Source organism: Phacochoerus africanus, chromosome 8 (assembly GCF_016906955.1).
Source record: "Phacochoerus africanus isolate WHEZ1 chromosome 8, ROS_Pafr_v1, whole genome shotgun sequence".
In the NCBI taxonomy this organism is placed as follows: domain Eukaryota; kingdom Metazoa; phylum Chordata; class Mammalia; order Artiodactyla; family Suidae; genus Phacochoerus; species Phacochoerus africanus.
Genome location: NC_062551.1, coordinates 139,517,889 through 139,589,977, shown reverse-complemented (window position 1 = coordinate 139,589,977; position 72,089 = coordinate 139,517,889). Strand labels below are relative to the sequence as shown.

Sequence of the window (72,089 nt, the reverse complement as noted above, 5' to 3'; positions counted from 1 at the left end):
AAAGCATTGTCAGGAAATGAATTGATCCTTATAAACATCTCATTAAAAACTATGTTTCTGGAGTTCCTGAAGTGGTGCCATGTAGTACGAATCCAACTGCGGGAGTTCCCATTGTGGCTCAGCTGGTTAAGGACTTGATGTTTTTTCTCTCTGAGGATGTGGGTTCAATGCCTTGGCATCACTCAGTGGGTCAAGGATATGGCATTGTTGCAGGCTCTGTTGTAGGTCACAGATATGGCTCAGATCTGGTGTTGTCATGGCTGGGGTGTAAGCTTCAGCTGCAGCTCCAATTCGACCCCTAGCCCAGGAACTTCTATGTGCCACAAGCGCAGCCTTAAGAAGAAAAAAAAAATCCAACTACAGCAGCTCAGGTCACTGTGGAGGTGCAAGTTCTTTCCCAGACCCAGCACAGTAGGTTAAAGGATCCAGTATTGCTGCAGCTGTGGCTTAGGTTGGAGCTACAGCTCAGATTCAGTCCCTTGGCCTGGGAACTTCCATATGCTGCAGATGGATTCGGCCATAAGAACAAAAACAAACAAACAAAAAACAGCTATGTTTTCAAGTAATTAAGTGAAAATTTATAAAAGCTATATGTTTTTATTTTGTCATTTTTCTGTAAATATTTCTAATTTATACTAAAGTTCCTGCTTTCAAAATTAATACATAACAAAGTTATCATAACCTTCCACATACTTCTCTAGTGCTATTTATCTCAAAGTGGGAAGAACATACTAAGGTATTTTGGCCTAATTTATTTTTAGAAAATATGTGCAATAAGTGCTGTACCTCCTGAAATAGACAATAATTTTTCCATTGATCTAGTTTTTCTGTGTCCATATAATTACACTCAGAGATATATGTGATGCACAAATATGTATGGAAAATTGAAATTGTGATTGGATGACTTAGAGTTGAAAGACCCTGGTTATTGGTGACCCTTCAACTTCTGAAATTGACAAGACAACATAATGCCCCTCCCTGCTCCTTCCCACTTGGTACATTTCTTGACTGGTCCCTGGTCTTCCAGAATATATTTTGTGATTTCTGCTAGGGAGTCTGCAGCTCCACCATTTGTTATCCCATTGCCACGTTTGGTGGCATCAGTAACAGGAACATAGTGAATTAAAGTAATAGTGGGAATACAATATTCATTAGTAATAAATGAATTCTCCTATGGCAAATTAGCTGGGCCAGTAATATTGTCATTATGATGTATAATAGTAGAAGTTTTAATTTTTTTGTTAGTTTGACCCGCATCATTTACTCATCACTAAGGAGAAGTATATAGATATATATTTGGAAGTTCTAAAGTTCCTTTGATTCTAAAAATGTAGCCCACTTAGCCTTCTTACCCACCGGCTTGTATCCATCACAAGCATATTAATAAATCTACTACTTGTATATAAAAATAAAAAAGTAAGGTTATTGAATCAAGCCAAAACCTTGCCACAAAGAAAAACTCAGGTGCAAAAAGCCTCATGAGTGAATTATAACAAATGGTTAAGGAATAATTAATGCCAATTCTTCTCAAAATCTTACAAAAAATTGAATAGGAAGAAACAACTCAGAACTGTAATGGTTAATATTACATGTCAGTTTGACCTGATTTTTGGTGAAACGCCAGTCTAGATACTGCTCTGAAGGTATTTTTTAAGATGTGATTATCATTTATGTAAGTATGCTTTGAGTAAAGCAGATCCCCCTCCATAAATTAGGTCTGTCTCATCCAATCGGGTTAAAAAAAAAAAAGAATTCTGCCTTTGGCATCAGCTGGTGCCTCAGCCTCCAGCCTTCTTATTGCCCTGCAAAATCCCACAGTCACATAAACAAGTGAACCAATTTCTTAAAATATCTCTCCCGGAGTTCCCATTGTGTCTCAGTGGGCTACAAACTCGACTAGTATCCATGAGGATGCAGGTTTAATCCGTGGCCTCGCTCATTGGGTTAAGGATTCTGCGTTGCCATGAGCTGTGGTGTCGGTCAGCAGCTGCAGATCTTATTGGACTCCTAACCTGGGAACTTCCATATGCCACAGATGCAGCCCTAAAATGCAACAGCAACAAAAAATTTAAAAATTAAAAAAATAAAATATCTCTCTTTCTCTCTCTCTCCCTCTCTCTATCTTTCTCTATCTCTCTCTTCTATTGACTCTATTTCTTTGGAGAACCTTGATTGATACAACCCCATTTTCAGGATAACGTCAGAGAAACTAGCATATACTATGTGAACACGCAAGGAATTAGGAGGTGATAGTCTGACAAATTCAGCTCAATAGAATGTAGCCTTGAACTAGTGCTTTCATGTTTCTGAAGAAGTACCTTTTGTAAGCAATTCCTATTCTAATTAGCTCAGATTTATGAAACATTCACCACACACAGATGAATTTTCTAAAGCTAGGATCCTCCTGGCACAGCCTGATATTTAATATTGTATTTAAAAAGTCAATTATAAGTGTATACTATCTTGACTTGCTCAAAGTAAGCCAGGATCTTAGCAAGAGAAAACAAATATTTGCCTTTATAATATTGTAGACTTTTGCAATGTTCGTGTAAAAAAATTATCTTTTATGAAAAAGTTGACTAAGGATGGTCAGAGAAGAAAACATGAAATGAAAATTCTAGGAGTATCTGGAAAATCATCTTATGGTATATTTAATTTACCTGAATTGAGAAGACAGAATATGGTTTAGGAATTCTACTTTGGGGCTCTCAGATACAGACTTTTTATAGGTTGTCATAGAAATAGTTTCATGGCAGGGTCAGGGACTACTGGAATACATGAGGAGGTCAGGATAAAATAAAGGTGTTTGTTTGTTTGTTAGGGCCATACCTGGCACATATGGAGGTTCCCAGGCTAGGGGCTGAACCAGCCTACACCACAGCCATAGCAACACAGGATCTGAGCCACGACTGTGACCTACATCACAGCTCACAGCAATGCCGGATCCTTAACCCACTGAATTAGGTCAGGAATTGAACCTGAACCTACTCAGACTCGTTTGCACTGTGTGGGAACTCCCAAGATAAAATATTAGTAGATCACTCAGAGAACCATGATCCTCTTTCCATGAAAATGTTCAAGAAATGAAGGGTGGCCAGGATATTCTAGAACACATCTATCATTTCAGAGCAGTGCAACTGGCTAACGATTACAGAGAAAAGAAAAGAAATGATCATTTTTCACCAACCCCCAAATGGACATGGTTCTAAAATATGAGATATAATTTCATAATGCGTTTGGGAGAGGGCTTAAAGGAACTTCCAATTAGATGATAGACTCAGTTGGTGCTTTGATTAAATAGAGGTCCAGGAAGAACCAGGCAAGGTTTTTCCTCTTTTCTTTTAGGAAAACCAATCTACTTTATAGAGACAATGCAGGGTTAGTGAAACTCTGCTCAAAGATAGTGACATGCAGACTCCCTAGTCTTGGATCTGGAGGAAATATAACTGATTGATGGGAAAACTGCCTCAATAACCAGATCCATTGCAAAGCTGCATTTGTAGTGGTGATAAATGGAGGTGATAATTGTGGTAATAAGTGTGACAATGTGGTATTTAGAACAGGAGTGGAGTCTGGGTTTAGAAATATATCCTCCAAAATACATTTTATATGCAAGCAATTGTTTGTATTACGTAACAGAGCTTTTTTTTTTTTTTTGGCTTTTTGCCTTTTCTAGGGCCTCTCCCATGGCATATGGAGATTCCCAAGATAGGGGTCTAATCAGAGCTGTAGCCGCGGGCCTACGCCAGAGCTACAACAACACAGGATCCGAGCTGCGTCTGCAACCTAGACCACAGCTCATGGCAAAGCGGGATCCTTAACCCACTGAGCGAGGCCAGGGATCGAACCCACAACCTCATGGTTCCCAGTCGGATTCATTAACCACTGAACCACAACAGGAACTCCATAACAGAGCATATTTACTGGTGACAAAAAAAATTGGGAACACAGTGGACATTTAATACATTTTATTCACATTAAAGGGAAAGTAATATTAGAGGATTTTGATTAGTATGATCTTTCTGAAGTCCCCTAATTACTTCTTAATGATCACTAAAATTATGGAAACATATATGCTTGTTTTAAACTCTATTGTCTATCATATTACGGTGTCTACAAATACACACATCTACACATATTAGCATCCAAAGATCAGAATTTATAGTATGAGAAATTAAATGATTAAAGATATATAACTGGTTCAGATTTACATTGTCAATTCTTATAAAGTGGAAATAAAATTCTTTGGCTTTCAAGTGAGATCATACTACAAAACTACCAGAAAGTTTCTATGATTTTGTTTTCAGAAAATTATTGCAAAGAAAAATAGAATTGTGCAGTCCTGAGTTGACATTAGATAAGTATATTCAGGCACAGCATTAAATTTGTTCGATTCTGAATTTAAGTCAATGGCTTCTGAAATTTTTCACTCGGCCAAATATTCAGTGACTTTTTGTATCTCTTCATTACATTAACTATACTATATTTGACCCTATGCGATTGTATTTAAGAGCAGTGTTTCAGCAATTGAAACTGGGTTACAACTAATTTATTAAATTTTTATCAATAAAATTGACTAATTATCAGTTAGAAAGACACATGTTATTTTAGAAAAGCCCACTAGGTAAAATATCCCTATATAAATGTTATAAATAAGTGAATTCAACTTTCCAGTTGACTTTGATATGCACTATATTATTATATACCATATCTTTTACTTCATGCTTTTTGCTATTTTTGCACATATTTGACTGCTCTTCAAATTGATTTTATTTTATGACCACTAGAAATAATATAGTGCCAATTTTTACCTAGATGCATATTATGCTGGTTTTTTCCCATAAAGTATCTAATTTTTGTTAAGGACATATAATGATATTCATGCCGCTAAAGTGAGACTGCATTTTGGAATTCCACTAGCTTAACAGGAAAAAAGACCTTAACGGTAAACCATGAAATTCAACCCCAAACAGCCAGATTTCCAAATTTCATGTAGATGATATAGTTGATAGTCTATCTCCTTATTTTTTGTACTTTATAAGAGATAAAGTGGAAAATATTAAAAGATCTTAGCTGGAACTTAAATTATTATTGCTATTATTATTAGGCACAAGAAAGAGGGAACGGTAGATTTTTTTTTAATCTGATTTTCTGTCTCTGAGTTATTTGAGCAAGGAGAAAAAATAAGCTCTGTATTTTAGCTGTCAAGGCAATTGCTCAAATATAATTTTGTGGTTGGGTAACTCAAGAGTGGATTAGTTACAAAACTTCTGATTTCTGGCATTTGCTGTTCAAAGCCCTGAATAGGAAGGAAGAATGCCATGTTTCACAGTGTGCATTTAAAAAAAAAAAAGTGTGAAAACAACAGCAATCTGCATCTCATCACTTTATTGGGATTCTAAGCAATTCTGCAGTCTTCCTCTCTTTAAAGCTGCACAGACACAGGGCTCCAGATGTTTGCAGGGAAGGGCATTTGCTTTCACCAACATTTTCCTGACCACAGGGGATTCCCAGTTGGCTGAGGACAAAAGCAACAGAGGCTTTGTGTCATTCCAGGTGTCATGCAGCTAACCTCTAGAGATGCTGGGCTTTTTATGTAGTCTGCCTATTGCTTAACCACCTTTCCCATGAGCAGATTTCTTTAGTGCACTCGGGCAGTTTGCAGAGCGTGGCAATAAAATGCTTAAGTTAACAATATTAAGAAAATGTAAACACTGATTTGATAGATGTTGTGAGTCTACTCAAAGTACAAAATCGGTTGCAATGGAACAGCTGGCTACATAATGATCTAAAAAGAGCAGAGAGGCTGTGTGCACTGTCTTTTACCTACTCCTTTCTCTGATAGAATTTGGAATGTTCCTAGAGTATTGGTTCAGACACTTTTTGGGATGAAAGAAAGGATCTATTATACAATTAATAGATATTTAGAACTTAAACACCCGTTCAGCATCAATAAAATCTGTAATTTTTTTAGCTGACTTTGATCCCATAGTCTTTTATCTAGTTACTAAATGGAACTAATTATTTATAAGTACAATCATTTTTATGTGATATTTCATCATCATGCTAAGTCTCTAATTATACACTTGGCTCATGAAGGTTTTCAAATTTTATTTATTTTCAGAATACAGCTTTTTTATTTAACACTTTTATTTTTATTCTTATGGTTAAGCTGGCCTATTCTTTCTGACAATCTATTTTCAGGCTTATAAATTTCCCTTTGGAAGTTCTCATCCTAGAGATTATTTTTTTTAATTTTTTTAGAAAAATGCATTCATTAATTTTTAAAAATCAAATGCTAAATCAGCGATGGGTAAATGGAATGCTTAATTTCCTGAATTGCGTGCATGCTGGCACTATCTGGTTTTCTGATTTAGGGCTGACTCTCTGGGGCCAATATTCATACTTAGAGATATTTGGCTTTCCTTCCTTCTCAAAACAGCTAACAGAAGGTAGAAAAGCTTATCAGTACTCAGTGCTCTGTTTTCTAAAACTCAAACAATGTGCGGTCTATAAGCCTTTCCTGAATGTAAGTTCTTCTTTTCATCAGTCAGCAACAGACAACAAGAGGCAATCCAAGCCTCCATCAGACACTGATTAAAAGGTTACTTCCCTCCTCTAGGCTTTTTCTAAATCTTTATTCTTGTCTTTTGTTGGTTATCTACTATAATCTTCAGTGCTCTCTTTATGGGTAATTTTACTGGCTGGTCCTATGAATCCTACTGTGTCCTTTGAGAATTGAATGCTTTTGAGACCAATGAAATATTATGGGTCAGGAACTATTTTATTTGCCTTTGAGGAACTATGATCATCGAATAGAAGAAACCATCTTGATAGGCTCTCACTGCTATACCTCTTTGGAGAGTTAGAAAGTCTGAAAACAGAATGATGTGTCTGAATCCACAATTTATTCCTGACCAAATACACTTGGTGCATCTGGAATAGCTAAAACCATTCAGTTCTCTAAAATGTAAAATGTGCTTTGCCCATGGGCAGACCCTATTCATCATAGATTAAATAAATAAGTCCATGATTTTTGTACTTCACAGTGCCAGAGTTCCTGCAGTCGTGGTCTACTGTAGCACATTGTGTTAAGATTATTTGTCCAAGTATCCCTTATTAAGCTGAATTTTCTTATTAATTACTTTGTTTATAAATTATGGATATTTCTTTTTTCTCATGAAAATATCACTAAACTACTAAGCATTTAAAAGAGCTGACACTATTAGATTACAAATACTTGTAATGATGGAGATTGGGGATATTTTCATCACCATATATATAAAATTCTACCTAGGTTCTTATGATTCTTCTATATGGTAGAACTATAAGAACCTGTAATACAAGAGATTATCAACTTTTTACCATGGCCTGTTTTCGTAAAAGAGATGTCCTAAAGATTCAAGTATTTGCCTGGGTCACGTAGCATATTAATGGCAAAGTTGATATCTTGACCTGAAATTTGATATTTTAACCTGAATCCTACCACACATTCTAGTGTTATCTAAGTATCTGGATTCACAAAATAATAACAATGATATTGATAAGAATAATATAATGACAATCATAATAAAAAACAATACCACTACCACCATCAAGAACACCAATAGTAGTATGCCTGTGTTCTGTAGGCATTTTTCAGTCCAATACATAATTGCGAGAAAAACACTTTTCATCATAACAGTGGCATTACAGCAAGATAGTCTGTGTTATGAACAAGACTAAACTTGAGAGATTTTAGCCAAGTCATGGCTTCTCCATGTATATATGTATACACAGTCATCTTTAAAAGTAGGAAGTTTTGTCAGATATTTGGTGCTATTTCTTTCCAGTTTTGAGCTCCTGTGATTGAATGATTTGAAGATAATTATTGAAATGATCCTCTTTGAAATCTTTACAATTTTTATTTAAGTAATTTTTATCTTTAAGTCAGATAACAAATCTATAAGACAACTAAAAACATTAAGAAACAAGTAACAATTCATCATATAATATTCAAAGGCAAAGGATATCTTTAGGAATTCTAGGAATAACTCTGTAGATAATTTATGCTAAGTCTTTGGAGGCTTGTAAGATATAATCTTGATTGACAATTTAGTTTGGAGACAAACTGCATCTTTATAAAAACTATAGCATGGTGGCCACATACGTATAACCTTCCTGGCAGATCAACACCATAAATTTTGAAAAGACTTGAAATATCCAATTAGAGTCCTTATTTTCTGCATTAGAAAATAGAAATAGTGTACATCTATCCGAACATCTAAACTTTCCCGCAGAGTAAAAACAAAATGTGATTCAATAATCTTTTAATCTTGTTATCTCATTGGGGAAAACCAAACCAATGTTTTTGTTTTCTTAGCATGATTGAAAAAAGATATTAAAAGTAAAAAACAAAACATATACTCTATCCTCTTTCTTACATAGATAGAGACAAGCAGATAATAGATTTAGAAATATAGGTATAGATCAACATAAATACCAAAATAGAGAGAGAGAGATCTTTCTATCTAAACAGAGTATACTATAAGCTTTCATTTTTTTTTTTAATTTGGTCATCCCATGGCATATGGAGTTCCAGGGCCAGTAATCGGATCTGAACCACAGTTGCAACCTTTGCCACAGCTGTAGCAATGCCAGGTTCCACTGTGCCAAGCCCAAGATCAAACCTGCATCCCAGCATTGCAGGGACACTGTTAATCCCACTGCGCCACAGTGGGAACTCCAGCTTTTTATTTTTTAATGTTTTTTCACTTATCTCTCTCTCTTTCTACGTATATATGTATACATGGAGAGACCATATATAGAACTGTATATATATATAAAACACTACGTAATTACATAAATTTCATTCTTCCTCTTGACATAGTTAGATAATAGGAAATAGATAAATTGATGATCTAAAGAGTCTGCTTAGAAACAATTTGCAGAATACAGAAACTATCCATGTCCTAAATACTTAACTAATTACTTTCAAGATATTTGACTATCCAATACAAGTTCAGGATATGTGTTGAACAATTATTAACAGTAGTTTATAGGTTTTTCCATGTGGAAACCGCATATGGTAACAGCTTAATATAAAAATCAGCTGTGATAGAAAAAAATCCAAATGGATATGTTCCTGTTAACCCTGGGAAAAGAATCTGTCCCCTTGTTTCAAAACAATATTGCACAGATATCACAATACTATTATGTTTCAAAATTTTCACTGTGAAAAACCAGAGCTTTTGAACCATATTATACAACTATGAAATAGGTGATAAACTCAAAACAAGTTTGAAAAATAAAGATTAAATGGGTAAACAAAAATGCACCCTGATTCTACTGCAGACCTGATTGGATCTTTTAGAGATGGCTATTGCTTCTGACCTTGCTGATGAACTCCTGAAACCATCTCCTCCAGATAAGGTAAGAATGCTGTTACTGACAGATGCAAAGACACGCAAGTGGTAGAAGATAAATTTAAATATTCTCTGGAGTTGCTCAGTAGTGCTCTTTAACACCTGTTAGGAATAAAATCTCTGTCAAATAAATACATATATAAGAGACCTCATAAAACACAAACTGAATTCACAGTTATGAATCTCTAAAACACCCATTTGTTATCTTATTCTCTTTGAATTTATATTTTGTCTCCATGAAAGAAAAATACTTATTGTTTCAGATTCCTTCTAAATTCAGATCCACAGAAGTCAATGGTTAAATAATTCTGTAAAAGCTGATATTATAACTTAAAAGTTATGGTCTATAAAACCATAAATATATATTGTGGTGTAGTTCGCAGACGCAGCTGGATCCCACATTGCTGTGGCTCTGGCCTGGGAATCTCCATATGCCGTGGGAGCAGCCCTAGAAAAGGCAAAAAACCAAAAAGAAAAAAAAAGAAAAAAGAAAAAAATAGGCAGCAATATATAGATATATAGGTTTTTTTTCTAGTAATCTTTATGCTCTCCTACGTATCCTTTGGTACTTAGGGAAGTGACTTAGGGAAGCTCTGAAACTTTTAGATTTTTACTTCAAGTCCTATAGCTGATAAGATTTGAGATTCCAAACCTCATCTTCTGTCTATACTTCTTGGCTTCTTTTTTCATTCTGTTTTATTTTGGCTTCACTTTTAGTTAGGTAAATCATACTTTTAAGTCCAGTTTTAAAGGCTGAATAAAGTGAGATTCCTTTTGGAAAAGGGAGCAGATTTCCTCTATGTGGAACATATTCTTGCCCATTTTCTGCAGGTTAAATAGTAAATATGATCTAGACATTCTCCTTAAATAGTGGGAAAATTCTTCACTCTGTCCCTTCCACTACAGTTGCTAAAATATATACTTAGAATTGTGGAAGCCAGCTGTCAAATGTGAGATCACCAGATGTTCACAAAGTAAGTGGTTACTATGGGCATAACAATTAAGTCCTGAGCCTGAATTTGTCAATTTGTGAAATATATGTAGTATTAAGAGGGAGAATCATCTTACTAGCTTTCCTTTTATTGCTCCAAGGAGAGCAATAATGTCTTTGAAGACATATTCAGGGCTCATGAGTTAGATTATTTCTACTTATGGAAACATAGATTAAAATGTGTTTTTGTCAGGTTAGGCTGCTATAACTGAATACTGTAGATTGAGTAGTTTAAGCAATACATTTATTTCTCACAGCACTGGAGGTTGGAAGTCCAAGATTAGGGTGGCAGCATAGCCAGATTCTGGTGAAAGCTCTCTTCCTAATTTACAGCCAGCACTCTTCTTGTATCCTTAACATAGTTGAAAGAGAAAGAAAGTAAATGAGCTCTGTGATGTTTCTTCTTATAAGAACACTAATACTATCATGGTGGTGGTGCCACCCTCATGACTTAATTATCTCCCTAAGGCTCTACCTCCTAGTGCCATTCTATTGGGATTATGGTTTTTACATAGGAATTGGGGTGGGGCTCACAAAAATGCAGTTCATAACAAACACTTTAATGAAAAAACATAATAATCTATATATTAAACACTTTAATCTATAAACATAATAGCAATATCATGTTCTTTATTCAGAGCAAGAAATAACCTAGAAGGTTAAAGTATCTGAGATTAAATATCTGAGAAGATTCATCCTACATGGATAAAATACATCTGCCTCATAGGCTTATAGTTTTTAAAAAATTTAAGGGCAAGAGTCATTTATCAGCTGGATCTCTAACTTCCACTAAAATAATATTTATCTATTAAAATAAGATGTTATATATGATGACTTTTGGAATGTATAACATGGAATAATGTGATCATATAGAAGTAGGAGGGGCATTAATGTTTATTGAGCCCCTTTGATATATTAGGCCAAGTAATCAGGACTTTAAATGTATTGTATTATATAATATTCATGATGGTATGATCTCATGTAATGATCTCTGGCTCGCATGTTCAGCCATGATGAAATAACAGCTACAGGGAAAAAAAAAAAAAGATTTGAAATAGTGGTTTGAGGAAATAAATCTTGTGGCTTTTCTGTGTTGAGGCAGATTCAGAGTTTGGCACTTATGTAGCTAAAATGTTCAGACTAGAGTACTGGAGAGAGGAATCTAAAGGGAGAGGACATTGGTATTGTAGAGTGTTTCCTTGAATTTTGGGCTGAATACCGATTTGCATATGTGTGTGAGGAAGACACCAAGATCAGGGAAGTAGCACCAAAAAGTAATAGGAAGAAAAAGAATCAGAGCTCATACAGGGCCAAGAAAATTTTGTATTCCCAATAGATGAATGAGGAAAAAATTCCAATGCATGGGACATAAAATAACATTCTCAGAAGAGTATTTTCACAATTTTTTTTTTCAGATTTGAGGGAAAGTTGGCCCTAAAGTAAATGTTGCTCAAAATCCCAGCCATGAAAATTTGAAAGGAAGTGTCAGGGGAATGAAATTGAATGCAAGAAACTTAACTAAATGATGGTGAAAAAAATCTTACACTAGTTAAAGGAATAAAATATAATCTAGCAACCAATAGTGCAACACATTTGGGATTAAATTAAAAATTATCAGGTATGCACAAAAAAATGCATAACCAAGAAAAAAAAATCTAAATGGAAAGACACTTCAAAATAACAGAGGTAATGAGATCAGCAACTCAGAATATTAAAACTCTCAAAAAATATTTTATATATTTAAGTAGGAAAAAAATGCATAAATCATGTTAAGAGGTATAGATAATTAAAAAAATCCATATCAAAGATACAAATTTGGAATAGGAAATTAACAGAACATAAAAAACCACAAAGAAAATATTAATGAATTTGAAAGACTACCAATAGAATATATCCAAAATTTTAAGAACAAAGAAAAATATTGAAAATAAATAAACAGTGCTTCAGTGAGCTCTAGAACATTATTAATCAGCATCATATATGTTTAATTAAAGTTCCATTGTAAGTAAAAAATTCAAGATACAGAAATAAAATAAGATATAAGGGATAGAAAAAATAAATATCAAAAAGAACATAAAAAAATAAATACTAACAATGATATAAAGAAAAAGGAACCCTCATACACTGTTGGTGGGAATGTATATTGATGCAGGCATTGTGGAAAGCAGTATAGAGGTTTCACAAAAAGTAAAATTAGAACTACCATATGACCCAGTAATTCCAGTCCTGGATATGTATCTGATAAAACAAAAACATTAATTCAAAAATATGCATGTAACTCAATGTTCACAGCAACACTATTTACAATAGCCAAGACGTGGAAGCAACCTAAATGTCTATCAACAGATGAATGTATAAAGAAGGTATGCTATGGATATACAAAGGAATACTACTCAGTCATAAAAGTGAACAAAATTTTGCCATCTGCACCAACATGGATGAACTTGAACTTGGAGGGAGTTATGCTAAGTGAAGTAAGTCAGACAGAGAAAGACAAATACTGCATGATATCATTTATATGTGGAATCTAAAAAATATAACAAACCAGCGAATATAACAAAAAAGAAACAGATTCACAGATATAGAGAACAAACTAGTGGTAACTAGTGAGGAAAGGAGGGAGGGGGAATATAGGGTGAAAGAGCAGGAAGTACAAACTATTGGATGTTAAGATTAGCTCAAGAATGTATCATACAACAGAAAGAATATAGCCAATATTTTGTAATAACTGTAAAACCTCTAAAAATTGTATACTTTTTAAATGTTAAAATCTGTAAACTCATAGATCTAAGACACTCAAAGATTTTTAAGCTGAATAAATACGAAGAAAATTATACCAGTACATATATAAATGAATATGAGTAAATTCATGGTAACATGATTTAAAATCAGAAAATAGAGACATTTTGTATGAGGAAAAAAGAATGATAGCAGAATTTCATTAGAACTATGCAAACCAGGGTACAATGGAGTGACATTTTTAAAATACTGAAATAAAAAATGTTAAATAATTTTCAGAATTGAAGTGGAAATATTTCCCCTCACACACCAGAAAAAGCATAGAAAATTAATGAGAAACATGGGAATATTATAACACATGTTATTATTATTCTTTTTTTGTCTTTTTTTGCCATTTCTTGGGCCGCTCCCATGGGATATGGAGGTTCCCAGGCGAGGGGTCGAATCAGAGCTGTAGCTGCCAGCCTACACCAGAGCCACAGCAATGTGGGATCCAAGCCGTGTCTGCGACCTATTCCACAGCTCACGGCAACACCGAATCCTCAACCCACTGAGCAAGGCCAGGGATCGAGCCCGCAACCTCATGGTTCCTAGTCGGATTCGTTAACTACTGAGCCAGGTCGGGAACTCCTATACCACATGTTAATAAAGTCCTTTAGGCAGAAAGAAAATTATAACTGAAAATTTAATAAAAAATTATAACAGAAATTTTAATCTATACAAATAAAAGGATAAGAAAAAGTAAATATATGGGTAAATATAAAATACATTTTAATTTCATTTTGAAAACCTCTTTAAATATAAATGATTTTTAAAGGAAAAATGATAGCAATATACTATATTTTTCTTTTTGGGCCTGCAGATGGAATGTGGAATTTCCCAGGCTAGAGATTGAACCAATGCCATAGCAGCAACCCAAGCTGCTGCAGTGACAATGTTGGGTTCTTAACCTGCTGTGCCACAGGGGAACTCATGTATTGTATATTTTTTAAAATATGTTTAATTAAAATGTAGAACAGCAATAACAAAAGTGCTCTGAAGGGGAAATGGAGGCTTTTGTCATAAGGGTTTTATATTCTGCATGAAGTGCTATAATATCTTTGAATATAATGAAAGTCAAGATGTATTTCTTAAATCTTAAAACAACAGCCATTTTAAAAAGAATAGATGAGATGTAGCTAGTAAGCCAATAGCAGGGATGAGAGTGAATTCTAAAGCTTACTTATCTACAGGAAGACAGTAAAAGAAGAATAAAAAAAAAGATAATTAATGGTAGAAATAGAAAACAAACAGCAAAATGGTAAATTTTATTCAATCATAAATGAAGCATTAAGTGCAGATATTCTAAACACTTAAGTAAAAGACAGAGATTTCCATATTAGATAAAAAATCGATAATGTACTGTCCACAAAAGATATCTAAAATATGAAATCATAGATATATGTATAACAAAAAGATATACTATACAAACTTTATTCAAAAGTAAACTCTGGCAGCTGTATTAATAACATAAGAAGCAGTTGTAGAGAAAGAATAATAATCAGAGGAAAACAGGTTATTGATAAAACGGTCAGTTTTTCAAGAGGATGTAATCTTAAATGTATATGCACATAAAGAACGCTTGTATATAGAAAACAAACTGATAAAACTGAGACATGATATGGAAAATCTACAATTGCACATGGATATTCCCAAACCCCTATTCAATAATGGTAGAATAAGTAGGCCAAAATATTAGTGTGGATACTGTAGACTTGTACAGCACTATCTACCAACCTGACGTAACTGATATTTATATAACATCTCATGTTACTACAGGAGAAGACATTATTTTCTTGTGTGAGTAAACCATCTCATGCATATGAATAAGATGGACCATATTCTGGAACATTAAACTAATCTTAGCTTTGGAGAGTATTTGAAATTGTACAAAATATATTTTTGACTTTCAAAAATAATAAATTATAAATAAATAACAAAGTTGTCTGGAGTGTTCCCCAAATATTTGGAAAAATACTTTTGACAACTTATGGGTCAAAGAAGAAATTATTTAAAAAGGAATAATATAGTGCTTGCCTAATGAAAATACTAAGGAAAAATATGAAAATTTGTTGATTGGTGATAAAATGGTGATTTTAGACAAATTTATAGCATTTGAACAATATTAGAAAAATGGAAAACTTTCATATCAATGATCTTAACTTCCACCTAAGGAAACCACAAAGAGAACATCAACACTAGCTCAAATTAACCACAGTGAAGGAAATAAGAAACATAAGTGTAGAAGTCAGCAAAAGAGAGCACAGAAAACAGCAGTGAAAAATCAAACACCAAAGAAAATATAAAGAAAAATGTACTTATAATTTGCAAGCCATAATTATCTGGAAACAAGAAAAGAGACACAAATTCTCTATGGCTAGATTGAAAGAGATAACATCACTACAAATATATTATAGATTTTAAGAGAATAATAAAGGGCTATAATAAGCCACTTTCTTCCAACAAACTCAGTTTTGCTGAAATTGATAAATTCTATCAACACAAATAAAACAATGTTATAGGAAAAGGAGATAGCCTGAGTGATTTTATATTAAAGATGTTAAAATCATACTTATAGGTCAATAGAAATCCAAATATCATATGATTTTACTAGTGAACTGTGATAATGAAAACAGACATTTAAGGAAAACAGCTAAAACTCTACAGTAGTAGATAGTGTAAGACAATCAATTCAATTCAAATCACTCTAATGAGGAGTTCCCGTCATGGCCCCAGTGGTTAACGAATTTGACTAGGAACCATGAGGTTGCGGGTTCGGTCCCTGCCCTTGCTCGATGGGTTGACGATCTGGCATTGCCGTGAGCTGTGGTGTAGGTTGTAGACGTGGCTCAGATCCCGCGTTGCTGTGGCTCTGGTGTAGGCTGGTGGCTGCGGCTCCGATTAGACCCCTAGCCTGGGAACCTCCATATGCTGTGGGAGCGGCCCAAGAAATAGCAAAAAAAAAAAAAAAAAAAAAAAAAGTCAAATCACTCTAATGAGCCAATATTACTCTGATATTGAAATTAAAGATATTAAAATAAAGCAACAGATCAATATCCCACATAAACATAATTTCAAAATTTAATAAAATTTCAGCAAACTGTATTCAGTAATGTCTAAAATTGATAATACAGCATGAGAGTTTTATCTTCAGAACCCAAATGGTTTAACTTTTCAAAATATTTTATTTAAAGTCACTGTGTTAAATTTTTTTAAGAAAAATTATGTGATCTCAATAGATGCAGACAAAACATGACTAAATTCCACAAAAATTCATGGCAGTAATTTTTATCAAACTAGGAATACACGGAAACATTCTCAACTTGATAAAGAACATATACAAAAAATTTGAAGGTACCATCAAGCTTAATAGAAGACTCAATGCATTCCCTTTAAGATTGGGATAAATTAAGGATGTCAACTCTCAAAATTTATTTTCAAGTTTTTACTGTAGGTCCTTACCAATAGAATAAGGCAAGAAAAGAAATGACACGTATGTATTTTAAATAAATGACTAAAACCTCATTTATTCATAGACAATATGGTCATTTCTGTAGAAAATATTAATAACTTTATGCAAGAAAAAAGTAAAAGGTGAAGTTAGCCATATTTTAGGATATAAAGTTAACTTTAAAATTGTTATAACTATATAAATATAAATTTAGAATTTTTAAAATCATCATTGCAAGTCTATTCTCCAAGTCCATGATTTCTTTTCTTTGGAAAGATTCCTTTGTGCTGTATATTAGATTCCAGATATGTGATATCATATGGTATTTGTCTTTCTCTTTCTGACTTATTTCACTCTGGATGAGAGTCTCTAGTTCCATCTATGTTGCTGCAAATGGCATTATGTCATTCTTTTTTATGGCTGAGTAGTATTCCACTGTGTATACCACATCTTCCTAATCCAATCATCTGTAGATGGACATTTGGGTTGTTTCCATGTCTTGGCTATTGTGAATAGTGCTGCAATGAACATGTGGGTGCATATGTCCTTTTCAAGGAAAGTTTTGTCCAGATAGATGCCCAAGAGTGGGATTGCTGGGAGAATAGACTTGTGGTTGCCAAGGGAGAAGGGGAGGGACTGGGAGGGACTGGGAGCTTGGGGTAAACAGATTCAGAATGTAGCCTTTGGAATGGATTAGCAATGTGATCCTGCTGTGTAGCACTGGTAAGTCTGTCTAGTCACTTATGATGGAATACCTAATGTGAGAAAAAAGAAGGTATACATGTATGTGTAACTGGGTCACCACTTTGTACAGTAGGAAAAAATATAAATAAATGATAAAAAATCATCATTGCAATAGCATCCAAAATATGAAACACTTAGGGAATTTTATTAAAATATTTGCAAGACCTATATACTAAAAATAATGAACCACAGATCAAAATAAATAATACATAAATAAATGGAGAGTTAAACCATGTTGAAAAACTCAAAATTGTCATCAGTTCTTCCCAAAGTGTTTTGTAGTTTTAACACAATTCAGTGAAATTCCCAGCACATTTTTTGTAGAAATTTAATGAATCAACATCCAAATTAAAACATTTCTTATAATAATACTAGGAAAATGAAAAGTTATAGTCTGAGAGACATATGTTTGCCAAATATATATATCCCCTAAATAATTAGTACCTATAATAAATAAATATTACAATTCAATAATATGAAGACAAGTAGTATAATTTAAGAAATAACCAACTTATTTGAACAGATGTTTTACCAAAAAAGGTAAATTTGGTGACAGATGACAATATTTGATATCATTAATCCTTAAAATAATACAAGTTTTGACCATAATATGACACTTTACATAACCATGTTAATGTATAAAATTGGAAAGACCAACGCTTTGTTAAGGTTTGCAGGATGCAAAACAGTTGGAACTCTCAGACATTCCTTATAGGAAGCAAAAATGGAAAGCACTTTGGAAGATGGTTTGGCAAGGTTATTTAAAGTTAAATATACCACTTTGTACAGCAATTCCACTCCCAGGCCAAAGACTAATGAAAACATACACTCAAACAAACATACATTTATCCAATAATATTAGGGAAATATCCATAGAAGTTTATTCATAATAGCCCAAACTAGAAATTAACCCAAATGTCCATTGCCTGGTGAATGCATGAGAAAATTGTGTTAAAAACATTTAATGAGATACTGTAAGCAATATAAAGGACTCGAGTCACTGATCTAGGCAATTAAATGGATTAATTGCCAAGGCTTTATGCTAAGTGAAAGAATCCAGTCATAGTTGATTTTTTTATGTAGAACATTAAGAACAAATATAAACCTATTGTTATAGAAAGTACATCAGTAATTCCCAAGGATGGGAGAGTGGAAGGAGGGACATGATGGCAAAAATCCTCAATACATCTGATAACTGAATATTCCATGATTGTGGCAGTGGTTATGCAACTCATATGTTTGTCAAAGGTCGTCAAATTATACATTTGAATTTGATTAATTTTATTGTATGTAAATGGTAGTTCTCTAAAGTTGACAAAATTTGATTTTGAGTAAAAGAAAAATCAATGTTTGTAGATAGAACATCCACATAGGAAAACTTCTAATAAATTAAGAAATATCTTCTTAAAATGTTATTTATTCTACCCAAGATGGTCCAGAGCTTGTTTTGTTGCTATTGCTAACATATCCTGCCAAGGGTCAGCAAACTTATTCTTTTTTTTCTTTTTTTTTGTCTTTTTGCCATTTCTTGGGCCACTCCCGCGGCACATGGAGGTTCCCAGCCTAGGGGTCCAGTCGGAGGTGTAGCCGCTGGCCTACGCCACAGCAACGTGTGATCTGAGCAGAGTCTGCAACCTACACCACAGCTCAGGCAGCTCTGGATCCTCAACACACTGAGCGAGGCCAGGGATCGAACCCGCAACTTCATGGTTCCTAGTTGGATTCATTAACCACTGAACCACGACGGGAACTCCAGCAAACTTATTCTTTAATAGCTAGATAGTATATATTTTAGACTTGTATTTTATAAGACCCTTGCAGCAGGTATTCAGCTTCACTCTTGTGACACAAAATAGCCATAGAAAATACATAAGCAAATGAGTATAGATATGTTCCAATAAAACTACAGAAAAACAGGTGGTGATCTGAATCCTTAGCTGTAATCTAAACCAACCCCTGTCTAGCCTTTCAGTAACTGAGCATGACCTCAGTTAAATATCAATTTAACATTTGATAATGGTCTGTTTTTTCACCATACCATTTTTTTCTAAATATACATATATTTATATGTGACTATATATATATAATTAGAAACTTTTCAGATATATATAATTCCTATACAATTCTGCTGTACCAGTGTTGTAAAGAAAGTATTTGGACAATTCTCCCTTTGAAATGTACAGGTTCTTACTACACAAAGTCCTTTGTTCCCACAGGGATTACATTCTGAAAGGCACCATTGTTGAAAGAGTTTTCATCCAATATTATCAGATATTTATTTTGTTGCTAAGATCTGGACTGGGTCTTTTTTTAATTAAGGGGTGACAGCAGTGAAGATGGTTTAAGTTTTCAAATGTTAGAATATTAATTTTTTGATATGGTTAACAGTTTTAAAAAGAGACAAGATCTAAATAATTATAAACACATAGAATAACAATGTTTAATAATTTAGACCAAGAGCAAACTATTATAGAAAAAGGATCTCTCTGGAAAGACATGAAGCTGTGTCACATATTTTTCTATTTCTGTGCTCCTACAGCAGTTACTAACATTACTACTCCTGCACTTAACATACTGATTGAATTTATGTTTTTGTATGTGTATCATCCATTATATTCTATGTGTTCCTTCATATGAAGGCTCAAGTATTACCAGCCATATGTTACCCACATCAAGCATATTGTTTTTGTCACATAGAGGGCACATGATAAATATTGGTCCAATTATTTTTTGATTAATTTTAGCTAGTGTTAATTTAACATTTACTGAGTTTCTGATCCTATATTAAGTGTTTTGCATGTGTTATCATTTTTTTCTTGGGAAAATCATATGGGACATGCTCTATTGACACCCTATTTTAAGGATGAGTAGTGTAAACCATAGAGGGGCTCAATTTATCCTCAAATTTACCTAGCTAATGAGTGGAAGGAGAAAGATTTGCATATATATCCCACTCTTTACAACCCTATACTAAATGAATGAACTGAGACATATTCACAAATCAAAACCAGTTGTTGGGGTTTAGAGGGCAATTTGGGAATTGATGTGGATTTTTCATATTTTTTCTTTGCTGTGGATTGGGGGAAAGCTCATTTTTTCCTTTGGATAACTCTTTCTTTAGTCAAATACTTTTGTTTGACCAGTACTTTGAGGCACTGATGATTTGACACTTAGAATGGTTCTAGTTTTAGATACAATGGAAGTCTTATTCATTTACAATTTGGTCATATGTACATTTATTAATTACCTACCAGGTTCTAGACACTTTTTCAGCAATGGGGTTATTAACAGTGAACAAAAATACAATGTGCTTCTTTTATAGAACATTTATTTTAGTGAAGGAGACATACAATAAATATGTGGATTAATAATGTGTGTGACTAATTCCCACATATTTTAAAGATCTTACTTGGCAGTCAGTTCCTCTGTGAGGATATGCCTGACCACTCTAAAATATCAACCCTCAGTCCCTATTTTATATTCCATCTGTATGCATATTTCCTGTCACTAATTCTATCTAATGTTGCTAGGAGATTGAGGGATCTGGGGCTGAGCAAGAAAATATATGATCACAAGAGTCATTAACACAAACAAGCTTTATTTGGGCTGCTTTTAGAGAGTCGCAGAGGGGGTCAGCCACTCACAACAGGAATCAATCCAGAGTTTATAGAGCAGGAGTCATCACTCAGAGGAGGAAGAGGGCAAACGAATTCCTGAAAGAGAGGAGGATTGGGAAGAGGGCTTATGTGTCTAGGTGCTGTTGCTCAGCCCAATAGGAGGGGAATGTTTGGGTCAGAGCATTCCAAAGGACAATAGCAGCTTGGGGCTTTATAACTGTAGATAGAGCCTATCTTATCAATAGGTTACAACTGTTGGATAATGTTTTGCAGGTGTTCAAAGCAGGTGTCTCTAAATGAGTAAATTTGCTCATTTGGGCTTTTAAAATCCTTCACGGTTGGCGGGAATGTAAATTGGTACAACCACTATGAAAAACAGTATGGAGGTACCTCAGAAAACTAAATAAAGAACTACCAAATGATACAGCAATCAACTCTTGGGCATATATTCGGACCGAACTTTCCTTGAAAAAGACATGTGCACCCATATGTTCATTGCAGCACTATTCCATTCACAGTAGCCAGGACATGGAAACAACCTAAATGTACATCAACAGATGAATGGATTAAGAAGATGTGGTACATATATACAATGGCATGCTATTCACCAATAAAAAGATAAACTAATGCCATTTGCAGTAACATGGATGGAACTAGAGATTCTCATACCTAGTGAAGTAAGCCAAAAAGAAAAAGACAAATACCATATGATATCACATATTTGTGGAATCTAAAATGTGGCACAGATGGTCCTATCTACAAAACAGAAACTGATCATGGCCAAGGAGAGCAGACTTGTGGTTCCCAGGGGGAAATGGGGAGGGAGTGGGATAGATAGTCAGTTTAGGGTTTAGGGATGCAACTGATGTATTTGGAATGGATGGGCAATGGGGCCCCACTATACAGCATGGGCAATTGCATGTGATTGGGTCACTTTGCTGTACAACATAAATTGAAGAAACATTGTAAATAAACTATGATTTAAAAAAGGAAAAAAATGTATATACTATACATAAAAAAAAAAAAAGATGTGTAAAAATTTGAGTTTAGGGCCAGGAGGCTTGTGAGAAAGTAGGACTCGGCCTGAAGTAAAGGAACTAAAAACCTGACAGCCAATACACAGAGGTCATCTTTGGCTTATTCATTTAATAAATATATGTATTTTTAATTTATTTATCTCTATTGTCTAACAGGCTGACTAGAATGCAAGCCAAGCAACGGTGGAAATTTTTAATTTTTTATTTCTTTATTTTTTTGCCTTTTAGGGCCACACATGCTGATTATGGAAGTTCCCAGGCTATGGGTCAAATTGGAGCTACCTACAGCTGCAGGCCTAAACCCCAGCCATAGCAACACCAGATCCAAGCTGCATCTGTGACCTACACCACAGTTTGCAGCTACGCCTGATCCTTAACTCACTGAGTGGGGTCAGGGATTAAACACACATCCTCATGGATACTAGTCTGGTTAGTTTCCACTGAGCCACAATGGGGACTCAGTCAAGGACTTTTGTTTGCTTGTTCACTTCTCAATCTTCAGGCCCTAGCATTTGCTTAATACAGAATAACTGCTTAATAAATATTTAATGAATTAATTACTTAGTTTATGAATGTGAAACATAACTCTTCCCTTTACATCCTAAAAGTAGGTAGTGAGATGGATAATCAAAAGAGGTCATTAAAGTGGAGTTTCATGAAAAATTATGGAGGAGGTCTAAGATGGGCAGAATAGCAGAATGTAAGGCTCATATACTCCCACAAATACATTAAAAATACTATATGTGGACTATTTGCACAGAAACTTTGCAAAAAACTGACTTAAAACTTCAATGTTATGATATAATAAGAAAATTATTACAAAACCAGATATAAGACAGAAGAACAAGAGAAAAAGAAATGAAGGGAAATGGGATAGGACATGCTATCACAGGAAAGAGGAATAGCTCCTGTACACCAGGAAGTTACCCCACCAGCAACAAGACCAGGCAAAAATGGAGAAGGAACTCTAGACAAATGGTTTGAAGCAGTTAAGAAGGAGACAGTCCTCCACAAATCATCAGTGCTGCAGGCAATGGGCAGCTGTGGGCAGGTGCCAGCAGGTGTTCAAAACTAAAACTTTGGCCTTAGAGATCAGGCCCAAAAAGGGAGCTGGGGCTGGATACATGGGGGAAAAAAACTGGGTTGGTCATGCGGAAACAGACTGGAGGGACTAGAGTAAAGGATGACCACAATGGAGAGCATCTAAGCAGAGGAAATCCAGTCGGGCTAGAGATTAGACACCATTGTTTGGGGGTGATGAAAGGGGCAGGATCCACCACTACAGCCTTGTTACCTACCCTTGCTTTCTAAAGCTGCTGGACACTGACTGCCTCTGCTCTGGAACCACTTTATCCATAGTCACTGTCTAGCAACAGCTGGAAAGCATACCTGCCCTTAGGGTACAGACTTCTTGGAGCAGGTGGAGTAACCACCTGGGGGGAATTATACAAGTTCCCAGTTCCAGCCAGCAAGAGACCCTGTGGTAGTGGAGCCAAATCTGCTCCAGAAGAACTGCCAGCAGTGGCAGTGCTCAGCCTGGGAAAGGTCAGGGAAAACATAGGTGCTTTGGCTCCACCCAGAGAATCTGCATATATTCTGACTAGCAGGGCAGTGGCAGAAAAGCTGCTGATGGCAGCACCCACTTCCTGCAAAACCAATGACCAGCTTGCGCAGGGAAAACACAGAAGTCTCAGCTCTGCCCAGAGAGGCAGCACCCATTCCCACAAGAGTGTTGCCAGAGCCCACTCTCTACTGATCAGGGAAAATATAGGTACCCTGACTCCACCCAGAGACTCTACAGAGGATTTCACCAGCAAAGCAATGCCAGCAAAACTGCTGGTGGCAATGCTCACTTCCTGCAAAAGCAGTGATCTGCTTGAGCAGAGAAAGAACAGGCAAACGCAAGTGTCTCCACTCCATCCAGAGTATCTTCAGAGGCTTCTGCCAGCACAGTAGCACCCATTCCCATGAGAGGGCTGATGGTGCCTGCTCCCTGTGGATCAGGGAAAATACAGGCACCTTGGTTCCACCCAGAGAATCTGCAGAAGCTCAAGCCAGCAAAGCAGCACCAGAAAAGCTCCAGGCAGCAGTGTCCTTTCCCACTAGAGGGCTGCAGGTGCCTGTTCTCTGATGGAGCTGTGGGCAGCCCAACCAGCAAAAAGCACAAGATACAGGGCCCCTGCCAGTGGCCCTGTGAAGGCTCACATCAGTGGCACTCTTTCCACACCAGGTAGCCAGGTGAGGCCCATTACCCCACATTCCAATCTTCAGGGCTACAGAGAGCACTCCTACCAGGCGCAAGGCAGGGGGAGAGACCCCAGAGAAACACATACTTCAGCTAAAGGGAGAGCCCGTGAGAAACAACTAGGTAGAAGCCCCCACCCCTGAAGCTTTAGAGAGAGATCTCTAGAGTGGCCAAGCAAAGAGAGTGACGGCAGAACAGCAACACCTTCTCCTGTATCTACATAGAACAATCCCTAGAACCTATCCACAAAGAGGTACACATGAACCACCACCACCCCTGAGAACTCCAGGACCAGGCACTGGCTTCAACATCTACATACCAGCAGTCAAGGGGATGATAAACAGAAAGGAATACACTATGAGACAACAAGCAGCTTTCAGACAAAGGAACAGACAAAAAAAAAAAAAAACCCACAAAAACCACTAAATGATGAGGATATAGGCAAATTACCAGAAAAAGAATTCAGAATGATGATGGTAAAGATGATCCAAGATCTTGGAAAAAGAATGGAGACAGAGTCCGAGAACTTAAAAGAAATGTTTAACAAAGAGCTAGAGGATTTGAAGAGCAAAATGAATGGTGCAATAACTGAAATTAAAAATAATCTAGAAGGAACCAACAGCAGGTTAATGGAGGCAGAAGAACAAATAAGTGAGGTGGAAGACAGAGTGGCGGAAATCACTGCTACAGAAAAGAAGTAAAAAGAAAAAAAAAACTGAGGAGCACCTAAGAGACATCTAGAACAACACTAAACTTACCAACATTCAAATCATAGGGGTTCCAGAAGGAGAAGAGAGAGAAAAAGGGCCAGAGAAAATATTTGAAGAAATTATAACCCAAAATTTCCTGAATATGGGTAAGGAAACCCTCACTCCAGTCAAAGAAGCAGAGAATTCCATACAAAATAAGCCCCAGAAGAACTACAGCAAGACACATACTAGTCAAACTGACAAAAATTAAGTTTAAAAAAGAATATTAAGAGCCACAAGGGAGAACATAACACATGTAAGGGGATTCCCATAAGGATAACAGCTGGTCTCTCACCATATACTCTACGAGCCTGAAGGGAATGGCAAAATATATTTGAGGTGATGAAAAGAGGAAGCTTGAACCAAGAATACTCTACACAGCAAAACTCTTATTCAGATTTGATTTAGAGATCAAAAGCTTCACAGACAAGAAAAAGCTAAGAGAATTCAGAACCTCCAAAACAGTGCTGCATCAACTACTAAAGGAAATTCTCTAAGCAGAAAAGGAAAAGCCACAATTAGGAACAAAAATATTAAAAATGAAGAAACTCACTGGAAGGCAAAGATAATTTAAAAGTAGGAAATCACACATTGACAAATATGATATCTATATTAGCAAGCATGAGAAGAGGAAAGGACAAATACAAAACCTTGAAAATGCAATTGAAATTAAGGAGACCAGCAAGACAAAACAATTCTGCACACATAAAAATGGACATATCAAAATATAAGGGGAACCACTAGTCAAATAACTATAATGGTCACACACATAAAAAAGAAAAAACAAGCTGAACATAACACCATACATGGTTAGCAAATCACAAGAAAGGACAACAAATAGAGGAAGGGAAGAAAAAAGACCTAAAATAGCAATCCAAAAAAATTTTTAAGTTAATGATAAATACATACATATCCATAATTACATTGAATGTAAACAGATTAAATGCTCCAACTAAAAGAAAAAGACTAGATAAATGGATTCAAAAGTGAGACCCATATATATGTTGTCTATAGGAGACTCACTTCAGATCTAGGGACACATACAGACTTGAGGGGATGGAATAAAATATTACATGCAAATGGAAATTATAGAAAAGAAAGAATAGTAATACTCATATCAGACAAAATAGATTTTTGAATAAAAAAGGTCACAAGAGACAAGGACATTACATAATAATCAAAGTATCAATACAAGAAGAAATAATTTTAATTATATATGCACCCAACATAGGAGCAGAACAATATATAAGGCAACTACTAACAACCATAAAAGGGGAAATTGACAGTAACACAATAATAGGGGGGACTTTAACACCCCATTTTTAGCAATGGGCAGATCATCCTGACAGAAAATCAGCAAGAAAACACAGGCTTTAAATGATACACTAGACCAAATAGACTTCACTGATATCTACAGAACTTTCACCTAAAGTAGCAGAATATACATTCTTCTCAAGTGCACATGGAACATTCTCCAGGATAGATCATGTCTTGGGCCACAGATTGAGGCCTGATAAATTTTTAAAAATTGAAATCATTTCATAATTTTCTTTGATCACAATGCTAAAAGACTAGAAATAAACTGCAAAAAAAAGCAGCAAAAAACACAAACTCTTGGAAGCTAAACAATAGGCTACCACAAAAACCAATGGCTCATTGAAGAAATCAGAGAGGAAATTAAAAGGTACATAGAGACAAATGACAATGAAGATACAACAATCCAAAATCTATGGGACACAGAAAAAGCAGTTTTCAGAGGGAAGTTTATAGCAATACATCTTATCTCAGGAAAGAAGAAAAAATGCAAATAAACAATCGAACCTTACACCTTAAACAACTAGAGAAGGAAGAAATTTAGTAGAAAGAAAAAAAATCATAAATATTAGATCAGAAATTAACAACATAGAGACAAATAAAGTAATTGAGAATATCAATGAAACCAAAAATTGTTTCTTTTAAAATACCAACAAAATTCATAAACCTTTAGCCAGACTCATCAAGAAAATAAGGGAGAAGATTCGAATCAATAAAATTAGAAATGAAAAAGAAGTTACAAATGACAACAAAGAAATACAAAGAATCATGAGAGACTACTCTGAGCAACTGTATGCCAATAAAATAGACAACCTAGAAGAAATGGACAGATTCTTACAAAGATACAACACACCAAGACTGAACCAGAAGAAACAGAAAATAAGGATAACCAATCACAAGTACTGAAATTGAAAATGTGATTTAAAAACTTCCAAAAAACAAAAGTCCAAGACCTAATGGCTTCACAGCATTCAGAGAAGAGTTAACACCTCTTCTGAAACTTTTCCAGAAATTTTCAGAGGAAGGAACACTCCCAAGATCATTCTATGTTGTCACCATTATACCCTGATATCAAAACCAGACAAAGATACCACAAAAAAAGAAACTTACAGGCCAATATCACTGATGAACATAGATGAAATTCTCAACAAAATACTAGCAAACTGAATACAAATATACATTAAAAAGATCATATACCATGATCAAGTAGGATTTATCCCAGGGATGAAAAAAATTCTCCCACATCCACAAATCTATCAATGTGATCACCACATCAACAAACTGAAAAATAAAAACCATATGCTCATCTCAATAGAGGCAGAAAAGCTTTTGACAAAATTCAACATCCATTCCTGATAAAAACTGTCCAGAGAGCGGGCATAGAGGGAAACTACCTTAATATAATAAAAGCCATTTATGACAAACCTACAGGTAACATCATTCTCAATGGTGAAAAACTGAAAGCATTCCACTAAGATCAAGAACAAGACAAGGATGTCCTTTTTCACCAAAGTTATTCAACATAGTTTTGGAAGTCCTAGTCATGTAAATCAGAGAATAAAAAGAAATAAAAGGAATCCAAATTGAGAAAGAAGTAAAACTATCACTGTTTGCAGATGGCATGATTCTATACCTGGAAAATCCTAAAGACACTACCAGAAAACTACTAGAGCTCATCGATGAATTTGATAAGGTCACAGGATACAAAATAAATACAGAGAAATTGACAGCATTTATTTATACTAACAATGAAAGATCAGAGAAAGAAATTAGGGAAACAATCTCATTAACCATAGCATCAAAAAGAATAAAATACTTAGGAATAAATCTACCTAAAGAGTCAAAAGACCTGTGCTCTGAAAACCATAAAACACTGATGAAAGAAATCAAAGAAGACACAAATATATGGAAAAATATATCATGCTCTTGGATTGGAAGAATCAATATAGTCAAAATGACAATACCTACTTAAGGCAATCTACAGATTTAATGCAATCCCTATCAAATTACCAATGACATTCTTTACAGAACTGGTACAAAATATTTTAAAATTTGTATGGAAACACAAAAGACCTCAAATAGCCAAAGCAATGTTGAAAAGAAAAAACAGAACTGGAGGAATTAGCCTCCAAGACTTTAGATTCTACTACAAAGCTACAGTCATCAAGATGGTATGGTACTGGCACAAACACAGAAATATAAATCAATGGAACAGGATAGAAAACCCAGAAATAAACCCAAACATCTGTGGTCAGCTAATCTATGATAAAGGATGCAAGAACATATAGTGGAGGAAAGATAATCTTTTCAATAAGTGGTGCTGGGAAAACTGGACAACTGCAAGTGAGAGAATTAAATTAGATCATTTTCATTTCTTATGTCTAATTTCTAATTTCTTGTGTTAATACATGTAACACCATACAAAAAAAATTACCTTAAAATGGATTAAGGACCAAAATGTAAGGCCAGACACTATAAATTTTCTAGAGTAAAACATAGGCAGAACACTCTTTTATAGAAATTACAGCAATATCTTATGTGATCCACCACTAAGAATAAAGACAATAAAGACACACATAAGCCAATGGGACCTAATTAAACTCAAAGCTTCTGCACAGCAAAGAAAACCATTAAAAAAAAAAACACAAAAAGACAATCCACAGAATGGGAGAAAATTTTTTGTAAATGACTCAACAGACAAAGGTTTAATCTCCAAAATATATAAACTCATAAAACTCAACAACAAAAAAACCAAACAACCCATTAGAAAAATGGTCAAAAGATCTAAATAGACATTTCACCAAAGAATACATGCAGATGGCCAGCAGGCACATGAAAAAATGCTCAACATCATTAACTATTAGAGAAATGCAAATTAAAACTACAATGAGGTACCAACTCACACTAGCTAGAGTGGCCATCAATAACAAGTCTACAAATAACAAATGCTGGAGAGGGCATAGAAAAAAAGAGAACTTTTCTGCACTGTTCATGGGGAAGCAAATTGATACAACCACTATGAACACAGTATGGAAATGCCTCAGAAAACTAAATATGGAACTACCATATGACCCAGCGATCCCACTCCTGGGTATATATCCAGAGAAAAATTTAGCTGAAAAAGATACATGCACCGTATGTTCATTGCAGCTCTATTCACAATAGCCAAGACATAGAAACAAGCTAAATGCCAGTTGACAGATGAATGCATTAGGAAGATGTGGTACATATACACAATTGAATGCTACTCAGCCATAAAAAAAGGGGGCAAAATAATGCCATTTGCAGAAACATGGATGGAACTACACTCTCATACTGAGTGAAATAAGCCAGAAAGAGAAAGAGAGACACCATATGCTATCACTTATATGTAGAGTCTAAAATATGGCAAAAACAATCTATCCGTAAAACAGAAAAATCATGGACATGTAGGACAGACTGATGATTGCCACAGGGAAAGCGGGAGGCAGTGGGATGTATTGGGAGTCTAGGGTTAGTAGATGAAAACTCTGGCATTTGGAGTGGATAGGCAATAAGATTCTGCTGTATAGCACAGGGAACTATATATCTAATCACCTGTGATGGAACACGATGGAGGATAATGTGAGAAAAAGAATGTATATGTATTTATGACTGGGTCACTTTACTGTACAGCAGAAGTTGACAGAACATTGTAAATAAATCATAAAAATTTAAATAAATAAAATAAAAAATAAAAATTATGGATATTTGAAATATAGTGTTAAATCAAAACTTACAAAATATACATGTGTTTGTCAGATTTTAAGGTGGGAATAAGACTTTTCTTTGAGGATTCTAACTACAGTTTCACATTGTGCTTGTAGTATAAACAACATTAATATGGTCTTAATTATAATTTTAAGCTTGGGATATTTTAAGTTCAGATAAGAACTCAAAAATATTTGTGAGGAAACATGAGTGCAGATCACCTAGATTCTTTACATTTTTCTCATTCTTTGACAATTATCTTGCATATAATGAGACAAATATTTTGTTGGTTTGGTGGGACTTTATTGGTTTTTGGCCACAGTGTGTAGAAGGTCCTGGGCCAGGGATCAAACACAAGCCATAGCAGTGACAATGATAGATTCTTAACCACTAGGCCACAAGGGAACTCCAGAGACAAACATGTTTTGAAGTCATTTGTCTTTAAATTTTCAAAAGATTTCCTTGATTTTTCATGAAAGGGATTTCTTTAATACTTTATTGTATATTTAAAGGCTGATATTACAATAACAAACATGTCCAGCACAAACATGTTTGGTAACAAACCCATTTGTTATTTTTAAAGAGATAATTTGTGAGCATAGAAGTGTGTCCAAACATTACCCTGTGTTCTTGAACTCCTACATTATTTCTACTGCTTGCCATGGAGGAAGGGGAAACTCTTATTGGACTTGCTCTGCTGCTATAACAAGTAGAAAGCTGGGCAAATTATGTAGAACAAGTGTTTCAGAAATTGGACAACAGGTAGTACAAGACTCTGATCCTCAGAGAAAGAAAACAAGAGAGGCAACCCATATGAGCTCTCTGGCTTTCTGTCTGTAGTCAGGATATCACAGGAGGGCATGCCCAACCTACCAAGTTGAGGAAAAAGAGGTTAGAATGTGGAGAGACTGAAGTGGCTAAAATTTTTGGAACACAGAGTAAGAGATGAAAGAGCTATCTAGGAAAAGATCACCATAAAGTGGCATATGCATATGCTTAAGCATTTGGGTTAATATTAAACTACATGTTTCTACAACAGGACACCATCTCGTTTGTCAAAGAACAGCTATGGAGGAATGAAAAATTACTGTGGAGCTGAGAGGTGAAAATCCTGAGAGTTCCCGCATTTAAGTTCCAGCCAGTCAGATTTGGGTTCTCACTGAAATTGTGACACATTTGGTAGGGACCTCAGCGTATTGAACTTTTCAGTTGGAGACAACTTTGCCCTTATATGGCTGTCTAGATATAATTTTGATAGTCACAACTTAGGAGGGTTGCTATTGGCATCTAGGGGAGAAAGGACAGAGACACTGGTAAATGTCCTACAGGGCACAGAACAATTTGCAACAAAAAATTGTAACAGCGAAATATATAGTAACTAAATAAACCACCTTAAATATAGCCACTTTTTAAAAAGAAATGTTTGAAGGTGAACAATCATGTGAGCTCCATTTTTCTATTGCTAATTACAGTATATCTTCAGAGAAAAAAAAATTGGATATCTTTGTATGTAAGTGTGAGTAAGAGGCAAGTCATATTAGCACAGCTTTAGATTGTCCATGATTTAATTTTATCATCAATAATACATCATCAGCACCCATTTCACATGCTTAAAACTTATCAACCATAGTGCTGTGTTTAAAGCAGAGAATGTTTGTCAGAGATAGATAGTATAGGAGGCCAATGTATCACTGTCAATAACACTGAATCTCTACACAAACCACAAAATTAAATACCTTGGAATAACTTTACAAAGTGCTATGTCTGCACAGGCATCAATTGAACTTAGAATGAGGAATCCCAGAGGGAGTTCATTTACATATCATTTATATTACCAGTCTTGTCAATTAGCTCAAGTATAAGCCAACTCAGTAGACACATATGAGGCCAACCTAAAGGAAAATATGTCAGTTTATTTTATCTTCCATAACAGGAGGCTCACATACACTGTTGGGTAGAAATGAAAAAGCAGAAAGTCAAACATAAGCTGGATATTTTGAATGTCTTAATATTAATATTAAGGTTAATACTATATACAGGTATGTACATAAGTATAAACATAAATGAAAGTCTATAAATAGAGAGATGGATAGATATGCTTAGATATCTATAGTATATGTTTGCTTTCCTTCAAACCTAAATGAAGCCTGCTGGGAAGCACAAATATTTTTTATTGCAAATTCACTTATTTATATTTTTAAGTATTATCTAAGGAAATTTTTGTGTTTATATAAATTTAAATTTGAAAAAATCACTTTTCAAAATTTGAAATGGACTGCTAGAATCAGTTTGTCAAAAACTGACATGTAAATTTTCAAATAAATGTTTAGCAACACTCATACCTGTTTATTTTTAATTAGATTTTTTTTACTCTGCAGGGAGATTTCTTCTACCTGCATTAAAAACTCGTGTAAAATTTGGGAGCTTGGTTTTAGAAACCTGGTATTGTTTTTAATATTTTGAATAGAAAGGCAAGATTTATCACTTAATAATGAATTCTAAAGTACCTAAAACATTCAAAGTAGTTTTCCTTCCTAATACAAACAATGTAGAATTTGCAAAGTCCAGATGCATGAAAAATTTGGCCATGTATTCTGTTCCCCTACAACATCGTAAACTACCAGCTTAATCTTGCATTCTAGATGTGCTTGTTTTTTCTCCTAAAGCTCTGGAAAGGTGGGTGTACATTGAAATTGGTTATGACCCTCAAGAGCCAGAAGAATCTTTATGTCACTGTTACCCAGAGTAAGAATCTTTATGTCACTGTTACCCAGAGTAAGAATACAATGATATTATATTCTATATGCATGATTATTGTTTTATACTTTGTCAATAGTGTCAAACCAGAAATTTTCTTCTTCTAACTCCCTTGGCCTATATGTCATTTCCTTCTGTTTATCTAACTTAACATTAGGAATGTCTACAAGGCTAAGGGCCAAGATCTGGCCTGTGAGATTCTTCCCCTTGTCTTGATGGGGAGAGTGAATTGAACTGACTGCTAGCTGAAAATAAAATTAGAACTGGGAGACATCATCAACTCCTGTGCTAGAATGTCATCTACTCAAAGCCAAAGGCCATAACTTCAATTTTATGTGACTATAAGGTAACATACTGCTTAACTAGAAAATGATTAGTACTTACAACAACTAATGTACTGGTAAATAAATACCTTAGGGAGTTCCCATTGTGGCTCGGTGGATTATGAACCCTACTGGTATCCATGAGGATGAGGGTTCAATCCCTGGCCTCACTGAGTGGGTTAAGGATCTGGTGTTGCCATGAGCTGTGGTGTAGGTTGTGGACTGGATCCTGCATTGCTGTGGCTGTGGTGTATGCCAGCAGCTGTAGTTCTGATTCCACCCCTAGCCCAGGAACTTCCATATGCCACTGGTGCAGCCCTAAAAGCAAAATACATACATGCATACATACATATCTGAATAAGTCTAATGGACTCTACCTATGTTGTAAATATAAGAAATGAATTCAAGGTATTTAGAGAAATTCTTCAGACTTGTAGCTATTATTGATAAAATATTCAGGTAATTCTGCATTTTTGCTTATTCATTTTGAAACTGTTATTTGGAGAATACATTATTTTTCAGTTACTTTTTGTTTTTTGTCTTTTTAGGGCCACACCTGCAGCATATGGAGGTTCCCAGGCTAGCGGTCGAATCAGAGCTGTAGCCACTGGCCTACACCACAGCCACAGCAACAAGGGATACAAGCTGCATCTGCAACCTTCACCACAGCTCAGGGCAACACCAGATCCTTAACCCACTCGGTGAGGCCAGGGATTGAACCCTCATCTTCATCCCCCGGATCCTTAACCCAGTGAACAAGGCCACCGATGGGACCACCTCAGTTACTTTTTATAATTTCTAAAATCTCTAGTTCTGTTGTAAATCATACTCAGGTTTGATAGTCTATCATTTACCATTATTTCAATTCTTTCTTATATTTATTCAAAAATGCAGCTTTAAATTTTGCATCTTTTAAATATGAAAATCGCATTTGCTGTGGACCAATAATACATCTTTTGCAATGCTTTACCTGTCTTTTTCCTGTGGTGGTGGAGTTTTCTCATGTTTTTAGTGATTTTTCAATGGTGAGTTCACTTTCCTTGGAACTTAGTGGAAAATATTTGAGGGCTAGGATTGACATTATTTCCTTCAGAAGTAATTTGTCTTGGCTTCACTCTGGTGCTTAGTTATTTCCAAGGATCATAATAACTTGGGTCCACAGTTTCAAGTTTGAAATTTGGTGCTTTTGAGGAGGAAATGTACAAAACTAGGGTGAATGATGATTTGTGTTTAGAGTTTAGAGACAGTAGTGAATTGGAGATAAATTTCCAAATTTTCTGCTAGGAATTTTTTTTTTAATTTTTTCATATCCTTCACTAAGGTTCCCCTTTGGGGGTGTCCAAAGTCAGATGGAGATGACGAAGTTGTGGTGAGAGGCTGGTAACCTCCTACCTGCTTTGTCCTCTGGCCAGCTTCTAGGCTAAAATTATTTATTCTAGTTTCTTACTTTCTTATTATTATGCTTTTTACTTTTTTATTATTTCTAGCTCCCAATGAATTATTTAAATTTCAAGTTGTGGGGGAGTTCCTGTTTGGCTCATTGGGAATGAACCTGACTAGTATCCATGAGGATGTGGGTTTGATACCTGGCATGCTTGGCATGCTCAGTCGGTTAAGGATCCAGTGTTGTTCTGAGCTGCGGTGTAGGTCACAAATGAGGCTCGGATCTGGTGTTGCTCTGGCTGTGGTATAGGCTGTCAGCTACAGATCCAATTTGACCCCTGGCCTGGGAACCTCCATATACCATGAGTACAGCTCTAAAAATACAAAACAAAGAAACAAACAAAAACTTCTAGCTATATCAGCCATGTCATTCTTGATTTTTTTAAGGCATTATTAAATGTTCTTTGTCTGAAGTGGCTTTTCTGAACAGTTAGCCCTCTATACAAGCATATTTTCTTTTTTCTTACTAGATAAAATCAAATTTCCAAAATTATGTATCTGATGAGTATCAATACCTACTTAACATGTTTTTTTCCAAACAGTTCAAGCACATGATTCACATCTGAACTGAATACAAGACAACAGAATCCATCAAAAGCAGGCTATATTTCAGCTCTCTAATAGATGAGGAAGTAAGAAAATAAATAGAAACTATTTGAGGAAATGATGGTACAAGTGCGTAAGTAATTTCCAATATATTTATTTTTATAGAGAACAAGATATGGGGGATTGAGGAGAATGAATGGTTTTTGTTTTTAAAAAAGCACTTAAAGTAAAATTACTAATCACAAATTATGCTACATAAATTTGTTTCTTCTAAGAAATAATCAATTAGAAAAGTTAACACAGATGAAAATAGTAAGCCTGATATCATTGAATTTTCTGAAATTATAAGTTGATAGCTCTTTATGTTCAAAACAAAAACATAAAGATCTAATATATGCGATTATAAATATTTTAGTCACACATGATAAATAGAAATTTAGTAACTAAGTTTTATGCAAGAATAATGTGAGTATAGGTATTTCTGATGTTCAGTTTCCCTTTATATGTCCAATTAACCTTTATTTACTGAGAAACCATGGCATTCTAAATTGATTGGCAGCACTAGAGCTGGTGCCAGTAAGGGGAGTTCAGAAACTCTGCTGGAAAATCATGGTTTATTAATACATCATTAAGCACTTTAAATGGATTCCAATGGTGTATGTCTAAGGAAGGAAATAATTCAACATTTGTTAGTTACTGACAGAGTACAGAATTGAAATTTACATTATAAGCCTCTCACTAAAAATCCTAATGTGTTAGCAATTGAATTACGGATCACAAAATGATAGTGTATGTCATCTGCCTTTTTACCAGGGAGAGCTATAAATGTTAATGATTATATACTTTCATCCAGACAAAAGCATATTATCATACAGTAATTTAATCTAGAAAAGTATGAGTGCAAATAAAATAAAAACTAGATTTATTTGCAATATGCTTGTGATGGGCATTTAGTCCGTTTAAGATTTAAAGCTAAACAGTGTCATATATAGCTGAAATAGATGCAAACTGAATTATCCTTTTTTTCTAATGACCAAATAATCAGCAAGAATATCTGTGATTTTAAAACACCACTATATTTTTCTCTCTGTTAACATTCTTAATCATTTCTAAAAAAAACAATAATTCTTGTTTCGAAAACATTCGCATCCTTATTTTAATTTCTAATATCAATCTAAACCATGGCTATATTTGTTAACTTCTATATCATATTTATGTTTGAATACAGATAATATGAGAAAAAAGTTACTTTGTACATGTTTCTAATTAATTCAAGATTACACATAAGACTTAAAAATATTTTTTGCAGATATTTTACATTTCCAAGTTATATATACTATTAAAATATTTTTCACCAAATGTGGATACTTTATTATGAATGTACATAATTTGCATGCAACATTTTTACACTGAGATCCACAAACATTAAAATTTGCACAATGCTGCTCTAAATCCTCTCCTTTTGGTGTGAACTGAACTGTCAACTTTTATTGGTACATTTTTTGGTGATTTTGTACACATTTGACTGATGTATCAAGAAGAGCAACTACCACAATAATTAAGATAATTGATTATGTTAACTATGCTACTTGATTGAAGTCAATATTTCTGAAATTGTATGTCTTGATATTTAGGGAAAGTGATCTCTGAGAAATTCCAGGAAATTTGTGATTTTATATAAGGAAGTTGTGCACATCATTTCTCAAGCTCATAGCAACACAATTCCCTTCTTTCTCTCCAGCCACAACATAAATGCAGTTACATGATAACACATGACATACTGGCTATACCCTATTCTCCCTAACTCAAGTGATCATTAAAGACATAATAATTTTGAGGGAAATTTCAGTATTTCAGTGAAAAATGGGTACATGGTGTGAGGTTAGGGATGGAAAGCACAGAAGACAATCTGCTGTTTTGTAGGAAGAAATAATGATGTGGTGCCTTAGCAAATGCCAGATGAGGAAACAGGCATCGAACATATTTTGACATCCTTTGTAATGTTTCAAAAGGTAGTTCCTGGTATAGACATAGCATGAAAAATCAGGTTCCAAAATGGAGTTTTCTGTCTCTTCTTTTTGTTTCCCTTTTACATAATGACACCCTGGCTTCAAATGATCAGATTAATCAATTTTGTAAAATGTGCAAATACCACAATATATCTACAGTCAAGTTTCTAGGCATAAATTTGAGGATATGTGGGTTTATAGCTATGCCTCAGTGTGTAGGTTCTTTAAAAAAAAAATACCACATTTACCTTTTTTCTCTCATTAAAATAAAGACATTATCAGCATGATTAATGTATTGATAAAATTTTATGTCTTTATAACTTAATATTTATGTACAAATTAAGTTGATTTATACATGAAGAATAGACTTCTTAGTAAAGACTGTCAAATGGATCCACAGGTTTTCATTCAAAATATCTCTATTTTGTTTAATTTATATTATATAATTCCTTATCTGAAAGGTTTTTATATTGAAAATCAATAGGTATGTGTACTAAATCTCTTATTATCATGATTCTTTAAAGTAAGTATCTAAACAATAGTCAGAAAATGTGAATAAATGTGAACAATTCAAAAAATAAAAACTTTAGATACAATAATGAAGAAATCAGGAATTCTTTTTTTTTTTTTGTCTTTTTGCCATTTCTTGGGCCACTCCGGTGGCATATGGAGGTTCACAGGCTAGGGGTCAAATCGGAGCTGTAGCTGCCGGCCTACACCAGAGACACAGCAACGCAGAATCTGAGCCATGTCTGCGACCTACACCATAGCTCACAGCAACGCCAGATCCTTAACCCACTGAGCAAGGGCAGGGATTGAATCCGCAACCTCATGGTTCCTAGTCGGATTCATTAACCACTGCGCCATGTTGGGAACTCCAGGAATTCTTTACATATCTTTGGAACCACATTACATAAAAAACTGTGTCATTTCCTTTCTATCCAATATATACAGAATTACCAGTCAATAAATGAATATACTTTGGTAGACTGATGATATGTAAGGAAAATAGTAATGAAGGCTATTTCTGAACTTGTGGAGAATCCTCTATGCTCGTAAACTTTTTGCCACTATTGCAGGGGTTTTTTTTTTTTTGGTATGAAAAAGTTATACATTTTGGTAGGTGGGAATTTATAGAAGAAAGATGATTACCATTGAACTCATAGTTTAGATAGGAGTATGATAGGGAGTTAGAAAGAAAAATGATCAAGGAGAGGGCAGCTAAGACAAGAAGTAAGTTGTGTTTATTGAATGAAAGTAAGGGAAAGTGAAACCAAAGGTAGACAGAGATGATACTGAAAATAAGTGTGATAAGGAAAACTAGAATCATAAACTCACAGTCAATTTTACACACTGCACTTCTGTTAGGAGTTACAGGCAGGGGATCAGAAAACCAAAATAAAACCTGATGGAAATAGAAATGACTGACATAATACTAAGAAAAAAAATGGTTTTATACACTTTAATTTTGTATTAGCACTAGGAACAGGAGGTCTATTTTAGATATTCTCTCTTTGGATTTTTTTTTAACATCAATAATCATCAATAAACCCAAACACTCTCTCTTCTCCTTTTCCCAATTTGAAATGGTATAATTTAGGATCGGCAGGAGGCAGAATTGATCCTGCTATCTCATGCATTTTTTATCTCAAAAATACTAACTCATCACTGTGGCAGTTCTTTTGTTTCTTCTCTTTTTGGAAAGGAATTAAGGGACAATAAGAAAAAAAAGAGAGAGCAGTTAATTAGCATTAGAAGAACCCAGGCTTTTTGTTTGTTCTTGCAATTTTTCTGATACCCCATAAAGGTGCCCGCTATATGTATCTAAGTGTAGACGTTCAGTTATAAACTATTTGAGTTAAAATTCACTCCTATTTTGCTTCCTCGTAAAGCCGATAGGTGACCACCCTGTGAAAACAAAACAAGGTGGATATGGTAAATGATATGTATACATGTGTGTACTGTGTTTTGGTCACTTAGTGTTTAACATGCCATGGACTTGAAAATGTTATATCACAATTTATGTAAGTAAAGAGGAGAAAGTTAACAGTTAAGAGCTGAGAGTATCTCCTAAACAAAAACACCAGTAGCAACAATAAAACAAAACCTAAGCAGTTTGAGAAAATCTATCTGTCCTTTATTTGTCTCCTTGGAGAAAATAAAGAAAGGAAGGGTGGGAAGAAGGAAGGAAGGGAGGGAGGGAGGAAGAAAGGGGAAGGAAGTTATGTCTTCAAGGCCAGGAAATAGAGATTAATACAACTGAAGCAGCAATAGGCAGAATGAGGTAGGTAGAACCCTACTAAAAATCAGGAGGATTTTTTTTATGGGAAGGCTAGACTTTGCCAGGCAGGAGGAGACAATATACATTGTCATTTGAAGGGAGAAATAACAGGTGCTCCAAAGACTAAAGAGATCATTTGGATTACACACACACAAAAACAAACAAACAAACAAAAAAGAAATGGTAATAAATGTTAAGAACTATGTCTCAGGCAGAATGAAAAAGCAGATTTAGAAATACATATGCAGATTTAAAAAAAAGCCTGTAAAATAGCCACTATGGAGAACAGTTTGGAGATACCTTAGAAATCTATACATAGAACTTCCATATGACCCTGCAATCCCACTCTTGGGCATCTATCCGGACAAAACTCTACTTAAAAGAGACACGTGCACCTGCATGTTCATTGCAGCAGTATTCACAATAGCCAAGACATGGAAACAACCCCAATGCCCATCGACAGATGATTGGATTCGGCAGAGGTGGTATATATACACAATGGAATACTACTCAGCCATAGAAAAGAATGACATAATGCCATTTGCAGCAACATGGATGGAGCTAGAGAATCTCATCCTGAGTGAAATGAGCCAGAAAGACAAAAACAAAGACCATATGATATCACTCATAACTGGAATCTAATATCCAGCACAAATGAACATCTCCTCAGAAAAGAAAATCATGGACTTGGAGAAGAGACTTGTGGCTGCCTGATGGGAGGGGGAGGGAGTGGGAGGGATCGGGAGCTTGGGCTTATCAGACACAACTTAGACTAGATTTACAAGGAGATCCTGCTGAATAGCATTGAGAACTTTGTCTAGATACTCATGTTGCAACAGAAGAAAGGGTGGGGGAAAAAATGTAATTGTAATGTATACATGTAAGGATAACCTGACCCCCTTGCTGTACAGTGGGGGGAAAAAAAAAAAAAGAATGTGAATTGGTCTCATCAAAAAAAAATAAAAAAATTTAAAAAGCCTGTAAAATAGCTAAGGCATTAATCATAGAAAGGTATAATTACACCAAAGCCAACAAGGCTGACAATAGGAGGATGCCTGTGGAAGATGGAAGATTTGGAGAAAGTTGAATGTATAATGTATAGATAACATTTATAAAGAAATATATCTATATGTACACGGAGTTAGATTTTGGAAACAGCTTGGGAAAAAATGATAAATGTGGTTGGTATAAATAGAATCAATAGGAAAGTGGGGGGAAAAGATAGTAATACATAGTGATAAATACAAAGACAGTTTTATTTAGTTCAGTGTAAGATATTTCACCATTCAATAGATTTATTGAGCACCTATTGTGGATAAAGCACAGAATTTTAGAAACTAATAAAAAGATGGATAACACATATTCCCCAGCCTCAAAAGCTATAGTTTGGATTTATGTAGTATTTATTAGTATTTAGTGAGTATGCCAAGTCTTTAATTCATGATAGTTTATATCTGCTGGGTTGAAATAACATATACTTTTTCAGTTGAGTCCACAGAACTCTACATAGCTTCAGTTATATTAGCAAAGAAATTGTATCAATTTAATGTGGGAGCACACAGGCTCAAAGCACCAAGGCCACACAAGAAACTGAATCCTTCATCTGAAATGCCAAAACAAGAACACAATGAACAAGCAAAACCAAGCAGGCCCTCTCTCAGCTTGGCTCTATAGAGTATATAGAATCTTAGCTCAGCTTTTTTCATACAATTGTACTAAGAAGCATTTTTGACGTGTGTATGATTTCTGCAGCCTCTAGTTAGCTGGGTTTGAATACTTGATCCACACTTACTCTGTCTTTGGGCACAAGTTGAATTCCTGTTCTACACTTACTGGAACTTGGAGCAAGTCAGTCTTCTGTGTCTGTTTCTTCAGTGTTAAAATGGGGCTAGTAATACCTGTTTCACAGATTCTCTCTACCACAGAAATGAAAACAGAAAACATAATAACTAATTGTGAATAGTACCAAGCACATTGTAGGGGCCAAATAACTGTTCAATCTATTTTCTGTCTCCAAGGTTATTGCCTTTCAGCTCTAGAGTTTGTATTTAATATAATCTTTAATTTTAGCAACATGTCACAGTTAAATTGTAGTCTTTAAATCTCAAGTATAAATTTCCAAAAGAACTAGACCAATAATCATAAAATACCTAAGCCTGTTTTATAAATATCTATTATTTAATAATAATTATCATTATAAATTGTAAGTTTTCAAACTAAACGGTTTAACATCTGAACTCACTCTATCCTTTACGTAAGAAACTGTAATTCTGTATCTTATTCCACATAGTCAAGGTCGTGGAAAAAAAAGATGCAAACCATCCCACTGCTCTGCAAAGTTATTTTAGTACAATTTTAATGGCAAATTAATTTTAACAGCGAAATAATGTTGAAATGCCAGAAATTCATTAATATACTGTAGAAAAACATAACCAAAGACTTAGCGAGAGTGGAATCTTAAAGTGTTTTATCATGGAAGACCTGCTCACACTCCTTGGAAAGGTCAAGAACACATTTTTTACCTAGACTATGAGAATAAATACGCTTGTGAGAGAAGACTCATTATCACTAAAGCTCTTTGTGGTGATCCTTCTTTTAAGACAAAAATTAGTGGTAACATCTACATTTGAAGTGGGATCCCTAAATGCTGTGAGAATGAAAGAATCCTAGAGTGGCAGAGGCCAAGTGGCAGTACTTGTTGATCAAAGACAAGGTGATCATGGTTACCTGAATGGACTATAGAAGCAAAACAGAAGTCTTACTTACAGAGACCTTTGGCATTGGCTATTTCATCATGGCATTTTTAAAAATTAACAAATTGGAAACCTACTATAGTCTTCATGCCACTATTCAATGTGGCTTGAGCACATATCATAGGCATTTGGAGTCTTAGAGGAATTCCAGAATTAGACTTCTGTCATATTCTGCTAGCCAAAGCAGTCACAGAGTCAGGCCATATTCAAGAGGAGAAGAAACAATCTCCATTTCCTGAATGTGGGTTTTCATGCACGGAGGGGAGGAATTTATAGTAAGAGACCAACTATATCACCCTCTGGCAGCAATAGCCACATGCCTCTTGTATGCAGAACATACTCAAATATGATATTAATTAAATCATTGGCTCACCGTACAGGATATTATCAGCAAATATGGATGGAGCTTCTCAGATGTAGCACTATGGAGGCAACTTCTCAAATGCATTTTCCCATTTGCAGAGACAAGTTATCTTCCCTTGAACATATCCACTTTATAGTGGTGATAAAGCATAATCACAGTGGACATGCCAGTTCACAAAGAGGGAAGACAGAAGACACAATATAGTTAATGGTACATAGAAATTTTGAAATCAAACTGGGCACAGACTACTATTTCCTCCAACTCCAGAGGCAGGAATTGTTCTTTGCTTGGGATTCACTTCTTCCCAGGAATAGTTCTCAATGGCTGTTAACACTTCCCTCTGGAATTTTTTTTTTTAATTTTTGGCCACCCTGTGGCTTATGGAATTCCCAGTCCAGGAATCAGATCCAAGCCACAGTTGCAACATACACAGGAGCTGGGGATCGAGCCTGAGTCCTGTGGATGCCTGTATTCTGGGGCCACCAATCCCATTGCAGCACAGTGAGAACTCATTTCCTCTGGAATTTTGACTCTTCCCACTGATTCACTCTTTATTTCCCACTAGAAATGATCTGTTTGCCAATGAGTAGCTTTCTCTGTCTGCTGATAGGGTGATTGCGATCCAGTGACCTCCTGTTATAATGAACAACGTTCCTTTTAGTCAGAGATGATATAATTCTTTAAAAATTCTTGATATCTTCCTGAATATTAATTTTTTATTATTATTAAAATATATTTGAGGAGTTCCTGTTTTGGTGCTGTGGAAATGAATATGACTAGTATCCACAAGGGGGCAGGTTTGATTCCTGGCTTTATTCAGAGGGTGGGGCATCCAGTTTTGCTGTGAACTACGGGGTAGGTCAGAGAAGCGGCTGGGCATCCCATGTTGCCGTGGCTGTGGTTTAGGCCAGCCGCTGCAGCCCTGATTTGACCCCTAGCCTGGGAACCTCCATATGCCACAGATGCAATCCTAAAAAGCAAAATAATAATAAAATAAAATAAAATAAAATAAAATAAAATAAAATAAAATAAAATAAAATAAAATAAAATAAAATATATTGGTTTACAGTGTTTCAAGTTCTGTTGATGAAAGAAGTGTCCCAATCACACACATTTCCCTATGCTGTACAGTAGGATCCCATTGCCCATCCATTCCAGATATAACAGCTTGCATCCCCCAACCCCCGAAATGCCCATACCTCCCGCTTCTTTCCCTATCCCCCCCAGGAACCAAGAAAACAAACAGATAGCCAACAGGCATATGAAAAAAAGGATACTAAATTATAATAAGTCTACTTAGACAAAAATCTCAATCAGAAGTGTATTTGAGAGAGTACCCTCTTTCTATTTTAGACTGACACAGGGTGCTATAGAAAAATAATCATAGAATCCTTAGAAGTATTTCTGTCTGGAAGAGAGGCTCTATAAGGCAAACTGTTAAATATTTCCAAGATTTCAACAACGGTTCTTACTGGCATATCGTTGATCTGCTCCTATATCTGAGGCTACCATTTACAGGAAAAGCTTTGGAATAAGATTTTATCTTTGACCCCAAGTTTTAAATAAACCATTAATTAACTTATTTTTTGAAACTATCTTGTGGGCTGGAGAAACTGTTAATGAGACGTAGTTTAACTTTCCATCTTAGTATATCCTTGGTGAGAAATATTTCTCTGTGTCCTGAATACAGAATAGTCCCTTTCGTAGTTCAACTCTCCTATCTATAACTTACATATTGCTAAGTGAAACCAGTTGACTGTTTCATTATTTGATCTGGAAATCTATTACCAAAGTATCAATTTCATTAGGTATATTTTTTTGAACCATGATGATTAATTTAACATGTCAACTTGGCTAGACTATGGTGCCAGTTGTTTGGTCAAACCAGTCTAGATGCTACTGTGAAGGTATTCTTTAAATGTGATTAACATTTAAATACTAGACTTTTTTTTAGGCCATGCTCATGGCATGAGGAAGTTCCCCGGCCAAGGATCAATATGCATACCACAGCTGTAACCAAAGCCATGGCAGGGACAACGCTAGATCACTGAGCCACCAGGGAACTCCTTAAATCAGTAAATTTGGGGTTTTTTTGTTTGTTTGTTTTGTTTTTTTTGGGGGGGGGGTTTGTCTTTTTGCTATTTCTTGGGCTGCTCCCGCAGCATATGGAGGTTCCCAGGCTAGGGGTCCAATCGGAGCTGTAGCCACTGGCCTACGCCAGAGCCACAGCAACACGGGATCCGAGCCACGTCTGCAACCTACACCACAGCTCACAGCAACGCCGGATCCTTAACCTGCTGAGCAAGGGATGGGATCGAACCCGCAACCTCATGGTTCCTAGTCGGATTCGTTAACCACTACGCCACGACGGGAACTCCAAATCAGTAAATTTTGAATAAAGAAGATTACCATCTGTAATGCGGGTTAGCTTCACCCAGTTAAGGTCTTAAGACTTAGATTTCCTAAAGAAAAAGCAATTCTGCCTAAAGTTTGCAACATATAAAACCTACCTGAGATTCTAGCCTGCTGGACTGCTCTGCAGATTTCAGACTCAAGGCTGTGTACAATGTCAACTTACTTGAATTTCTAGCCTGCTAGCATAGCCCATGAATATCAGACGTGCTAGCTGCCATAATTTAAACCTTTTAGTGACTTAAAACAAGAACCATTCTCTACCTCTCATTGTTCTGTCAGTTGACTAAGGGAGGTCCAGTTGGTGGTCTGTCTGCTATATGTAATGTCAGCTAGGGCTAAAATCCGGATAGCTCAGGTCTCTTGCTTAATTGCAAATAATTTTAAGAGGAAGGGAGAGGGAGCTACCAGTTGGCATACAGCCTGGATTCAGAAGTCCCAGGATATCATATCTGCCACATTCTATTTGGTAAGCAGTGACAGGATAAAACAAGATTGAAGAGGAGAATCTACCTTTCCATCGACACAAATATAGAAAGGAATTAATGGGTGGTCATTGACATAGGAAAGGAACTAGTGACGGCCACTGCTGAGTGCTATTACTGCAACAAAATCATAGACATCATATGACAGTGAAATGCTAAACTTATCTGTAAAAGTGATATGTAAGAAAGCGATGCCTCTTATCTCTAACATTATCTAATAGTTTATAGGTCAGAGATAATGTAATTCAATGGATTTAGGGTTGATTTCATCTCTTCTTAAATATGGGCAGGACTTTAAAACTACCTCAACAGCTAATAGATACTATACAGTTTCAATGCAAGTTTTTTTTTTTTTAATTCTCTCCACTTCTGCTTTGTTTTCTTGCAACTCTCATGTTTGTAACCAGTCACCATTTTATAGAAAGCCCAAGCAATTATACACAAATTTTCTGGTTGATAGTGGCAGCCAACACTGCAGTGAACAGCCATCATCAGCTATCAGACATGTAATGAGTCCAGTTCTTACTACTGACCCATCTTCAGCCTTTGAGTATTTCCAGTTGAGTCTGCAGATATTTTGAGGGAGAGAAAAGTCCTCTATGTTATACTCTTGGTCAATTCATAACTAACAGAAATATATGAAAATAATGAAATGTTTGTTACTTTAAGTTTTAAGATTTTAGTTCATATGTATTTTCATGCATCATTAGATAAATAGTATATCTAACAGTATTTTTTGAAAACAAAAATTAAATTTGCAAGTATTATAGCTGTCTCAACAATAGATAACTTTTCTTGTATGTTTTCTTTTGTGAATGTTTTGTATCATTTGGTCTTTATAGCGACCATATGTGTAGGTGCTATCATTTTCCGTCTGACAAGGGAGGCAACTGAACAGTATGGTTAAGCAAATTCTGCAAAATCAGGAGTTGACAGAGCTGGAATTTGAAACCAGGTGTTTCACTCCAGAGCATGGGTGCTTATCTTCCACAGCAAAGTCCCTCACCAGAAAAACCTAGAGAAAGGGAAGGGAAAGCTCCAGAATGAGGGATGAGAGAGAACAGGAGATTCTTGTTCTTGTTGAGTAAGAAAGAGGAATAAGGCTGGTGAATTAAGAAACAGCATAATAAAGTTTATTAAAAGCTGTGATGATACCTAAACTAGAGAAGCCAGTGAATTTTATTATCACTGAGAGGCTATGCCAAGTGTCCATGAGGTTATGTCCTGAGTAAGAGGTCATTTTGTTCTAGGTAGATTTAAGTCAGTGTAAGAAAACCATGGAACTTTTGTTGCCTTCTCCAGAGAAAACTAGAAAAGAAAGGAGGGGCTAACCAATTATCTTTTTCTTCTTAGCATTTACTGTATTTACTTTCCATGCATGATAGATAAACAACAGAAATTAATGTCTATTTCACTTGTGATTTTGAAAGAGGCAACTTTCCATTAAATATGCAATTCTGCACATGAGTTTTTCAGTGGGTGTGGGGGGCGGGGGGTATATGTGTGCACAGGTGTATCTTAAACCTAAACAGACATCCAGATCTAAATGCTTGGCTCTCAGTAATTAAGATGATAAAGCCCAGAGTTTGGACTTATACAAGTGTGTACATAGGTGGCAATCATTGCGTTCAGTTTGGGCCATATGAGCTTGAGGTGTTTTGTCATTTCATGGGGGAGTTACTAGATAATAATTGAAAAATAGAGGTCTATAACAGAAATCATGGTTGGATCAATGTAGAAATGATACTTAAGCCATCAATATAACATTTTTATCTATTTATAAATGACCCCAAATATAAATAAACATTTGCACATGACGTATTCCATATATCTACAGAAGTTGCCTTAATGAAATTCTGAATATTTTTATTAAAGTGAATTTGTATACTGTAACTAAAATAGAGGTGAATTCACTTTTAGACAGTGTTGTAATAACATACTCAGGGTTTACAAAGGGAAATATAATCCCTTCTAGACATTTCGAACAGGATAATATCTGATCAGAAAAAGAGATGCTTACAAAACTAAGATGGAGAAATAAAAGTCAGAGTGAAGATGCTGTAAGCTGTCAGTTTTGCCACTCATCACTAGCTCTCAGGACACCAGTAAGCTACTTTTGCCACATTATTTTCCATTGCTGCCCAGATCAAGAACTATAAGAAATCCCACCTATACAGTTGTTTGCAGCACCAAGGCAAATTTGCAAAGGAACTCTAGTCACAAAAAAAAAAAAAAAAATCTGTGGAAGCCCATGTGGCTGCTTGTCACTGCTGCAGAAAGATTGATGATTTCTGCTTCCCTTTTCGCCTTTCAGAACTTGTGTAAAAGTCTTCCATTGAAAAAAACGAAATCACATTCCAAAACCTGGAGGCAAAACATTCTGGCAACACAGTGATCTTTCAGAACCCATGATACTGGAGAGAACAAAGGAGACAGTGGACATAAATTCTATTTTGAGCTCAATTAACCTCCATGGCTACACTAAAAGAATCTTCTCCTCAAGATTTTCACTGAAGTTATGAGTAAGTATTTTTATTTGCTTCCTAATGATTGTTAACTCTTTAAATTTGTGTCTATACCTAACCAGAGAGAGGAGCTAAAAAATAAAATGAGGCTGATACCAGTGATAGTTTGAGCAATTGACATGAGTGAGGTTGGAACTTCAGCAAAATGTACTGTAGAGGACAATAGTTGAGATTTTGGAAGTTTGGATCTACTTAAACAGAGGCCAACCACTGTAAGGGGTAGGAAGGGGGCAGTGTACAGTGTAGTAACAGCAATATTTGATGTTCAATGTATTTCGGTCTGTTAGTATGTAGCACATCGATGAGGCACAAGTTGCCATTTTTCCATACCTGTCCAACATTCGTCTTAAATGCCATCTCCTCCAGCCTACATCTCCCCATAGAGCCACTCAGTCTAGCCTTTAGACTACAACAGGACTCTGCATATTGCCAAAATAGTACTTCCCTTACATCTACTGTATTTGTGTATCCATATGTATGTTTCCTTCTTTAGGCAAGAACTATTTAAAGTTAGAGAGCATGACTTTTTGAACTCTTTGGTGAGCTACTTAGAAATAGTAAGAGCTAGAGTGTGAAATAATCTATAGCAGAAAAGTACCTTCAAGAACTGGACCAATCATCCTAGGATGAAAAGAAAAAGGGAGAGAAAGAGAGGTTAGGAGGGATTCAGGCAGTGAGTGTGTGAGTGTGTGTGTGTGTGTGTGTGTGTGTGTGTGTGTGTAGAAAACGGAAGTTACAGTTTCAAGTCTGAGCAAACTATTGGAGCTCATCACTGGAAAGGCACGTATTTATGGGAAATTAGATTAAATTTAATAAAAAGAGTCTTTCGTAACTGAAGAAATCTATAGTACTTCCTCTCCTAGCCATAACTGGGCACTCCTTCCTCTGTGCTCTTTCATGCTAATGTAACACTTAATTGTCGTCATTGTTTATATCTTTCTATGTTTTATTATATTTTTAAGACCCAAGTTTTTTATGGGCCACATAAATGGGTTTTTTTTTTATTCATCCTGGTATTATCAATACCTAATGTAATACCTACAGTATACTGGATGCTTGTATAACTGACCATGTTGAGATTTAGAAGAAAAGAGTGAATGAAATAGGTATAATTTTAATCAGTTTTTAGTTATTCATGTTTTAAATAGGATATACTGGATATAATCATACACTTTGGAGAATGTAGAAACTGGCAACCCATTGAGTGGTAATCTTATTGCCATGTTAAAATGTCAATTTCTACAACCATCTGTGCTGGAAACACGGCTGATATTTTTTATTATGGAACCATGGCTTTAGACTATGGCCACAGGCATCTAATGAGTTCTAGCTGACAGTCCAAACCTCTTAATCAACTGTCTCAGAAAAGTATATTAGAATAAGAGTGAAACTTCAGTTTTTAAAGCACTGAATTGGACATGTATAAGGTATCATAGGTTGAAGAATTTGAGAAAGATATTTTACAGTAAAAAATGATGTTTTCCCCAAGATTCACAGAGAAACAAATAACAATTTGAGAATAAACACACATATATGCACACATGAACTCATACATAGCTTTGAAACTACACCTTATTTAAAAAAATCTGTGTTTGGTAAGTTTGCCAGAGAGTTCATAAAGCATGTGTTCTTACAGAAGCAATCAGAATAAAAAAATATTTAAGTATTTAAGATAATTAGGAGCTCAGTTTCAAAAATTCAAAATTTTCAGCAAATCTTTCTTTTGCTTCAGATGACTTTTACACTACCAAAACAGAGAATGAGTCTGTAAGCCATTTGGATTCAGCGGTGTGAGAGCTCTGATTTCTAAAGAAAGTATAGTAAATGTACTTTTTTATGCCATTAGTATAACATTTACATATTTATGCTAATATTTGTTTTTCATAATTACATAAAAGATATACAGAACTGACAGTTTTTTAAACTAAGAATGTCATTTGCAAACTATTATTTATTTTATGTATATATAATACAAATGTAGTACTAACATTATCTATATATTATTATTACTATATAATAATTATATAGTAATTTATAAATATATATTAACAAACTTTTTTCTGCAATTGGAAAATCCTTGGTAATCCTGAATATTTGCAGAACCCATATATTGTCCTCCACAGTGTCCCCATGATCTCTAACTTTGACAGGAATTTAAATATTCATCTCTATTTGACCTGTTCTCCTATCTGTTCCTATTCTACTATATCTTACTCTCCATCTGCCTCTTTCTCTCAACTTCTCTGCTTCAGATTGGAAAAGCTCCGGAAAATGGATTTGTGGGCAGGCCCCAAGTCCAACATACAACTCTGAACTACCTCAAGCAATGTGTGTTCAAAAGGACAAAAATCAACAAAAACGACAATAAGAAAGAAAAATAAATCTGGCTTCTTTTCCCCCATTACTATATATCAGATCATCTAATATACTCACAGATGGGAAAATGACAGAAGCTTCTAATATTTGTAATTTACAAGGGCTTCTTTTTAATAAAAATCATCATAGTTTCCATTCTGAGCAACAGATAATTACGTAACATGAGATCCTCAATTTTCCAGCTTTGTATTTTACCATTAATAATAAATTAAAAAATTCTACCAAGGAAGTTTTAATTGCTAATTTTTATTGACTATAGACATAGTATGGATGCCAGGTTTTATGGCATTCATAGCACCCACAGAGATTGTATGGACTGAAAAAAAAATTCCTGTTAGATATGATGGAAGAAGAGCTAAGCAGTACATTAGTGCAAAATCCCATAAACAACAATATAGGTTCCTGTTTGGGGAAGAAAAGGAGAGTAATGTGACAACACAGGAAGTAAGGGGAAGAGGGCATGAAGTGATATCAGAGGGGTAGTCTTGGACAATGTTAAGGAGGCCTGGTAGGTCTTGGGAAGGATTTGGAACTTTAACTGGAAATCATGATAAAGATGAGAGTGGGAGAATTTCATGATCATATTTATGTCTTACATACAGGTATTAAAAATCTATTTTTTGGAATTCCCTGGTGGTTCAGCAGGTTAAGGATCTGGTGTCACTGTTGTGGTCTGGTCCGATACCTGGCCCAGGAACTTCCACATGCCATGGGCACTGCCAAAAAAAAATTCATTTTATAATATTTTTGATTCATTTAAACATTATGTAAAATATGGAGAAAATAAGTTGGCATAGGAGCTTCAAAGGCAAAAGCAACTAAGCATCCTTTAAAATGAGTTACCACTAGTCTTTTAAAAGTTGCAGCATCCTATTGCTATTTGTCCTGGGGTAAAATTTTTAAGCCTCTCTAGCAAAATGTGGCTTTGTGTATTTAGCTTAGGATAATTAAAATCACTTTTATTTTGATATGTTCTTGCCTGTAATAAAAATCAACTTTTATAAAAATTGTAACACTCTCTTCTGTTCTTCAAGAAACAGAGAATCAGAGAATGAAGGAATAGCCCCCTGTGTCACAGCTAGCTTGTGAAAAAATCTGAGATGAGTTCTCATTTTCTTATCGCAGTGGCCAGTGGTCTTGTCATTTCCTCAGTGATGCCTCTTGAGATGCTATTGTGAGTTTCTTTACTGTCCTGCCTGTGGTAGACTTGAGCTCAGGGGACCCAATCAGTGGTTCTTCATCTGTGTTCCGTGACTAGAAGTAGGTAAGCATCTATGGATTTAGATGCTTTTTTTATATAATTGCTTTTATTTTGTTTCTTAGGTAAAAACATATTTCTGTTTTCATTTTTAGGTTTGCTTAGATTAATATTGCATAATAATGATTAATTATAATCAGGATTTATAAAAATATTGTTATAAACATATATATTCAGTTTGAACCATCAATTTTCCCATAACAGAGTTAGTACATATTCTTTCGTTTACACTAGCTATAATATTATCTTACTTCTGCAGTCCTAGTATGCCTCTAGGTGCTTTTTTGTGCTAGTGTCTGGGATCTTTATATGCTAATGCAAGAGAATTTATGAACTCCTACTGCTACTATATGGTATTTAGTTCCTACCAGGGCTATGTAGTTTTCACTAAAAGTAATTATTAGTTTCTATACTTTTCTTTGTGCTCTTTCTTTCTTATCTTCTTATTCTTCTTTGGTAATTTTTATCTTTCACTTGCACATTCTGTAAGTTGAACTACACAACTATATGTATTTGGCTGTTTCCAACTCTACTGCATGGTTCTCAATCTCCATGATAATGCTTTCACCGTTCATTCTTTTTTTTAGCCCTCTATGTTGTCCTTTATCCATCTGTAACAGAATGTTGGTAGATCTTGGAAATTAATTTGTGCTACCACTCTAACTTCTGTATTCTCAGATTTTGTTTTCATAACTTATTTTTGTTTTTATTTTTATTTTACCTCTGGACTCAGAGGGATTGTCTGTCTTCCTTAGTAAATTCTGTAGCTCCAAAAAGACAGTAGAGTGTTGCTAGGAAAACCATCCACAATTGCTCTGTTCTTCTAAAGCATGAAGCCTGACTTTGAGATAATTTGAGACAGTGAACTACAGATTAAATAAAACAGTCTAAACTTGGAACTACAGAAACAGTGAAGTAAATTATGTGATTATTTGGACAAGACTAAGTTTTCTTACAGGTTGCTTTCAAAATTAAAGGAAGAAAGTGAAGAATGTAAATAATTTCTGGCAAAATGTTTATTCAGAATAATTTTGGTCCTTCAAAATTATTTTAAGCAACTTAATTTAGGAATAGTACAGAAAAAAAATTTAAAAATGAGAATTGTTTTCTTCTCAATTTGCAAAGTTTTCTTTTCGTATGTAAAGGATAGGCCTGAGCTAAAGGTTTATTTCATTTCGTGTATTATTGAGGTATTTTCCATTTGTATTACATAATAACTTTAGTTTTAAACTCAAAACAGAGTAAAAATCAATTATAAGATAACTGATGTTAAACAATAATTCTGCTGAACTCTATACAGAAACTTCCAGAACATGTCCTAGTCCCTTTTACTACCTCCTAAGTTGGATACATATACCGTTGATCCCAAAATATGGAAGAGACATTCTTTTGCATGAGGACTACAGAGGGATTCCTGAGGCAGTTGCTGGCTCTTGACTCACACTCACTGTGGGCTTCCATGATCTACTATGAGATAAAGTGGAAAGGTCCATGTATTTTTTTTTATAAAAAGCTTGATTGCTGGGACCTTTCCTACTGTTTTATAATTCATGTCACTATGAGAAAAATTAAATATTTAGCCTCTCAACACAACTTCTCATCTATATTATAAAAATAATAGTTCTTATATCCTATGGTTATTGTAACTGTTGACTGAATTGCTAAAGGACTCATTAGGCTATATAATTTTCCTTTTCATTTGTTCTTTCTTACTCTTCTCCCATTTACTCATTATTCCCTTTAACTTCTTTCCTCATTATTCTTCATACTTTCTTTCAGTTTTTTTAGGAAAGAATAGATTATTAAATGAGAGGAGTAGCATTCACAGCCACAAACATCACTAAACCCTATGCCAATATGAAAGGTTATTGAAGAATCCTAAATATTATGCCTGGGTTCTTCAGGCCTTCAGGGAATGAAATAAAGGTTTATAGCCAATGACTGATCATCAGCCTTCATAGTTATGATATGTGCAGATTTCTTCCTGGGCACTATATATGCTAGTCCTATATATCTAACACCTTTTCTCATACCCTCTGGTAGAAAGAATTTATGGAACACAACTCTTTGGATTTGGAAAAACATATAAAACCAAGCAGACACTGAGGGGAAACATTAAAACAAACCAACAAATGTAATGTCCTGTGAAAGAAAGTCTTCCACCAAGTCTTCCCAGCTCAGCTCATTATGATCAGAGATGCCTGCTGTGGAGCTTGCCATGACAGCACATTATAAATATTAAAAATTTAAAAAAAAATTGTTCCACAGGTGTGTACACTAAATACAAAGTCTGTAGTAGTCATGATAAATCAGGGTTATGAGCCTCCTGGAAAACTTCACATTTTGTTGTGGACTAATGAGAATGCTTTTTTTAAAAAAAATTATGGATCACCATTTATTTCAGCCTCTTCATAGAAGACAAGGGGAGACCCTGAGGACAAGGAGGAAACAAATCTTCATCATATTCATCATATTTAATTATGCACAATAATGTGCAATAAAAGCTCATCATAGCCATCATTTATCTATGTCCAAATCTCATTATCTATTAGAAATACGTTTCAAGTTTCCCCATATCTGTGTACATTTCTCCCCATTGTTTACTATTGTTTTGCCCTCATCTTCTTCGTTTTGCTCATTCCTTCCTTTCTTACTCTTTGTCTTTTAAGATCTCTATTTGAGGCTATTTTTGACAAGATACCTTTTAATCATAGACATTCATTTACTGAATGCTGGAACTCTGTTACAGTAGACAATCTGTAGTTACTAGTCATAACATACTCTTTACATTAATCTTTAACTAAGTCTTCTGAAAAGATTAGTGGTCTGCAATCATCTCCATACTGATAAAACTTAGCTTTAGGAAGGTTTCATGTACCACTGTCAAATAAAATACTAACTACCCATCAAGCATTTTTATCAGTCTCTCTCTCACTCCAGAAAAACCAAAATAAACATAGAAAAATTATGCACCAAAAAGAAGTCTCAGAGAAGAGAAGAAAAAGTCCAGTGTGTGTGTGTGTGTGTGTTTTTTTTTTTTTCACTATGCTAATTACACGAAAACATAAAGCAAAGCTACCTAGGAAAAAAATCCTTGGAAAAATGAGACTGGATGTAATATCTTTCTTTAAATGCAAAAGTGAGAATTGAGAGAATTGAGACAATTGTCCAGATAAGTAGGCCCAACAACTATTTCACAGGAAACTCAATGATAATGAGGCAAAATTATACATGAATGTGTGATTTTACCCTTGCTTTTCTTATCAGAACATTTCTTTCAAATCTCTTTTTCAAGGTATAGTATTAGGAAAACCTCAGCATGAAAAGAGTCATTTTAAGTACATTTTCATGTGGACCTAGTGATCACTCATAGGTCTCAAATTTGGCTGCAGTATCATTCTTCCTGCCCTAGAAAGAAAAGTTGTCTTGTCGCTTTTGATTTTCTGCCTCTAAGTTCTTGGTTACTATTTGGCTTTTCCAAGGAGGGAGAATTTTTAACCACAAGAAAAGATCTTGAATTAATTTTTTAATATTTCAAAGTGCTCACCATTTTCCTGGGTTTTAATTATAATTATATCAATTTGTTATATTTACCCTATAATTACAATAACTGCTCTGCACTTATTTTTAGTACAGTTCAGAGAAGAGTTGAAAAGTTTGTGTATACTGTATGTTAATGACACTGTAAGAGCACACAGAATCAGTGGGTATTTGCTCAGTGGAATTACACATTAAGAAACCTCTCAGGTATGGAAACAAAGGTAAGAAATGTGTTCATAAATTAGAATTATGAAATCAAATATGAATATCACATAGCATGAGAAGTATGATTTGCAATGGTGCAGAATATAGTGTGCACCATAATGTGGTGCAAATAGGCTAGTTACATAACATTTAAAAATCCGTGGGATACTGAATAAGGTAGGTCGTGAAAGGATTTTGCTTCTGAGAAATATGTATAGACGAACTTCAGCTTCCTTAGGACTTTGGTCAGAGTGTGGCATTAAGGACTAAAAAGAAGTACCGAATTTACCTGTTCCCTTTCCCCAAAATGTAGAAGACATTAAGAGGCTTCAGATGTCCTAAATTGAAAAGAGAAAATATATGTCTTGAACTCAATCAAGATGGTTCTACGGGCAACTGGAGCAAGTAAATGTATACAGGATTTGCACATCAATCCCTTTGAGTTAACATCTTGGTTCTTCCCTGTGACTTTGTTATCACATATTTCTGAGCTTTGATTTTCTAAGCTATATAATATGGTCATGACATAATTATAACAAGGATTAAATAAACCAGTGTAGGTGAAGTTAGTTTAACACACACATTGTGAAAACTGTGTAGGGGCATTGCTGTCATACTGTAATGCTTAATTCCTATCAAAATATCTATCAATGAGATCATTAATCTCATTCTTTAAAAACCTTAAAAACAGAATTAGTTTCATTTACTGTAATAAAGACAAAGACTTCAGTTTTGATGTTTGACCACCAACATCTTTCAAGCTCCTTCTTTCCCCTTCACCTTTTACTTCACAGCTGAAGAAAGTTGTTGGAAAGTTGCCTGCTTCCTCCCTTGGTGATGGCGGGAAGTTCAAACCGGGCATATCTCAGTCTGCGCACGGAGTTTTCATTCTTTCCCCACCTCCTACCCATAATTAAAACCAGTCATCCTTTCCTTGTGATGTTCCTGATATCATTCCAGGACCAAAGTTGAGCCCATTCTCTTGGGAATCTTTAAATGTTTATTTTATAATTAAGCATTCTTTATTTCATACCTATTGGTGCTAACATCCACATAAATCCCTAGGATGAGGATGACGGGAGGTTAGGTGGTTGCCCAACCTCTAGAACTAGATACCCAAATAAAATACGTGCTCTGTGTAGCTGGCACAATAACCAGTTCTCCAGGCATTCCCTAGGACTTTGGGGAAATGCAGAAAAAATTGCTTCACACTAGAAATAGGCCTTCAAATCATTCTGATAGGCAAGCTTTTTTTTCTTTTTCCGCTGTACCGTCATCACATGGAAGTTCCCCGGGCCAGGGACTGAATCTACACAAAGCTGGGACATTCCAGTATCCTTAACCCACTGCATTGGGCTGGGGATCAAACTGACCACGCCACAGAAACAAATTGGATCATTAGCCCACTGTGCCACAGTGGGAACTGCTCTCCTACCTTAAAATGGTTTATTTTCAAGGTGCCCCAAAAGGATATAAAAATAGAAATTGAGTCCCGCGTGTGGCCGCCAAGATGGCAGCGCCCACACTGCGGTGCATTTCCCTGGTAGGTTGTTGCTACCTCAGGCCAGTCCAGAGTCTTGCCCGTGGGGCTGCGTGAAGCCCCCTGGGGCGTTCAGGGGTTGCTGGTGGAGCAGAAAGCGTGTGTGTGTGTAGGGGGGGGGTGGGGGTGGGGTCTGTCCAAGGAATTCTTTCCCAAGAGAGAAACGAAGACAATGCTTCCAGAGCTCTTCGACCTCAGCTTGACGGGCAACTTCCCCCAAACCATCCATTAGGGGGTTTTCCCCGTAGCTGACTGCGGCTGCGCAGCATCTGCAAGCGCTGCTGGGCCAGTTTTACTTCCGGCAAGCGGGCCGCAAAGTGCTGGCCTGAGAGGAGGTGCTGCTGTGCTTTGCACGGAGACAGACCGGCTGTACCCTGGAGCTGTTTGAGCTGGACGCACAGCGGGTGCAAAGCAGCGGACACGCCCTTCAACGGGAGCTCAAGGCCCTGGAGGCTGAACGCTAGCAGCTCTTCGATAACAGGAGGACCTGGGGCAGCTTCACAGTGGTGGACAACTCAGCGTGGTACCAGAAGCAGCAGCACCTGGTGGATTTCCTTAGCGGCAGCGGGCAGCCATTTTAGCACAGGCCCTGAGCGGGCAGAGTGTGCAGACTCGGCTTTAGAGCCTCAGAGGCATGTTTTGCCGAGTTTTATACCAGGTGCTTCAGGCCTATGATTTCTACTACGTTTCCGCGTTATGGATGTCGGGTATAGATGGGTGGATCTGCAGCTGGGCATGATAGCTTCCGGATAGGAGTTCATCCACAAGTTGACAGGAGAAGGTGTATTTGGCATCTCTGTTCCTTTATTTACAGTGGAGCAAAACTGGGAAAGTCTGCTGGCAGTGCTGTTTGGCTAGACAAAAGATAAGACATCTCCATTTGAATTGTATCAATTTATTTTGTCAAGTGGTCAGATGGTTTGGTAGAAAGAAGCTCTTGACTTGTCTGCCCCTTCCAGAGTTTGACCACAAAATGCAGCCTCAAAGCGCCAGAAAAGCAGGGCCCTCAGAAAGGGCTTGCGGCAGAAGTTGCAAAGCGTGTTCATGGACAAGAAGGGCTGGGCTCTGATAAAAGGTCTACACAATCCCTTTATTGCAGCAGCAAAGACGCACTGGAGGTCATGTCTAATCAAGAGTTAAAGGAGTTTTTTAAAAAGAAGCTTCATTTTCTGAATTAGTTCTTGATCCAGGAGCAAGTGTTCTAGGTGTGTGCTGCAAAGCAAATGCCATTCCAGATGACTTCTGAGGGTATCGCATGATAGCAGAAGGCGGAGTCAGTATAAATTACAAAGTGACAGACCATGAGAATGTTTTAGTTGTTGAACATATTCTGAAGAATGAACTTTCATTACTTAAAGTAGGAAAAAGGAATGTCTACATTATAAAATGGCTTCAGCTGTGATAAAAAAAAAAAAAAAGAATCCTTCTGGTGGTTCAAACGTAGCCATCATTCATTCTCAAGAGATGAAGACAGAGAATGGTGTATACTCGAGGCCTCACAGTGTGAGTAATTTCAATATTTATATAGGTTGATTATGTTTGTGTTTAATAGTGGGATATTTCATTTCCTGATGTTTAAATGTTAAGGACTACCATCTAAGAGCATGATTTCCAGGATTAATCTCTTTTAATAATTATATTTCATGAAAAACTAAATGCTGTCACTCCTACCCTGTCCTTATTGCTCTTTTGGAGATGAGAAGGAACAGTGAAAAAGAGGTAGTACAAGAATATCAGGTATATATCAGATGTATAGCTCACTGGATTTTTCTGTTTAGGGAGCAAATACACTTCTTTGTTAAAGAAAAAAAAAAAGGAGAAAAGTTAGAGGAAGCCATGGTTGCATCAGATTGCAGTAGAAATAGTTGATTTTTAAAGAAAAGAAACATCTGTACTTGTTTTTTTCTGAAAGTTTCTAATTCAATTTTCCACTTCCTGCCTGAATTTCCATATAATTAAATTTACTCACAGCTCTGTTTTTTTTAACTCAGTAAAAAAGTAACAATGTCTTATAAATTTATCAATTTTTAAATTAGTTTTATGTTTCAACTTCTGTCCCCAAGCAGGTTGCAACTTGAGATGAGCCAGAAAGTAAAATAACCAACAGAGTCCAATATTATGCTAAATAGCCAATCATATGAGACTATCAAAAGATATTCTAGTAAGGGAAGTTTTCAGGTCAAATTTAAAGGATTTGGAATCAAGACTTAGTTAAGTTATATATTCATTAGGCAGGTTGTCTCCAGAACTATTTCTAATATCTGAAAAACAAAGGTAATAGCACCCTTAATTCCCCTAAGGAGAGATGCAAATGAAATGCAAATATACACAGAAAATTGTTTACAATTAGATTTATTCTAGAAAATCTAAAACACAGCAGAGCATGGCTTTACAGCTCAAATTCTAGCCATTTACTACCTAGATTACTTGGAGCAAGTTATCTTCGTATGCAAAAATGGAGATGAAATAATATTTCAGTCATTTATGAAAAATCTAATAGGGAGAAAGTCATAGAACTGTCATATAGTATAGGATGTATTACTATATCCCAAAATAGATTTATATGTTAAAAACCTATATCTAAACTTTTGATCCCTGGCCTGGGAGTCCAGCCCCCCCCCCCCCCCCCCCCCCCGCGCCAAAGAAAAGAAAAAAAAAAAGAAAAATTGCAGTTTAACCTAGGAGTAATGCGAGGAAGATTTTTTTTTTTTTTTTTTGCCTCTTTAGTGTCAGAACTGCACCATATGGAAATTCCCAGGCTAGGGGTAAATCAGATGTCGACGTATGCCATAGCCTCAGCAATGCCAGATTCCAACCACATCTGCAACCTGAGCAGCAGCTTGTAGTTTCAGAATCCTTAACCCACTGAGTGAGGCCAGGGATCACTCATGGATACTAGTTGGCTTCTTAACCTGCTGAGCCCCAGTGGGAACTCAGGAAGAATTCAGTATTGACAGATTAAAAAAAAAAAAAAAATTGGAGTGTAGTTAACTTACAGTGTTGTATTAGTTTCAGGTGTATAGCAAAGTGAATCAGTTATACATATATGTATATATATCCACTTTTCCCTCATATAAGTTATTACAAACTATTGAATAGATTTCCCTGTGCTATACAGTAGGTTCTTGTTAATTATCTATTTTACACAATAGTGTGTATGTGCGATTCTCACCCTCCCAATTCTTCCCTCCCCCTGTGGTTTCCCCTATGGTAACCATAAGATTTGTTTTGAAATCTGTTAGTTTCTAAGTTCTTTTGTATCATTTTTATTAGGTCCCATATGTAAGTGATATGTTATTTGTATTTGTCTTATTTAGTTCATTATGATAATCTCTAGGTCCATCCATATTGTTGCAAATAGCATTATTTCATTCTTTTTAATGGCTGAGTAATAGTTTATTGTATATATGTACCACATCTTCTTTATCCATTCTTTTGTACATCATCATTTAGGTTGCTTATGTGTCTTAACTATTGTGAATAATGCTGTAGTGAATATTGGGGTGCATGTATGTTTTCAAATTATGTTTTTTTCCAGATGGATGCCTAGAATTGAAATTGCTGGGTCACATGGTAGTTCTAATTTAGTTTTTTAAGGAACCTCCATACTGTCCTTCACAGTGGTGTACCAGTTTACATTCCCACTAACAGTGTGGGAAGGTTCCCTTTTCTTCACACCCTCGCCAGCACTTATTGTTTGTAGACTTTTTGATAATTTCCATTTTGATTGGTGTGAGGTGATACCTCATTGTAGTTTTGATTTGCATTTCTCTAGTTATTAGTGATATAAAGCATCTTTTCATGTGCCTATTTGCCATCTGTCTTGTCTTCTTTGGGGAAATGTCTGTTTAGACCTTCTGCCCATTTATTTATTTATTTATTTTTTAATGTAAAGCTACATGAGATGTTTGTATATTTTGGAGATTAATCCCTTGTCAGTTTCTTTGTTTGCAAATATTTTCTCCCATTCTGTGGGTTTTCTTTTTGTTTTGTTTCTCGTTTCCTTGTCTGTACAAAAGCTTGTAAATTTAACAAGGTATTTTTTTTAAAAAAAAATTTTTGTTACTCTAGAAGGTGGATCCAAGAAAATATTGCTGTGATTTATGTCAAAGGGTGTTCTGCCTATGTTTTCCTCAGGAGTTTTTTTGTATCAAGCCTCACATTTACATTTAGGTCCTTGATCTATTTTTATTTTTGTACATGGTGTAAGATAATGTTTTAATTTCATTCTTTTACTTGTCACTATCCAGTTTTCCCAGCACCACTTGTTAAAGAGACTGTCTTTTTTCATTTTATGTTCTTGCCTCCTCTTTCATAGTGTAGGTGATCATAGGTCCTTGGGTTTATTTCTGGGCTTTATATCCTATTCCACTGTTCTGTGTTTCTGTTTTTGTGTCAGTACTGCTTTGATTACTTTGTCTTTGTAGTATAGTGAAAAATCCTGATTCCTCAGTTCTGTTTTTCTTTTTCAAGATTGCTTTGGTTATTTAAGGTCTTTTGTGTTTTCATAAAAACATTTAAATATTTTGTTCTAGTTCTGTGAAGAATATCATTGGTAATATGATAGGGATTGCATTGAATCTGTAGATTGCCTTAGGTAGGATAGTCATTTTTGACAGTATTGATTCTTCCAACATAAGAGCATTCTTCATCTTTCCATCTATGTCATATTTGATTTCTTTCATCGGTGTTTTCAGAGTACAGGCCTTTTGCCTCCTTAGGTAGATTTATTCCTAGGTATTTTATTCTCTTTCACATGATGGTAAATGGGATTATTTCCTTAATATCTCCATCTGTTCTTTCATTGTTAGTATATAGAATTGCGCAGGATTTCTGTGTATTTACTTTGTATCCTTCAACTTTTCCAAATTCATTTATGAGCTCTAATAATTTTCTGGTAACATCTTTAGGATTTTCTATGTATAGTATCATGTCATCTGCAAACAGCGACAGTTTTACTTCTTCTTTTCCAATTTGTATTCATTTTATTTATTTTTCTTTTCTGATGACCATGTATAGGACTTCCAAAACTATATTGAATAACTGTGGTGAGAGTGGACTATTGATAAACTTTAATGTCACTTTATACCACCAATTTTATTTGCATAGTAAGAACATACAGGTATCCCATTGTAAATGTCAGAGATTATTTCTTCATTTTAGAACTTCATTCAGTTTGAGGGCCTGCAAAAGGAGGTTTTTCTCTTTTCATACATTTCTTGCCTCTGTTTTTCTTTGTACATGGTGTGTGGTACTAGCAAGTGCATTGCCATAGCAGGTAACATTTTCAATTTGAAATTTGCTGGAGTAAGGTGCATTATAAGTTTGTTTTCCTCCTACAAGCTAAAAAGCTAGAGTAGAATGGCAGCCATTTAGTATCAGAAGTAAGTAAATTATGGATATCTATAATTTTAAAACTGATGTATGATGATGATAAAGTGATTTTTAAGTGTTCTGACAGAAATTTTGGAAGCATGTGTTTTGTGAATATGGTACTGCTAACAGATTCAAAGTAGTACCATATCATAATAAAATCTGTTTTGTTGTGTTCAAGTTAAGTTGCCGAGCCTATTGTTCCAAAAAAAAATGAACATATTTTTGTTATGTTCAAGTTAAGTTCCGAGCCTATTGTTCGTTAGCTAAAGGTAACAGATATATTCATATTGTTCCTGCCAGTGGACCTTCGTAAGTGTCATAACTTAAGTATAAATTTTAATGTCTATAATATATAATTTATTTTAAAATTTATAATGTAATTCATTCATATCAAGAATCACTTGGGGAACTTTAGTTAAATATGTATATATTCTAAACCTTACCTTTGATCCTGAAAGCCTTTAGGATTACCTGTGTATCTGGATGTTTTTCTTTAAGTAATAAAGCTCCATCATTATTTAAAAAAAAATCAGAAATAACCATGTTATTCTTACTCCCAAGGGAGGTGCTAGGAATGTTGCTAATTGAATATTCCCCACTAACTGTGACTTTGGTAGTGCTTTATATATTCATGATTCAGTAATAGGTACCAGCTATGTTACAGTAGACTAATAATTATGGTAGGCTAAATTCTGTGCTTGCCATGGAGGTAATAATGGCAATAAAACTATACACTTTCATGTTTCATATTGTCTAGTAGATAGATGGAATGGTTAAAATAACAGATGATATATGCTATAGTAGGGTTACTATGTGTGCTTTGAGAAATCATATTAGGATATCTCATGTAGTATGGAAATGAGTGCATCATGGAAAGATGTAGACTACAATTAGGTGATAGACTAGGAGCAGTGGGATAGTGTATTACAAAAGGGGAAATGAGGTTTGCAGATACCATGAGGCAATAAAGAACATAGAATATCCATATGTCCATATTTAATCAGAACAATCTAGATGTCTAGCTGTTATTTTGATATGATTATCATGTGATTATTAATGATGCTATCATTTACTCTCTTGGATGTGTCTTGGATCTAGCAAAAAATGTATATAGTTACCCTAGCCAGATGAATTGAAGTGAATAAAGTAGTTTAGTGTGAATTTAGACAAAATTTATTCCTCTGGACATACTTTTTAATATTCTTTTTATCCTAGAATAAAGCAAATCAAAAACGTATTCTGGTCAAGTAAGAGCCATGGTTGCAAATAAAATTTAGTATATGTCCAACAAGTTTCTCTTAACCATAGATTACTTCCTCTTATTTCTTTAGGATGAACAACTCCCCTCTTTTAGTATGTTTTCCTATGCTCTTTTCACACCTTTGTTTAAATAAGATTTTCCCCTAACATGTTCCCTATAAATCTTTTCAAAAATAATTTTCTATAATATTTCTAACTTACTGAAAAGAGTGAGCTGTTATATGAAGTTCATTTATTAAAATATTTAAACTAGATAATATATTTCTAAAGGTATATATGTAACTTCTAAAACACATGTAGCAACACTTAATGTCAGAAATTAAATGTAAGCTATAGCCTATAAAATTGGATGAGAAAAATAGTGCTTATCAAACATGTTCATATACAATTTAGAAACTTTTTTGGAATCATTAGAAAATATGGGTGAAATGAATAAGCAATGTTGTATTGTGGCATTAGCATCTACAGTGATACTGATGAGAAAAGAGTATTAGAAAAACATTAGAAAACTAACTCAAAAAGAATAATTAAATGACTTCTATAAAAGGTTGTTTGAATATTAGCCATTTTTTCATGTTTATGTTCCATGGATGAATATAGATATGGTTGAATGTGATTGATAAGACTTATGAGAAAATGGAGATTTTAAAAGCCAAATATCTAGGTGAATATGTTTAGAAGCACATAGAAAGGATCTCAGGAGGTCAGAGAATGCATGTAGGTAGTAATGTAAGAAATAAATGAATAAAATGGTTTTTTCATGCTCAGTAGCCTAGTAAACATTGTTAAAGTGAAATATTTAGGAAATAAGAAAACAAAATGGGTTGAATACATACTATATGGTATGGGTCTAACATTAATTCATTTCACTTAGGCCTCAACATCAATCTCATGAGTTGAGTTAAATATCTCAAAATGGTAGTGTTGCTTAATATGTCCCACTGATGTGTTGTATTTGTCAAGAAGAGTACTTTAACAGAATTTTGGAATTTAAATTCCTGTGGCTAAGGCATCAGCTTTCCAGTTTATTACAGACAACCCCCTTTTCAAACCTTTGGCCCTCGGCTGCTTGGCCCCAAAGACCTTCATCATGGTAAGCATTAGTACTTTGATAGAAGAGGAACAGAAACTGAGACTCAGAGAATTAAAATAGCTTTCTCAAATTTAAAGGCTAGCACCTGACATAAAAGAATTCCAGGCAAAGCATTCAAGGACTCTCTACATTCAGTTTTATTTTTCTCTATATTTCCATCTTTACTTCCATGGTAGGAAATGTAATGTCTCTCCAGAATATCCACATCCTAATCTGTAGATCTGGTGACCATGTTACCTTGAATAGCAGAAGGAATTCAGCTTGCAAATGGAATTAAGTTGCTAAATCAGCTGACTTTAAAATAGGGAGAGTATCCTGTCTTATTCAAGTGGATCTGATTGAGTTGCAAGAGTCCTTAAAGGTAGAGAACCCTTCTTGCTTGTTCAGAGAGATGATATAGAAAAAGAAAGATCTAGTGTGAGAAGAACCAGTCCTGCACTGGCTGGTGTTGGAGGTGGAAAGGGGGAGACCAGGAGATAAGGAATGTGGGTGGCCTTTAAAAACAGGAAGCAGTTGACAGAAAGAAACACAGATTTCAGTCCTACAATCTCAAAGAACTGAATTTTGCCAACAACCCTAAGTGAGCAGAAAATGGATTCTCCCTTTAGAACGTCCAGAAAGGAACAGAGGCCTGCTAATACTTTGGTTTTAGCATTGTGAGATCTGGGTTGGACTTTTTACAAACAGAACTATAAGGTAATACATTTTGGTTGTTTAAGCCACTTAATCTGGTGCAGTTTGTTATGGCAATAGAAAACTAATACGACCACAGAGGGGAAAAAGATTTTACTCTAATTTCATGGTACCAGTTAGACCACAGCTGAAAGTGGGTGGCACCATTGCCACTGTGCAAGGCCAGGGATCAAACCCTCATCCTCCTGGGTACTAGTCAGATTCTTAACATGCTGAGCCATAGTGGGAAGTCCTATTCCTCTTGTTTTTGAGACCTAAAGTTATTTAGATTTTACTACATAATATTTGGACACAATGGCATGCCTAGCTACCAAAGTCCTCTGCTTTTGGTTTTGGCCAAAACTAATAGTAGAATTTATTACTACTAATAAAGGACTAATAATAAAAATTTATTTTTTTTCATTGAAATTTTTTTCTGTGTGTTTGTTCAGATTAGCTGTGGAACTTGTGCTTCCCTTGTCTGATGAAGATTTTGAATACTTCTGAGTTTGCTGACCCTATCTATTTATTTTTTAAATTTTATTGAAATATAGTTGACTTAACAAAGTTGCGTTAATTTTAGGCATACAGCAAAGTAAATCAATTATACATAAATGTATATCCATTCCTTTTCAGATTCTTTCCTCGTATAAGTTACCACACAGTATTGAGTATATTTGCTTGTGTTCTATAGTGAGTCCCTGTTACCTGTCTCTTCTTTATATGGTATCAATCCAACCCCCTAATTTATTCCTTCCCCCATCATGTTTCCCCATTGATAAACCTAAGTTCGGCTTTGAAATCTTTGAGTCTGTTTCTGTTTTGTAAGTTCAACTTTATCATTTCTATTAGATTATGCATATTAGAGATGTCATATGATACTTGTCTTTCTCTGACTTCATTTAGTATGATAATTTCTAAGTCTCCTATGTTGCTGTAAATGACAGTATTTCATTCTTTTTTATGGCTGAGTAATATTCTATTGTGTATATACACCATATCTTCTTTATCTAGTCCTCTGTTGATGGACATTTAGGTTGCTTTCATGTCTTGGCTATTGCAAATAGTGCTGCAGTGAACATTGAGGTGCATGTATCTTCTCAAATTACAGTTTTCTCTGGATATATGCTTAGGAGTGGAATTGCTTGATTGTATGATAGTTCTATTTTTAGTTTTTTAAGGACCCTCCATACTGTTCTCCATAGTTGTTGTGCCAGCTTACATTCCCAGCAATAGTGTAGGAGGATCTCCTTTTCTCCATACCCTCTTCAGAATTTGTTGTTTGTAGATTTATTTGATGATGACCATTTTGACTGGTGTGAGGTGATACCTCACTGTAGTTTTGATTTGCATTTCCTAACACTTAACAGTGTTGAGCATCTTTTCTGTGCTTTTTGGCCATCCGTCTTTCTCTGACCCTTATCTTTTTTTTTTTTTTTTTGTCTTTTTAGGGCTGCACCCATGGCATAGGGAGGTTCTCAGTATAGGGGTCCAATCAGAGCTACAGCTGCTGGCCTTTGCCACAGCCACAGCAGCGTGGGATCCAAGCCACATCTATGACCTACACCACAGCTCACAGCAATGCCAGATCCTTAACCCACTGAGCGAGGCTGGGTATCGAACCCATAACACCTCAAGGTTCCTAGTCGGATTCGTTAACCACTGAGCCACTACAGGAACTCCCAGACCCTTATCTTAATTTCTAACAGATTTGCACATAGGTGTCTCTGGATCCCCAATCCCATGTTTCTTCTACAATACAATTTCTCCAGGCCTACCACCTGATCTCCCATGTAAAACTGGCAAGTTGGATAATTACCACTTATAGCTCAATGCTCTGGATTTTATATGGCTGTTGCAGAGATAGGGGAGCTTCTATAAAGCCATGGAAAACATAGGGCATAATGGTAGTTTTATTTATGGACTCTGCTGACATGGTGAGAATACTTGTTAGCATTTAGCAAGAAAATAATTAAATCATATATCCTAATAATATATCTTGCTTTATTTTATAGTAATTATCTTAAAGCAAGTACTATTTTCTAATATAAAAAAGCAATTAAAAATTCTTAATATCTTATTTTAAGTGATTTCATTGCTCTGTGCAAAACTGCTATAGTGAACATGCAAAGAGAAAGGGAATCTGGCAAGGGCGTGGTGCCATTATTCCAATCATTTAGGACATGAAATTTTGCATTAGGAAAGGAAAGGCATTCCCTTTAGGTGGGTTCTGTTTCTAGAAGGTCTTAGTTCCAGTTAGCTGAAAGGAAAGGTGGGCTGTTGCATCAGGTCCTTGACAAGAAAGTGATGGTGTTTGTCTCCAGATGAACTGTTAGTTTTGCCTGAAGTTTCAGTAGACTTCCTAAAGATTTCTTTGTATTTCTGGTTGCCATTTAAAATTATACTAACTAAAATAGAAGTTCACTTGGCTCAATATGATTACCCCTTCCAAATGCCACTGAGGTCCTCCATTTATTAAGGGTTGATAAGTAAGAGGGGCTTTCCTAACTGAAGGGCTTATAGTATCAGTGAACCCTGAGCTAGAGAGTTATGGTTTTGTATTTGTTATTTTTTTTTGCAATAAATTTATTCAGGAATACTTACATATACTGTGTTCCTATTGTGTGCCATGGACTGAAAAACTTTTTTATATCAATTGCTTTTCTGACTTTTTTTACTGGTACGGTAGTTAGGCACTATCATTCCCCATTTTCAGGGGAAAAAACCTGAGATATAATGAGATTAAGAGCCTTAACTTTCAAGATCATATAGAAAGTAATTAGCAGTTTTTTTTGTTTTTTTGTTTTTTTGCTTTTTAGGGCCACGCCTGCAGCATATGGAAGTTCCCAGGCTATGGGTTGAATCAGAGCTGTAAATGCCAGACGCAGTAATGTAGGACCCAAACTGCATCTGCAACTTACACCACAGCCCGCGGCACTGAGTGGGGCCAGGGATTAAACCAAATCCTCATGGATACAAGTTGGGTTCATAGCCTGCTGAGATACAACAGGAACTCTGTAAGTAGCAGTCTTAGTTTTAAATCTAAGAATGCCTGTCACTTAATCCCATTTTTTTTTAAGTGACCTATAGTGTCTAATACGGGCAAAAGTCAAAAGGAAAGAAAAATAGTCATAATATTGGAAAAACAGGTCTCTCTAATCTGAGCTATGTCTAGTTTTTTTTTCTCCTTTTAATTTCTCTTCATTTAATCTTCTGAGGATTAGCCTTCTCTATTGGAGATGGAGATAAGCTCCTATGGGGAATTATCTAAAGAAAATACCCAGAAAAAAAATATCTTTCAGGGAACTTAAATTAATGATTAAAACACCGTCATGATTGTTACCAAGTTTTGAGGGAAACTTTCTCTCCACTTAAACCAATTGAGCTGACCCTGCTGTGTGTTTTTCTGTACAGTGCAGTCGAGTATATGATTATTACCTATCTATCTACTGGTCTTTCTCCATGAGGTAGTAAGATCTCTGGGGATAGGCACTGTGTGTCTCTTAACATAGGAAACACTGAGTGCTCAGAAATGTGTTTCAGAAGATGAAATTAATTTCAGTGATGCAATCCAATACAACCCTACTTCTAAGATGTTAGAGACCTAAATATTTCTCAACAATAAAGGAACCCTTAACATGAAACCTGTGAAATAAAATGGATCTTTATTTTTTTCCCACTTTCTAATGTCAAGGCAATGCCCTATTTAATTTGTCTCTGCATTTCCAGTGAATTTCTAGGCATGATGTTTAAAGAGAAGTAGGACTTTTCAGAGGCTTGTTCTCATCACAGTATTAAGGTAGTGCTCACAACCTCTGTTGTATTTTTTCCTGATGCTTTCAACTATGCTATACCCGTAGATACATTTTTCTTATACTTTCTTCTGCTAACTAGACATTACCACTGTCAAGAAATAATACTCTATCTCTGTCTCTCTCTCACACTCTTCCCCACCTTCTCACTGACACACACACATACACAGGCAGGGCTTTTCTTGTTTATTCCCCTACTGAGTGTGGCTATGTCTAGAGTGGTAAAAAGTTACGTAAGAGAAACCAGGTTTTCTGGGCTTGAACTTCTAATGAAAGAATTGGTGAGTACAAGAGAAAAAAAGGGGAAAAGGAGGATAAACACTTCAAGAACAGAACCAAGGGGGTAGAGCAAATGGAAGGACTAAATCTAGGGTATCTTAAAATAGCCATGATTCTAGAAAATTTGTCAAATTTAGATATTTTTTAAAAGTGAATAGAGTTTTCCATACTTTTATTGTGCTAAGATCATGAAAATATATCCTATCTAAACTGCTTTTTTCAAATTAACCACTATAACTGTACACATGCTTTATTTGATACTGATATAATAATAATAATCTTGTTCTAGTTAATTTTACATAGATATTACACCTGCATCTCCCTAAAGGTAATATTTATTACACCAATTGAAATGCATAATATGATAGAAAACATAAACAGCATAAATAATTATCTGATTTACAACTTGCTCTAGATAACATCTTCAATTATTAAAATAATTAGTGAAATTGAATTCAAGATAAAAACCTCAGCTTAATTTGAACTTGTCCTTGAAGCTACTCTCTGACCCATTTAACATATTACCTATTGAAATATTCATAAGAAAAGAGAAATTTTAGGCTTTGTGTTTAAGGTAACTTTTTTTAGTTGACTTCGATTTTTAAAAATTCTTTTCTTATATTACTTTCCCTAAGTAAAACAGTCTTGAAGATATCAATACAAATTACTTTAGTTCATTTTCTTTGAGAGACTGTGTTCCTTTAGCAAAAGATTTGGAAGACCTCAGTGTATCTCTCCTTTTTGGACTCTTATGCAAGATATATGTATCTTTATATATATGTATATATATAAATACATATACACATATAAAATTCATCTTCTTTCCTGTGTGTTTTTCAAAAAAATAAACATTAAAATATAACTATTGCCTAGGGAGTTCCCGTCACGACTCAACAATAATGAATCCAACTAGTATCGATGAGGATGCAGGTTTGATCCCTGGACTTGCTCAGTGGGTTAAGGATCTGGCGTTGCCATTAGGTGGTGTAGATCGTAGATGGCTCACATCCCACATTGCTGTGGCCATGGTGTAGGCCAGCAGCTGCAGCTCTGGGAACCTCCTTATGCCACAGGTGATGCCCTAAAAAAAGTGTGTATATATATATATATATATCTCCATTTCCTATTTAGGTAATGTGGCTTGCTTTAAAATACAAATAACAGTCCCTCTGAGACAAAAGATTATGAACATTAAAGAAAATCTGAAAACTGAAGTGCTGTCCAAATTGCTACTGTTCTTAAAATAAGCTTTAACCATTAATTTGGATTTTTATAGAATAGGGACACTTACTGATTTATTATATAAATATGTCTATTAGTAGTGGTACTGTTTCTTCCCATTTATCATTGGCAAATCAACACAATTTTATGGGCTTAAAGGAAAGGATGACAAAAATGTTCTATATTTCCTTAAAGCAAACATAATCATGTTTTTCTCTAAGAAAGTTCCTTAGAATCTAAGTGTGCCTCTGTAATCATCAAAAACTTGCTTATTATACACTAAGAAGTCATGTAGGGAAACTGAAAGTACAGAATACTTCCCACCGTGACACTGCTTAGAATGTGTAAGCTTGGGAATATGGACCTGGAGCAGACCCCACAGCTACCTGGTCTGTCTTATTTACACTTATATATTTCATTCTAGTTAAAAAAAAAAAAAAGAAAACAACACAAGCATGTTTATATCATAAGATGAGAGAAAATGGGGAATAGATGTCTTGTTTCCCTCTTGTGAACCCCTATTTCCCTGCCTGCAATGGCTTATAACTCCAAGGAGACTTAGGTTTCTGTATCCTTATTGGATTAGTAGAATTCATGTATATCAGTTTTGGCTGTCTTGGCTCCTCTGAAAATCTTGTATCCCAGCTCTTGACACAGTGGCTCTAGAACCATCTTTGGACCGTAATTTCCCTAGTCACAGTCATAGCTGACAAATGCAACGTGAATTCCTATTGCCCACAGTTTATTCCATGAGGAAAGCAGAATTCACCCAGGGTAGATTCATGGCATTCTCATTGCAGGGTTGGAGTACAGGTTAATCTTCATGAAAGTTGCTATAAATGATATGTATTGTTCTTCCTGCCATAATTTTATTTTGTGTCAGTAAATGCCATTTTTTTAGCAATATACTTAAATTAGACAAAAGTTTTATCTCATCACTTTTGTGATGGAGACTACATCTCTTTGTTCAATAACATTTTGGAAATCCTAGCATTCGTATTAATATTAAATCCTGTGATCTTTCATAGGAACCTAAATGACCCTGCCAAGTGGTCTCTTTCTTCTACTGGATATTGTAATCTGAATCCAACAAAGTCCCAGTGAGAGGGTTAAGATTGTTTTCTGAATAGAGGTTTCAGGGTCAAGTGTAACCAAGACTCTCATAGACTTCCATACCATTCGTACACATATTTATCATTCTAAAATGCTTGTGGGTTTCATCTAGCAGTACCTGCAGGTAAACTGGAATCCATTCTGATAGGTTGCAACTGTAAAATAATTTTAAATTTAGGTCAATTTAACACTTTTATTAGGTGCCTTCCATGTTTCAGCCTCCATGCCAGAAGGAGCATTTAAATAGCTGTGTAGGATACAGTCCTTACACTCCCAAACAGTCTGGCAGAGATATAAAGACAGTAACACAGAATGTATTTTGGAATCTGTTTTTAAATTCAACGTGGAGTTAAGTGCAGAAGTTACTTGTAATAAATGGAATTAAGCA

The 72,089-nt window shown here is 35.3% G+C and overlaps 1 pseudogene; it reads left to right on the top strand.

The window, feature by feature from the left end:
* Positions 1-24,152: 24,152 nt before the first annotated feature.
* LOC125133383 (tyrosine--tRNA ligase, mitochondrial-like) lies at positions 24,153-58,277 on the top strand (annotated as a pseudogene).
* The last annotated feature ends 13,812 nt before the right edge of the window (positions 58,278-72,089 follow it).